General features: G+C 36.1%; 5 protein-coding genes and 1 pseudogene across 5 annotated transcripts; 4 read left to right on the top strand and 2 right to left on the bottom strand.

Annotated features, from left to right (window-relative positions):
• The first annotated feature begins 12,935 nt into the window (after positions 1–12,935).
• LOC110097634 (probable LRR receptor-like serine/threonine-protein kinase At3g47570) lies at positions 12,936–17,823 on the top strand. Its single transcript, XM_020824136.2, has 3 exons — positions 12,936–13,474; positions 14,529–16,683; positions 17,309–17,823. Exons 1-3 carry the CDS (start codon positions 12,953–12,955, stop codon positions 17,680–17,682), a joined length of 3,051 nt encoding a protein of 1,016 aa, XP_020679795.1. The 5' UTR covers positions 12,936–12,952; the 3' UTR covers positions 17,683–17,823.
• A 1,556-nt stretch (positions 17,824–19,379) lies between these two features.
• Positions 19,380–20,417, bottom strand: LOC110097612 (uncharacterized mitochondrial protein AtMg00810-like). Its single transcript, XM_020824106.1, has 3 exons — positions 20,290–20,417; positions 19,977–20,074; positions 19,380–19,897 (listed from the first exon to the last, which is right to left on the bottom strand). Exons 1-3 carry the CDS (start codon positions 20,415–20,417, stop codon positions 19,380–19,382), a joined length of 744 nt encoding a protein of 247 aa, XP_020679765.1.
• A 4,609-nt stretch (positions 20,418–25,026) lies between these two features.
• Positions 25,027–34,145, top strand: LOC110097613 (probable LRR receptor-like serine/threonine-protein kinase At3g47570). Its single transcript, XM_020824107.2, has 7 exons — positions 25,027–25,539; positions 26,550–28,704; positions 29,260–29,594; positions 31,854–31,940; positions 32,518–32,585; positions 33,343–33,463; positions 33,633–34,145. Exons 1-7 carry the CDS (start codon positions 25,027–25,029, stop codon positions 34,143–34,145), a joined length of 3,792 nt encoding a protein of 1,263 aa, XP_020679766.2.
• Positions 34,146–37,128: 2,983 nt separating this feature from the next.
• LOC110097615 (probable LRR receptor-like serine/threonine-protein kinase At3g47570) lies at positions 37,129–44,204 on the top strand. Its single transcript, XM_020824108.1, has 6 exons — positions 37,129–37,635; positions 38,854–41,008; positions 41,759–42,093; positions 43,205–43,497; positions 43,697–43,884; positions 44,128–44,204. The coding sequence occupies exons 1-6, from the start codon at positions 37,129–37,131 to the stop codon at positions 44,202–44,204; spliced, it is 3,555 nt and encodes a 1,184-aa protein (XP_020679767.1).
• A 1,742-nt stretch (positions 44,205–45,946) lies between these two features.
• LOC110097616 lies at positions 45,947–46,736 on the bottom strand (annotated as a pseudogene).
• Positions 46,737–47,154: 418 nt separating this feature from the next.
• On the top strand, positions 47,155–70,055 carry LOC110097630. Its single transcript, XM_020824130.2, has 13 exons — positions 47,155–47,506; positions 47,580–47,641; positions 47,833–47,892; positions 54,772–54,850; positions 60,636–60,706; positions 63,142–63,243; positions 64,331–64,420; positions 64,642–64,716; positions 64,827–64,859; positions 65,563–65,640; positions 68,074–68,139; positions 68,229–68,341; positions 69,733–70,055. Exons 1-13 carry the CDS (start codon positions 47,452–47,454, stop codon positions 69,752–69,754), a joined length of 906 nt encoding a protein of 301 aa, XP_020679789.2. The 5' UTR covers positions 47,155–47,451; the 3' UTR covers positions 69,755–70,055.
• The last annotated feature ends 1,071 nt before the right edge of the window (positions 70,056–71,126 follow it).

The raw sequence follows: 71,126 nt of genomic DNA, 5'->3' as shown, positions 1-71,126 counted from the left end.
CGGAGGTGAGGGCCTCCAGTGGTGGTCTAGCAGAAGTCCGACGGTGGTCGAGGAAGGCGAGGGCCTCAAGTGGTGGTCCGGAGGAGCAACAGCGTCAGGCGGTAGTCCAGCGGAGGTGAGGGCCTCAAGTGGTGGTCTGGTGGAGTAACGACGTCAGGCGGTGGTCCAGCAAAGGTGAGGGCCTCAAGTGGTGGTCCGGCGGAGCAACAGCGGTGGTCCGGCGAAACTCCGGCGGTGGTCAAGGAATGAGAGGGCCTCAGATGATGGTACGATGAAGGCGAGGGCCTCAGGTGGTGGTCCGGCAAGACTCCGATGGTGGTCCGACGAGACTCGGCGGTGGTAGAGGAGGCAAGGAAGCAAGAGCGATCTTTGATTTCTCTCTCTTTTCCTTAGGCTTAGGGGCCCTTTTTTAAGAGGAGAGGGGGCTATATTTATAGATTTTGGGAATGGCATGGCTCGTAAATAGGTGGAGGATCAAGGGGAAGTTGGGAGTGGTTGAATGGACGACCGATCTTAAATCCCTTGATTATGAACTGTTCGATGAACATTTGAATGTCGTAGTGATGCGAAATTTGGTGATCTTAGGCTCGTTGGATTCGTCTCGTCGAGCCGCTCGATTCGACCTTAAGTTTGTTACATTTGGAAACCGTTTGATAATCCAAATAGTGGTTTGAACCTTCCAATAGTGCTTTGGGTCCTTGATTTGAATCGATTTGGGCTCGGATTGGGTTAAATTTGGTGTTGTTGGATTTGTATTTCCGAGATGCTCAGTTCGACTTGAAGTTTGCTGAAATTGGAGTCCAGATGCTCCTGATTTTGATTTTGGAAGTTTCCAACTTGATTTTGCTTTGAGATTCGTGCCCGGTTGAGATAATTTTTTAACGACGTATTAGATGCCCCCTATTTTCGGACGTCGAAGCCTCAGAAGTCCAAAAATATGTGTCATAATATTTTTCATTGGTCGAAACGCAAAAATTAATGTTCTAAAAATCAAAACCTTGCTCAAACTTTATTATAGAGGCCCTGTTAGAGAAATATGGACCTACCTACTATTTTAGACATACTACGTGAGAAAAGAAATCAAGCACTCGATCACATGCGTGAGAGAAAAGATGAAGGTGGAATCATCCTGTGACGCAGATAAGTAGGATTTATAGTCCCTGGGAAATAGGGACCTACCTACTATTTTAGGCATACTACGAGACCAAATGTAGTAACCTTGAATCCTAAATCTAGATTGAGCTTAATGTTCTACGAACAACACTAAGACCCGTGTCCTAACTAATGCAATGCAGAATTTGAACTTACCCCGGCCTGGATTAGGGAGCTAGCTAACCACCTAATCACTTCAAAACCATGTAGTCTAGTTATTTATGAAAGATGGGTGGATGGTATTGTTCTTTAAAAATATGACCGACATCTATAGCATTTCCTAATTGGTCATGGACTTATGTAAGGTGAATGCCCCTAACTAATGCAATTAAAATTTAATTAGTTAGTTACTAATGCAATGGATGCTGGTTTAAACGTCAGCTCATGAATGCTATAGAGTTTTAAAAATAGGCTTATAGAAAATAAATTTTTAGAAAAGACTGGGTCTCCCTAGGTCTGGCACTTCATCCTCATAGGCTAGATTATTCGGACTCTACCCGCAGGCAGTGAGATGTCTTATAACAAGGAAAGAATGATGTAGTAATATGCATGCGACCCCGGGCGATTCTGGTAGTTCCCTAGATGTGTTATATTTCTATGTTATTTAAATCTTGGTTATGAGTATAAGAATTTTGTAGTCTTTAGAGAGCCTAACGAAGTCCAGGCAAAAACAAAAGCGACATACAAGAAAGAAACTTAGAAAAGCAGGTAATTTCTATGCGCACATCAGGAAAACACATCAATATAAATCTAACAAATCAACTAAATGTCAATATGCAAACTGCCCTTATTACAACCCAGGGTTTGCAGAAAAGTAAAGTGGCCGGGCATAACTGCCAACAACCTGGATTTCTAAGCCTATGACAGACGCTAACAACTTTGAGTGGGATATTGGGTCTTCAATCTTCAGTGTTCTGGATGTCTTCTCCTTGGACTCTTTGGATCTCTCCTCCTTAGACTCCCTGGATCTCTCCTCCTTGGACTCCCTGGATCTCTCCTCCTTTGACTCCTTGGATCCATCATAGCTTGAATATCCAAATGAAGAGACAATTCTCCCCTTTAGGGAGTATTGCCTTTTCTCTTTGGATATCTAAAGCCATCCAATTCGATCTTCTAAATTGAAGAAGACTCTCCCCTTTAGGGATGTCTTCTCCTTTTGGAATCCGAGTTGGATAATAATATCACAACTCATAGTTGTTTTAACAACTCTTAACAATATTACAAATGAATTAAAATTAAATGAAAATAAAAAATCTAAAATCACGTGCAAGGTTATCCTAATAAAAATTCCCATGCAGTTATAATATCTCAAGCAGTTATGTAAAAAGAACAACCCATTGAAGTTATGCTTGACCATGCTCTTAATTATTGAGGGCTAAGTAGTCCACCTGTAACAGTTATAATTGAATAATATTAGCCCTTATTTATTTAGGGGAGCTAAGTAAGCACTTGCATAAAATAATGTCAGAAATCGTGAGAGGGCCCCCCTTTTAGCATAGCATGAGCATGATCACCTGCAAGAAGAATAGTATATATGTCGTTTCTAATCTAGGGGTAGATCTAATGCACATCACATCACATCCACAGAGTGCAGGAAAAGTAAGCAAACACACCAGCAATTTCATCACAGCATGCAATGAAAATCACAGAAAGCTCTAGCACACAGCAAAAAGAAATAAAAACTGGCCTAGCCTAAGTTTAGAAGTGGTGCATTAGCAAATAATTCTAGGTATGTGTAAAGCCTGTGTGGTTTGGATAGATCTTAGATAATATAGTTAGTTAGAGTTATCTAGGGTTATAATTTGTTAAAGGCCAAAAAGAGAAACTTTAGTTAAAATTCAAATATTAGTAAACTAGGGTCCATTTTAGTAAATTTAATTTTTTGATCCATTTTAAAAGCTTAGGGTAATAGTATTTGAAGTTCAGGTTGTATTAGCCAATTTTCGAAAGTCCCGGGTCCTCCTAGGTACTATGCTGAGGGGGTCAAAAAGGTCACTATGGGAAATAGGATAGCTATGGGATTCCTAAAACTCTAGGAAAATACTAGACCTTAAGATGAGTAGTTATACAGGTAGTAAGCTGAATTTGGAGTCTTCTAGGCAAAGATATGAATTTCTAAAGTTTTGGGCCCTAAATTATAGGTTGGGGTTGACCAAAAAGTTGACTATGAGATCTAGGCTATATTCTAGAATCCTAATATTTTAAATAAATACTAGGCCCTAATTAGAGTCGAATGCAAGTGAGTTTCTAATTTGGAATTTTCTACAATTAGTTATGAGTTTCTAAAGATTGGGTAATTTTGGGAATTATCAAAATTTTCAAATAAATGGCTGATTTTATGGTTTTGATCCAAATCAGCTCCAAACTGATTGGAATCACCCCCAAAAGTCAGAAATGACCTAAGAAGGTGTTCCCAGGTGTTTGGGGAAATTTTGAAATTTTTAATAATTATTAGTGATTTATTAGGGGCAAAATGGTAATTTTCATCTAAGGTTAAATTAAGGGTCAACCTAGAGTCAAACTAAGGATCCTTATTTATCTAAGGTTAAGAATCAAATTCTGAACAATTTGAGGTATGATGGGTAATTTTTTGAGTTGAAATAGATTTACTGTAATTTTTAGAAAGTCTCAAGGCCCTATTTACCGGGTAAATTAGGGTTGGTTAATTAAGGGGTCTAAAGAGCTCTAAAAATTCCTAAAAAAATTCTGAGATATTTATGATGTCACTAAATTTAAGTGTTGAAGTTTTTATGCCAATCAGTGATCTATTCTAGCTTCTAGAAATTTCTAAGTTTGCTAGACAGGTTCTTAATTATTGTCCTTAGGGCGTCACTACGTTATATGGGTTTAAAGTGAAATTTTAGCTAACCCTCAAGGTAACAAATGCATGGAGGTACACAAAAAAAAATAAAACACATCATGTCCTTAGATCTAGGAGAGCCTAAACAAAGTGGTGGTGCATCCTACGCATGCAAACTACGAATAACAAGAAAGTGGATACACCTAAAGAAGGGATTAATGAATGATTAAGACTCAACCATCCACTAATCTACTCACCCATGATTGCTCTTCATGCATATGATCATATGTTTAAAATTTCATAGAAGCGAATCTCCCAAAAATTAGGATTTAGAATATAGGTAATTTCAAAGTAATTTTAAAATACTTATAAATGTGGATATAGGTTTTGGAAAATAAAATAATTTAAAATAAATCAATTTGTATCTACATAGAAATAAGTGGGATTCGCTGACCATCCGATCGAGGCTTCAAAACGATTTGAAAATAATTTGTAGTTTCAAAATAAATATTATAATAATGATTTAAAGAATATCAAAATACTCAAATAATACAATAAGACAGAAATCTATCTAAACATCAAGAATCATTCAATGCAAATAATTTTAAAATAAATTTCATAATTTTCTAAAGATAACGAGGGGTTGCACGTCGAAATCTGATTTAAAACGAATTGGTTATGATTTTTTGAAGTTTAAAATATTTAAAGGCTTTAAAATAATTCAAAATATTAAATATTTGAAAATAATTATTGGAATAAAATAAAATATGAGTTTAAAATTTCTGAAATCTCAAAAATAATTTAAAATATAACAATAATAGTAATAACAATATAATAATAATATAATAACAAAAATAGAAAAATAATATAAAAAAAATGATTATTTGTTGTTTTTCTAATATCTCCAAAAATACATCATATTTTTAACCAAAAAATAATTTTAAATTAAAGAGGCTGAGAATACGATCAATTCGAGGTATTATACATAAAAAACAGAGCGAAATTGGATTTTCTGTGATTTTCTAAAGTCTAAACAGGTTTAAAAATATTTAAAATAAATAAAATTTCCCAGAAAACCTCTCGGCTTGCCACCTGCCGAACATCCATTGGACCCGGGATGCCACGTGGCGCAGCGATACGTGCTTCCAATCATTGTGCAATCATCCGCGCATGATTGCTGGCGGCGGTCCCACACGCTATCCACTAATCCGCGTCAGCGCATAGGGACAGACATCCGATTTCCCGTAACTTCGATCCGAAGGCTCGGATCACACCGGACCAAGGAAAGAAATGCGGGCATCGGTTCGCGGTTGGCATGAGCCGCGGAATGCCATGATCAGAGCCGTTGATATCAAAATCAACGGCTCAAAAGGCGTGCAGTTCATGCCCAGCCAAAACCGAAACCCTAAAACGAAAATCGTCTCATTCTCTTAAATGGCTGAACCAAATTCCATGAAATTTTAAACACAGGTCCTATGAACGAATAGCATTCATGGGGAAGTAATTTCGAGGTCTAAGACGCGGTATTATGAATGCTAATTAGATCTAGGTATTTCTAACTAGGGTTAGCGATATACCTCGATTCACATGTTGGATACAGTCGATCTTGGGCTTGTTGCACTTATAGATTGACCACACTCCTTCTCCTAATTTGACTCGAGCTCGAATTTTCCTTAGATCGACCGGGAGATGCCTTGGAAGATCCTTGCTTTCGGTTGGCCGGGGATCTCGCCGTCGGTGAGTGGTCAACGGCGAATCTGGGTCGGGAAGGATGAGAGGAACCTCTAGGAGTCATCCCACGAAATCCCAGAGCTTTTTGTCGTGTAGGGAGAGAGGAAGAGCAAAAAGATCCTTTCCAAAGACCTAATTTTTCTATTTAAAGATCCTACCCTCATCATCAATGGCCAAGATCGTATCTTGAGATGATTTGGAGGGAAAACAATTAGATTTGGCCATAGTTTGGGTTTTAAATCCAAGGGAGTTAAGAGAGCATTAAAGGCCTTTAATAGGCCTTAATGGGTCAAAATTGACCCATTAAGACTTGGGTTGACCAAGTCAAAGGTTGACTTGGTCAACCTAGCCCATTGGGTCTAATGGGGTAGGGAATTGAGCCATAGAAGGGGTTTGAATGAATTAGAATTTGATTTGAGCTCCAATGGGTCCTAAGGGGTCATAATGACCCATTAAGGCCTGGATTGACCAAGTCAAAGCTTGACTTGGTCAATTCAGTCCATTTAGACCCATGGAATGATGGGGATGAGTCCAAGGGAGATTTGGGCTCGATCTGGAATTAAATCAGGCTCAAATAGGCTAAGGGGGGCAATTTGGGTCAACCAAGTTGACCAGGTCAACCAAGTTGACCCAGGACTTAGGTCTAGGCTCAGTAGACTTAGCTTGACTCCCTAAACTCATTGGGGTGGGTCTTGGGGTCTAGCCTGGTCAAACTTGATCAGGTCAACTCATTGACCCAGTCTGGGGCAAAAAGTAGGCCAACATTAGGTATAAGACCGATGAAAGTCCATTAACGGGCAGTATTCCAATGAAAGTGCTGCAAGGCAAAAATTCAGCAATAGGAGGAAATTTAACATCAGGAAGAAATTTAACTTTGTGGAGAAGTCTGATGGAAGTCCATTGATGGCATTCTGGCGACGTTAACCAATGATGTATGATCTATCCGAGGTTGTATGTCAGAGCCTTTGCTCGATGATATTAACCTATATTGGATCCACCAATGATGTAAGACCTATCCAAGGGTATATGTCAGAGATTTTGTCTGATAACGTTAACATGTATGGAAGAGATTGAGAGAATCCACTAAGGATATACGACCTATCCGAGGTTGTCTGTCAGAGCCTTTGCTCAATGATGTTAACATGTATGGAAGAGAACGATAGAATCCAGCAAGGATGTAGAACCTATCCAAGGTTGTATGTCAAAGCATTTGCTCAATGACATTAACCTGTATGGAAGAGGTTGAGAGAATCCACCAAGGATAGATGTGAGACCTATTCGTGGTAGAAGACCAATGAAAGTTATTCGACGGACAATAGTCTGTCGACATGTAGTAGTCCGACGGCAGGCAGAAGTCTGATGTCGGGTAAAAGTACTACATCGGACAGAAGACCGACGAAAGTCCATCGATGAGCAGAATTACGATAACAGGTAGTAGTACGACGACGGGCAGAAGTTCGATGTCGGGTAGAAGACCTAGGAAGGTTCATCAACGGATATAAGTCCGACGACGGTTATTAGTCTAACGACAGGAATAAGTCCGGCGTCAGGTAGAAGCACTGAGTCGGGTAGAAGACTGATGAAAATCCATTGACGGGCAGTATTCTAACGAAAGTCTTACAAGGCAAAAATTCAGCGACAGGAGGAAATTCAATATTGGGAAGAAATTTATTTTTGTGGAGAAGTCTGGTGGAAGTCCATTGATGGCATTATGACAACGTTAACCAAGGATGTATGATCTATCCGAGGTTGTATGAGAGTCTTTGCTCGATGATATTAACCTATATTGGATCCACCAATGATGTAATACCTATCCGAGGTTATATGTCCAAGCCTTTGTCCGATGACGTTAACTTGTATGGAAAAGATTGAAAGAAAACACTAAGGATATAAGACCTATCTGAGGTTGTTTGTCAGAGCCTTTGCTCAATGACGTTAACCTGTATGGAAGAGAACGATAGAATCCACCAAGGATATAGAACCTATCCGAGGTTATATGTCAGAGCATTTGCTCAATGACGTTAACTTGTGTGGAAGAGGTCGAGAGAATCCACTAAAGACGTGAGACCTATCCAAGGTTATATGTCAGAGCCTTTGCTCGATGACGTTAATCTGTATGGAAGAGGTTGAGAGAATCCACCAAGGATGTAAGAGCTATCCGAGGTTGTATGTCAGAGCCTTTGCTCAATGACGTTAACCTCTGTGGAAAAGGTCAAGAGAATCCACCAAGGATGTAAGACTTATCCGAGGTTGTATGTCAGAGCATTTGCTCGATGACGTTAACCTGTGTGGAAGAGGTCAAGAGAATCCACCAAGGATGTAAGACCTATCCCAAGGTTGTATGTCAGAGCCTTTGCTCGATGATGTTAACCTATGTAGAAGAAATCAAGAGAATCCACCAATGATGTAAGACCTATCCGAGGTTGTATGTCAAATCCTTTGCTTGATGACATTAACCTGTGTGGAAGAGGTCGAGAGAATCCACCAAGGATGTAAGACCTATTCGAGGTTGTATGTCAGATCCTTTGCTCGATGACGTTAAGCTATGTGAAAGAGGTCGAGAGAATCCACCAAGAATGTAAGACCTATCTGAGATTGTATGTTAGAGCATTTGCTCGATGACATTAACCTGTGTGGAAGAGGTCGAGAGAATCCACCAAGGATGTAAGACCTATCCGATGTTGTATGTTAGAGCCTTTGTTCGATGACGTTAACATGTGTCAAAGAGGACGAGTCGGATCCCCCTGGGATTGATTTTGCCTTGATTGGGAGGGAGCGAACACTGCTTGTATCCCGAATCAAAGGTGAAGAATGGTCTATTTTTAGAGCGTTACTGCCTTTTTTAGGTCGAGATCAAGACCTAGCCCAATGAATAGAAGTCTAGCAGAGGATTGTATGCTACTTGAAATTGATTGGAAGTATTCTTGAATTTGCTGGGATTTTCCTAAAATATCATCTTGATGTTAGAAGTATTGGAGGGACTGAAGTCAAGAAGTTGAAATCAATGACCTTTTGAGGTTGGAGAAAAAATTGCCCCCCAGTCGGGAACCACGTTCCCACAGACGGCGCCAAACTGTTGTGTCATGGAGTATTCACGGCGGTAGAGAAATATATAGTTTAATATCTTAGCATTGTACGAAGATCCAACACATAATCATATGAGAGAGAGGATGTAATATTTATAAGAGACACCAGAGTTTTTACGTGGAAACCCCTAAAAAGGGGGAAAAAAACCTGGCCCATTTTGAATGAATTCACTAGTATTTGCAGTCGATTACAAATGAGGTTCTTCTTAGGGAGAAGACCTTGGACTGATGTTACAAATGTACGTCATATAGATCGCATTACATGGTGGGAGTTACAATAATCAACATATACATGTTTATTTGGTCGGAAAGATCGTTTGAGGTGATGGAAGTCGGAAGGATTGTAGTCCGCGCGAGACAAAGGTCAGAAAGACCTTTATTTAGCGATGTAGGTCGGAACGACCGTAGTAGGAGATGGAGGTCGAAAGGACCATAGTCGGCAGGAGACCGAGGTCCGAAAGACCTTAGTTGGTAGGAGACGGGGTCAGAAAGATCGTTGTCTGTTGATAGAGGTCGGAAGGACCATAGTAGGCGATGGAGGTCGGAAGGACCGTAGTCGGTAGGAGATGGGGTCTAAAAGATCGTTGTCTAGTGATGGAGGTCGAAGGACCGTAGTTGGTAGGAGACCGGGGTCTGAAAGATCGTTATCTGGTGATGGAGGTCGGAGTGACCAGAGTAGGCGACGGAGGTCGGGAGGACCGTATTCGGCGGGAGATAGGAGTCTGAAAGACCGTTTTTTGGTGATGGAGGTTGGAAAGACCGTAGTTGGTAGGAGACCGGGGTCTAAAAGACCGTTGTCTGATGATGGAGGTCGGAGTGACCATAGTAGGTGACGGAGGTCGGGAGGATCGTAGTCGGTGGGAGACCGGGGTCTGAATGATCATAGTTTGGTGATGGAGGTCGGAAGGACCATAGTTGGTAGGAGGTCGGGTTTGAAAGATCGTAGTTGGCAGGAGACCAGGTCTGAAAAATAGTAGTTGTAAGGAGTCTAGGTCTGAAAGACCGTTATAGTAGGGCGGTACTCTAGTAGAACTATGGGCATCAAGTGGTGGTTTGGAAGAGCACAGGGCCTCAAGTGGTGGTCCAGCGGAAGTTCGGACATCAGGTGGTGGTCCGGGCCTCAGGTGGTAGTCTGCCAGAAGTTCGGGCCTCGAGTGGTGGTCCGGTGGAGATCCGGACCTCATGCGATAGCCTGGTGGAGCACATGGACTTAAGTGGTGGTCCGGAGGAAGTTCGGGCCTTAGGTGGCGGCCTTATGGAGCACAGGGCCTTAAGTAGTGGTCCGGAGGAAGTCCGGGCCTTAGGTGACAGCCTGATGGAGCACAGGGCCTTAAGTGGTGGTTTGGAGGAAGTCTGGGCCTTAGGTGGAGGCCTGATGGAGCACACGGCCTTATGTGGTGGTCCGGAGTAAGTCCGGGCATTAAGTGGTGATCTAGCGGAGCAACGTCGTCAGGCGGTGGTCCGGCGGAGGTGAGGGACTCCAGTGGTGGTCTTGCAGAAGTCTGGCGGTGCTCGAGGTAGGCGAGGGCCTCAAGTGGTGGTCCGAAGGAGCAACGACGTCAGGCGGTGGTACGGCGGAGTTGAGGGACTCAAGTGGTGGTCCGGCGAAGCAACGACGGTGGTCCGGCAAAACTCCGATGGTGGTCAAGGAAGGCGAGGGCGTCAAGTGATGGTTCGACGATGGTCCGGCGGAGGGGAGGGCCTCAAGTGGTGGTCCGGCGGAGAAACCGCGGTGGTCCGGCGAAACTCCGGCGGTGGTCAAGGAAGGCGAGGGCCTCAGGTGGTGGTCCGGCGAGACTCCGGCGATGGTCAAGGAGGCAAGGAAGCAAGAGAGATCTCCGATCTCTCTCTCTTTTCCTTAGGCTTAGGGGCCCTTTTTCAAGAGGAGAGGGGGCTCTATTTATAGATTTTGGGAATAGCATGACCCGTAAATAGGTGGAGGATCAAGGGGAAGTTGGGAGTGGTTGAATGGACGACCGATCTTGAATCCGTTGATCATGAACCGTTCGATGAACATTTGAATGTCGTAGTGATGTCGGAATTCGGTGATCTTAGGCTCGTTGGATTCGTCTCGTCGAGCAGCTCGATTCGACTATAAGTTTGTTACGTTTGGAAACCGTTTGGTAATCCAAATAGTGGTTTGAACCTTCCAACAGTGCTTCAGGTCCTTGATTTGGATCCATTTGGGATGAATTTGGTGTCGTTAGATTCGTATTTCCGAGACGCTCAGTTCAACTATAAGTTTGTTGAAATCGGAGTCCAGATGCTCATGATTTTGATTTCGGAAGTTTCCAACTTGTTTTTGCTTTGAGATTCGTGCTCGATCGGGATACTTTTTTGATTACATATCAAATAAAAAATTAAAAATAAAAATTCTTCATCATGGTGAATAAGTCAAGGTCAATAACATGCCATATTGCTTTCCCAATATTGACTCGGGTGGGGAGCACTGTATTTCATCCACATGCTAATTAGATTTAAATTAATGGTTTTTATACTATTTATTAAATATGATTGGAAATTTCACTGCATATCTCTCATAGTGTCAAAATTCAAATAAAATATATAATATTGAAATGTTATATATGTAATTTCCCAGAACTGATTAGTCATACAAGTGGAAGGCGACTGAAGATAATGCCGTTGCTGAGGATACCGAACGGATCAGCTTAGAAACCAAGAAGCGATTCAATGAACAGCTCCGTGCCGAGCGTGAGTCTTTCAGAGCTGTTTTTGACAGAAGGCGACTGCGAGTGGGTGGTCTATTTCATGCGGACGACGAGTAGTACAGAGATCTGGAGCCACTGCAGATTCCTCCTCTCCAAGCTGTGAGCTTTCAATGCTTTGCTCTGTAATAGGCTTACTTGGAATGCATACTTGCTCTCATGACTACATTCATATCAGCCTATCCTACCAATTTTAGTCTATTTGCACCATCCATTTTGTAATGGTTCATAATGTATTTTTAGTGATGTGACAAGAAAATACATCCCATTTATGTATGTTAATGATGTATGTAATCTTTCACTCCAAGAAATGTAGAAATAGGTGCTTATTTTGTGAAGAAAATGGAAAATATTATGTACTCTTACCATATTCAAGGTTTGTGAAGTGGGTATTGATTGAAATCATTCGCTAGTGCAGCTTGTGAAGGTTTATTATTATAAGCTTGTAATCTTTCACTTCAAAGCTTTTAGGGTGGTTGGAAACCCTCTATCTCTCGTTCGAATCCCCTCTACTAGTAGTGGGGCAGATCAAGTGTGGGTGTGATGCTGGTGGGTGGCCTCGTTAGGTTCCGCCTAGGAATTAGTTATGCCGCCTGGGGTGTAAACGAGTCGAGTCGAGTCGAGTATTTGCCTTATCAAGCTTGGCTCGTTTGATTCTTATTGAGCTCGAGCTCGAGATCGAGCTCGATTAGTGGGCTCGAGATCGACTCGTTTAGAAAATATCAAGCTCGAGCTCGAGCTCGAGATCGAGCTCGATTAGTGGGCTCGAGATTATATTAAGATATTTTAATTAAATCTAAACAATAAAATAATATAATTATTTTAAACTAACAATAATTTATATATCATATTTATTTCGAAATAAATTTAACAATTTTAGAATTTCTACCAATTAAATATAGTTTTTTTATTTTGAAATTTGGCAATCATATCATGATAAAAATAAATAAATTAATTAGATATATATTCTAAATTGCATTCGACCAAATAATAATAATAATTGGTTTAAATTAAACGGCCACAAACAAAAAATAATAATCAAAATTTAATATGCTAAAAATTAAATTAATTTTTATTTGATTAAATCTTGATTTAAATTGTTCGTCAAGGTCAATAACATCCCATAATGGATTAATGGTTTCCCAATATTGACTCGAGTGGGGACCACTTTATTTCATCCACATGCTAATTAGATTTAAATAAATGATTTTTATGCTATTTATTAAATAAGATTGGAAATTTCACTGTATATCTCTCATAGTGTCAGAATTCAAATAAAATACATAATATTGAAATGTTATATATGTAATTTCCCAGAACTGATCAGTCATGTTCTAATAATTAGCTAATAATTGAAGCCAACACGTTTCTTCTTCTCCTTCAATATTATATATAAATGGACCTCAAACTGAAGCAAAAAGCCTCCATTGTTGTTGTTGAGCTCATCCTTCTCCCCAATGAATCTCATCACTCCCTCCATCTTCTTCTTCTTCTTCTTCTTCTTCTTCTTCTTTCACTGCAACTCGTCACCCTCGCATTTTCCTCAAACCACCGCTTCCACCGACCAGCTCGCCCTCCTTCACTTCAAATCCCTTCTCACCGACCCCACCAACTCTCTCTCCTCATGGAACTCCTCCCTCCATTTCTGTCAATGGGAAGGAGTCAATTGCAGCATTACCGGCCGAGTCACAAGACTCAGCCTCATCTCGCTTCAGCTCACTGGCCCCATTTCGCCAAGCATTTGCAATCTTACCTTCCTCGAATCGCTTGAGCTTATCGATAATAATCTCATTGGCACTATTCCGGCCGAGATTGACCGACTTTCCAATCTCGTGAATCTAACCCTGAAGTTGAATTATCTCACCGGCGAGATTCCGACGAGTATTGTTCGTTGTTCGAATCTGCAGTTTGTTCATTTGAGGAATAATTTGTTTACAGGCGAAATCCCTAGGGAGATCGGCTTGATGTCTAATTTGCAGGTATGGCTTTATGTGTTCCAATGGTTTTGTTTTTTGTTTGAATGGGATAAAAGCAAAGATTATAAGCTATTAACATTCTAGTTTAGAGCGTTTATTATTATATGACAAGAAATTTCGTATGCGAGAAAAATAATAATTATTAAATCATAACAACAATAACATCAAGCTTTTATCACACTACATTAACTTTTCTCTTGATTTTGTAGGAGCCTCCTGCCATTTCTTGAGTTCGACAAGCTCATGGCCTTCTTGATTGATTTTTGGTTAATTTTGTTGCCTACAAATTCTCTAATTTTGGATTATTTTTTCTTTTTGAGGTTGCTTTGCAATCTGTCGTTTATTTGGGTGATTATAGTTTTGCATTTTTTGGTTTTTGCCTCTTTTGATCATTTGTGTATAATTCCTTTTTTGAGCTAATGAAATTTGTCGAAGTTCCAAAAAATAGGCCTCGCAAAGTCAATGCTAAAATTTAATTTTTTTTTATAAAATTTAGTTTAAGAATTTAATTTAATTTATATGATTCATTAGTCAAGACTATTTAATACATCTTAAAATTTAATTTCAATATATTTATAAAAATTTTATGTCTTGCAAATTAATTATTTATTTTAAATTTTTTTATGCCTACAAATAGTGATCAAATAGTTAAAAAAAATTGAAATCATTTATGCCACTATCCTATGCATTAGGATATGTTTTTATATAAAAATTTAAAATTTCTAGTCATTTTATTTTTTAATATTTAAAAATTATTTTTTATTAATGTATTTAAAATTATAAAATTTATTTAATATACTCTTTTGCATATGAGAATATTTGCAATATACTTTTTTGTGCATCGCTAAGACGTGAAATATAATCTCTATCTACTCAAATTTTATAGCACGCTACAATCTTTGAATACTATTAACTTGACTTGGGCTTTTTTCTTCGTATTTGGCTTTATGTTCAACTCCCTAAGTCACGAGTCAAACAAGGACATTTCAGCTTATATTCAATGAACTAAGCTTGAAAAAGCATTGATTTGTTCATTTGCTGCTCATTTTGGCTGTAGGGAATCAACTTGTGGGAAAACAACATCACTGGAACAATCCCCGTTTCCATGGGTAACATATCGTCTCTGAAGTTTATTCTCTTCGCAAAAAATATGCTAATAGGCTCCATTCCTGAGAGCATAGGAAGATTGGCTAATCTCAAGATTCTGCAAATGGAAGGAAACAACTTCACTGGGGAGCTTCCTCCCTCTTTCTTCAACCTCTCATCGCTCACTGGTGTTTACTTAGGATTCAATAACTTGGAAGGAACTCTTCCTTCATCAATGTTTGTCACATTGCCAAATATAAAGCATTTCCTGCTGAGCAGCAATCACTTTCATGGTTCAATTCCAGCCTCCATATCCAATGCATCTTATCTTATTGAACTTAACCTCTTAGGAAATGGATTCAGTGGAATCATACCCTCAAAGCTTGGAAATTCACAATATTTATGGTGGGTGGAGATTTCTTCAAATCAGCTAGAAGCTAATGAGGTCAGTGACTGGGATTTCATGGAGTCATTGACCAACTGTAGCAATTTAGAGGCACTTGGTCTGGTTGATAACAAACTAGGAGGTGTTCTTCCAACTTCTTTAGCAAATCTTTCTTCTGGGATTACTGTGCTCTCGATTGCTCAAAATCAGATCACAGGGAATCTTCCTGCTGGAATCAGCAACCTTGTCAATCTTACAATTTTTGAAGCTGAAAATAATATCTTGACAGGTTCTTTGCCACCCTCCATTGGTAGGCTTAAAAGCTTGCATAGGCTGACTTTGCAAGGAAACAAATTTAATGGCCAAATTCCTGACTCCCTGAGTAACCTTTTTGAGTTGAATCAGCTTTACTTGCAGAACAACATGTTTGGTGGAAGCATACCTTCCAGTTTTGGAAAGCTTGAGAACTTGCAAGAGCTGGATTTGTCTTGGAACAGATTCAGTGGTGAAATCCCCAAAGAAGTGCTCAGCCTTCAGTCTCTTTCAGTGCACCTTGACTTGTCAAATAATCTGCTTATAGGAAGTTTGCCAGCAGAAATTGGCAAACTAAAAAATCTGAATTGGTTTGCAGCTGCCAATAACAAGCTATCAGGTGAAATACCAATTAGTCTTGGAAATTGCCTGAGCATAGAATATCTGTTTCTGCAAGGCAATTCATTCCGAGGCGCCATTCCTCAGTCTTTGAGCTTCTTGAAAGGCCTGCGCGAATTAGATCTTTCACGCAACAATCTTGATCAGAATATTCCAATGTTTTTGGAGAATTTCAAGGTGCTCCAGCTTCTGAATCTATCATTCAATGAATTGAAAGGTGAAGTACCCGCAAATGGTGTCTTCAAGAACTCTACTGCAGTGTCACTGTATGGGAACAAGCAGCTGTGCGGAGGTGATAATAAGCTCCATTTGCCATTATGTGATCATGAGCATTATAGCAGTTCAAATGGAAAAAAACATCTAAAGCTTGCACTCAAGATAGTCATTCCAGTCATCGGTATTCTCTTATGTTTATCATTTGGTATATTTATTTTCATCATTTTATGTCATTCCAAACGCAAGCAGAAGAACCTCTCTTTCAATCCAGTGGAAGGTCAATTCAAAAGAACTTCATATGCTGAACTTCTAAAAGCAACAGATCAGTTCTCATCTTCTAATCTGATTGGAGTTGGGAGCTTTGGCTCTGTTTACAAAGGAATTATAGAACCTGGTGAAACTATTGTTGCTGTGAAGGTATTGAATCTAGAGCGAGAAGGTGCATTAAAGAGTTTCATGGCAGAATGCAAAGCATTGAGAGATATTCGGCATCGAAATCTTGTGAAGATATTGACAGTTTGCTCATCTATAGATTTCAGTGGGAATAGTTTCATAGCATTAGTACTTCAATACATGCCTAATGGAAGCTTGGACCAGTGGCTTCATCAAGGGGGATCAATTGCTGAAACAAATATGTTAAGCTTCCTCCAAAGATTGAGCATAGCAATTGATGTGGCTTCTGCACTTGATTATCTGCATAATCTTGGCCATGCACCCATTGTGCATTGCGATTTGAAGCCGAGCAATGTCCTTCTAGATGAGGAAATGAGGGCTCATTTGGGTGATTTTGGGTTAGCTAAGATTCTTCTTGACATAGATGAGAATCAAGCTGCATCCATTGGGATAAAAGGGACCATTGGATATGTTCCTCCAGGTGTGTTTTCCAATACTCTCGGCAGCTCAAGTTTGATAATTTAGTAGCTAGCTTAATTTGAGTTAATATGAATGGTCTATTTGAAATGAAAAAAAAAAAAAAAGATTAATCACCACTTACTAAAGATATGCTATTACTGATATTCTTAGATTTGTCATATTAAAAATTTATGTTGAATTCTATTAACAGTTCACTTTTATTACTTTATTTATGCTAACAACAACAACAACATCAAACTTTTATCCCACTACAAGAGCATGGGCGGAACCATGCTTAGTTCTCAGGGGCCAAGTGACAAATTTATAAAAAAAATAAGAATATATATGAGGGTGCAAAAATAAATTATTTTGCACATAACCGTTTTTCACAGACTCGTTTATCGGTGTTAGAAAATTTTAACGTAATTGAATGAAAATAACAGATGGCCAAGAGGATTTCTGATTTTTGGAGGGGCAAATTGCCCCCCTCCCCCCTCACCACTACACAGTTCCGCCCTTGTAAAGGAGGATGACCATATCAATCCTTTTATGCTAACTTGTTAATGAATTCCATAAATATAAATATATTTATTCAAAGAATTCAGAATTATGCAACATCTAACTTATTATAGGATAAAATCTTGCAGAGTATGGAATGGGAAGTAAAACTTCTCCTCAAGGAGATGTATACAGCTATGGAATAATGTTGCTTGAGCTGTTCACAAGAAGAAGGCCAACAGATGAAATATTTAAGCATGATCTAAGTCTAAGGGATTATGCAGAGAGCTCAGATATTGATAATCTCATGGAGATCATTGATCCATGCCTTATATCAGAAGCTCAAAACAGAGTTCAGGACAACAGGTTTGATATGCTTGAGGAACTCAAATGCTTAGATTCAGTTATAAAAATAGGTCTTTTATGTTCTTTGGATGATCCAAAGCAGCGTATGGAAGTAGTAGATGTGATAAATCAACTGAATGTAATTAGAAAGACACTTGAAAACATATTGAATCTCTAAATGTATGAAAAAGATGAAGTTTTGATTATGAAATGGAAATGTATCAGTGAATAAGGCATGAAAGTTATTAAAAGTATTTAACTTTCATAGCAATTTTTCTGAATTCCTCTTGTTAGATGAATCACTTGTGGCTTCACTTGAAAAAAGGTCGTTTGTAATTGTATAATTAAGCAAAGAAGCTTGAACTTTTTTTTTTTAATACTCGATGTCTGAATAAACAAGTGTTGATCTCCGGATTATAGCCAAAAGAAACAAAAATGAGAAGAATACACAACATACCTATACAGAATCTTTGCCCGAAATCGTGAGAAATCACGCTAAAATACTGTGTACGCGGTGCCGTCTGAGTCCCATCCAGCGATTCCTGCTCAAATCTCGCAAATCCACTCCATTTCTTCGCACCAATACGACTATTAAAGAAGCAATGAATGGAGGAGTTCAATTCCTCCTACGCGCGCGAGAGCGAATTCCTGACGCCAAACTCCATTCGTTTCTTTTGATCTTCAAAGCCGACGCCAACCTCATAGCAGCCAACGCCCCTTTCTCCTTGCTCTTCCTTGTACCGATCTCCTTTGCCCTTGCACTTAACCTGAGCCCGATTCCCCACACCCGAACGACACCAGTGTTCATCCCGACTCCTCTGTCCCTACTGCAAGCCACGAACTTGCCTTCCAAATCTTGCAATCGGAACCCCTAGACCCGCCGAAGTCCACTGCCGTCAACCTTCCTCCTACCCTAGCCGACCTCCCTAGCTGCGTCGACCTTCTTCGACGACATTCCCCTTCTATCGGTTCGGAAGTTGCGACTTTTTGATCGCAAGCAACGACGAAGTTCGCTTGCTCTGAAGGTAACTTTCTCCCCTTACACGCGCTTCTTCGTCTGAGTCCCCTAAATTAAACAGGGGAACAGAGGATTTAGTTCTCCATGAGATTTTACTCTTCCATGAGTCATGTGATTAGGATTCAATGTAAATCCTTATTAAATTCTGCATAAATCCTGCCTGTATGAATCCTGTAACAGAAATTCTGCTAAGATTTTATTTTGAGTATAATTAATTATGATTAATTATGATTTTAATTATTTATAGTTAATTTTAAATTAAATATATTTAATTATAATTAGTTTGTAATTAATTATAAATCAAAACAGTTGATTTATAATTAATTTTAAATTAAAAATAATTAATTATAGATTAAAATATAATTAATTATGATTAGTTTTATAATTAATTGTAAATTAAATATATTTAATTAATAATTAATTTTATTTAATTATGAATTAAATATAATTAATTATAAATTAAGTCCATTTGATTTGTAACTAGTTATGAATTAAATATAATTAATTATATATTACATATAATTAATTATAAATATCACGTAAATTTAAACATCTAAGATCTCAATGTATACACTATACATGCATAACATGCAATTATGCTCACCATTGCATAGTTATCATCTCTTAGCATCCTCATCATGCAAGCAAAAGCCTGCACATGCTATGCATGTGCAATCATACTCTAAGATCAGTAATCATATGGCATATGCTATATGCGATCAGATCATAAATACACATTCCATTCTATCTAATCAATTCTACCGTACAATGATCAACATGCAAATTTAATTTCAATGTGCTTCGTTCTAGCTTGAAATACATGGTTTTTTGGCAAGTACAATAACCGAGACGTTGTCTCAATGAATAACTGTTGGAGAATGCTGAGGAATCTGGAGCTCGGAGGCAAGACAGTGGAGCCAGATGACGTCTGAAGTGGCTGAGGACAATGATCTGTATTCAGCTTCTGCTGAAGATTTTTCTACCGTAACTTGCTTCTTAATAGTCCAGGATACGAGATTGGGTCCTAGGAAGGTGCAATAGCCTGAGATGAACTTATGATCATTGGAGTCCGAAGCCCAGTCCGCATCAGCATAAGTTTTGAGTTGAAGATCACCGGAGAATAGAGGGAGGCTGAAGTGTATTATGCCTTTGATATAGCGTATAAGTCTTTTGAGGGCTTGAAAGCCTCGAGTTGTAGGATTATGCATATGTTGGCATATGGAGTTGGTAGCAAAATCGATGTCTGGACGAGTGATGGAGAGATATTGAAGTGAGCCGGTAAGTTTACGGTAGAGTTTTGGATCGGAGAATGGTTGAGTTGATCTGTTACAATGGCTGGATTTAGGAGTGATAGGAGTTGAGGCCAGCTTGCAGTCTGTGAACCCCGCAGTTCGTAGAAGCTTGGAGGCGTAGTAGGTCTGGTTTAGGGAGAAGCCGGAGGACTTTCAATGAACCTGTATTCCAAGGAATAAGGAGATATTTCCGAGTTGTTTGATCAAGAAATGAGATTTCAACTGATTGAGAAGAGATTGAATGGTTGGTTAATCGTTCCCTGTAACAAGAATTTCATCAACATAGATTAATAAGTAGATTTGAATGAGTGAGCAATGAAATATAAGTAAGGAGGGATCAGAACGACTAAAACCGAAGCCGAATGTCTAAAGAAAGTTGGTGAGCTTTTGGAACCATTGCCTGGGAGTTTGTTTGGGCCCTTAAAGTGAGTTTTGGAGTTTGCAGGCATGATTAAGAAAGTGAGCATCAACAAACCTGATAGGTTGTCGCATGAAGACAGTGTCCGGGAGATCTTCATGGAGAAAAGTATTAGAGACATCTAGCTGAAGCATCGACCAATTGCGTTGTAAAGCTAATGTAAGAAGTATGCGGATGGTTGGCATTTTGGTCTCGGGACTGAATGTTTCAGTATAGTTGGTGTGGTGTTGTTGATTGTAACCTTAAGCAACCAAATGAGGTTTGTAGCGGTCCAATTGACCATTTGGTATACATTTTGTCTTGAATGCCCATTTGCAGCCTAGAATAGGGGTATTGGGTGGAGGAGGCACAAGCGACCGGGTGGCTTGTTTTTGAAGAGCTAGAAACTCCTCAAACATAGCGAGACACCAATGTTGGAATTTGATAGCTTGAGAATAGGTGGTATGAGTGGTTTGAGTCTGGGTGTTGGCCGAGAGAGTGAAGATCTGCTTTGGTTTGCAAATTTCTGATTTTAATCAAGTTTGCATGGGATGAGTTGGTATGTTAGTTGAAGGAGCCATAGGAAAAATGGAGGTGGAGACAGGAATGGAGTGAGAGCTGGGAGGGGAAGATGAATAAGGCTGAGTGGGAGAAGTGAGATAATTAAGTTTGGGATAGGATATAGTTGATTCGGGTAAGGGGACAGGAATGGAATGGGGTTTAAGAAGAGATGGTGAGATAGATTGGTTGTGAGATAGGGATGATGTTGTAGATTGAGTTGCAGACAATTTGTAGGGACAAATGTGCTCATGGAAAACTAAATGTCGGGAGAATTGAATTTTACCTGAGAGAAGATTGAAACACTTGTAGCCTTTATATGATGACGAATATCCTAAAAAGATGCATTCTTGAGATATAGGGGATAATTTGTCAGGAGCATAGGGATGTAGCCAAGGAAAGCATAGGCAGCCGAAAATACGAAATGTGAGTAAGTTGGAAGTTTGCCGTGAAGTTTTTGATATGGTGTTTAAAGAGATATAGTTGTTGAGGGAAGCCTGTTTATGAGATAGTTGGCTGTGGATAGCGACTCCGCCAGAATTTATGAGAGAGATTGGAGGCATGCAACAAGGTGTGAGTAAGGTCGAGAAGATGGCGATGCTTGAACACAGCAGTGCCGTTTTGTTCAGTGGTGTGAGGGCAACATAATTGGTGAATTATTCCATATTCATGGAGGTAGTTTTTGAACTCATTACTAGTGAATTCACTGCCCCCATCAGATTGAAATATTCGAGTCTTGGTATGGAATCGATTTCTAATAAAATTGAAAAATTGTTTGAATTTCAAAAAGTTTTCCTGTTTGGAATGCATAAAGTATAACCAAGAATGTAAAGAGAAATCATCTATGAAAATTACATAATATTTGAAACCATCTAAAATTTGTTGTGGGGCGGGACCCCAGTAATCATAATGAATGAGACTGAACGGTTAAGAAGAAACAATACAGCTTTATTAAAAGGTAGTTTGTGACTTTTAGCCACATTACAACATGTACATGTGTATGAAGAAAGTAAAGAAGGAATGTCAGAAACTTGTTTAGCTAAAGAAGAAAGAGATCTATGGTGAGGGTGGCCAAGTCTCATGTACCAGAGATGTGTGGATGAAGGATAGGCATGAAGTGCAGTTGGCGTAGTCGTGGATGGTAGCTGAAAGTGGTACAAGCCATTATGAAGATGCCATGAAGAAGCGGTCGATTGTCCTGACTGTCCTCGATGAAAAACCCGTTAGCATCAAAATAAATGGAAACAAAGTTGTAGGAGGTGAGTTATGAAACATAAATTAAATTGTGTATGAGAGAGGGAACATGAAGAAGTTGTGTAGGCGAAGCTTATGAGCCATATCCAGGAGCGGAAGCAAGCCTTGTCCTGAATGTTGAATAGGTAATGATGTACCGTTGGCTATGGACACGGTATCTGCACCTTGAGATTGAGTCGATTGATAAAGATTGTTGTTATCCGGGGTAAGATGATAGGAAGCGCCAGAATCAAGAACCCAGCCTTGCGTGGTTGTAGGCGATGACCGAGCCATCATTGCACAGGATGGTTAAAGAGAAGTGGGAGCGTACTTAAAATTACATCGATGCCAGCAGTTTAGAGCAATGTGACCGATTTTCCTGCAAATTTGGCATGTGGGATGGTCTGAAGAAGTATTTGGAGAGTTCGATGGTGGCGGAAGTGAAGGAGAAGACTGAGACGAATTGTTCTTTGTTTTAAAGAACCAGTGCTAACAATGACCTCGAGTGGAATTGGGGTTGTTCATGTAGAGAGCAATAGAGCCGGATGAATAATTAGATTCTTGAAGCTGTTCTGGTTGTATGTTGATCTCTTCACTACATAAGAGTTAATAGAGAGTGTGAAGATCAATGGGTTGAAGGAATGTGCGTATGGAGGATTTATTGTATATGAGCGGGATGCCGTTAAGAATGTATAGGATAATGTCCTCCATGTCTAGCTTGGAGCCGGAAGCAGCAATGCTGTCCACAATGGTTTTGATTTGAGAAAGATATTGTTGCATAGAAGAGTTTTTCATTTTTATGGAGTGAAGTTTGTTTTTGAGTTGGATAACTCGAGAAAGATTTGTAGGTTGTAGGCGACGTTTAAGAATTGCCCACATCTCATGAGCGGTGTTGGAAGACAAGACATAGGGAAGGATCGAGGGGGAAATAGTGGAAAAGAAAGCGGAGATGAGATTACTGTCGATCAGTCGCTAAAGGTTGTAGTCGGGGCTGTTCTTGTCGAATGGAATGGAATCATCGCCTGTGAGGTGGCCGGCGAACCCATTCGCCGTGAAATGCTGAAGCAATTGGAGACGCCAAATCTGATAGGATTCGGAGGTGAGCTGAGTGGTGACAAGATTTTTGATGTTAGAAATAAAAAAATTTAGAGACGTAGGTATAACAAACGTGGAGAGGGAGGAAGAAAGAGTAGACGAAGGTCATTAGCGAGATTCTTGAACGGATTCTTGATCCCCCATGTCTCTCTGATACCATGTGAGAAAGTGACGAGCGCAGAGAACGAAAGGAAAAGAGAAGGAAAACAAAACAGTAAAAGATTGTACTATTCATATGTAAAGCAGTGTACATGCGAGTATATAATTATATGTAGAGCTAAAGTAACAATGGGTCTTTAATAATATATGCACATATATTGTGAGATACATATAGATAGATAAACACACAAATATAAATATACATGAATGCATATATATATATATATATATATATATAATAGGAAAGTTTGTTTAGTACAAGTTTTTAGAGTAAAGGATATTTTTAGGATTAATATTAAGCTGATATATTTTTCAATTGTTCATGAAAATATTAACAAAATATATTGAAACTATGTTTCTTAGTGAATAAGAGTTTTGAAAGATGTACTTTTGATGGATGAGATCCCTTTGGACATAAGTGAGATGTTTTAAGATCATTGATGCTTGTTATTACAAAAGTCCAACCCATTGCCTGAAGATAATGCCGTTGCTGAGGATACCGGGCGGATCAGCTTAGTAACCAAGAAGCGATTCAACAAACAGCTCTATGCCGAGCGTGAATCTTTCATAGCTGTTTTTGACAGAAGGCGTCTGAGAGTTGGTGGTCCATTTCATGCCGACGACGAGTAGCACAAAGATCTGGAACCACTGCAGATGATTAACAGGTTACATTAATCTCAAAATTCCTCCTCTCCAAGCTCTGAGCTTTCAATGATGCGCTAGTACTGTATAGCCGCCTTTGACCACAAATGTAAAATTATCATTTTTTAATTATATTAAAATATTTTATTTAAATCTTAACAATAATTTAATATAATTATTTTAAAATAACACTAATGCATATGTTATAATTAATTTAACAATTTTAGAATTTCTACTAATTAAATATATTTTTTAACTTTATTCCTTATGAAACTTAATAGTCATATCATGATAAAAATAAATAAATTAATTAGTTATTCATTCTAAATTGCATTCATCCAAATAATAATAATAATAATTGTTTAAATTAAATGGCCACAGAAAAAAAAATTAAATCAAATTTAATATGCTAAAAAATAAATTATTTTTTATTTGATTAAATCTTGATTTAAATTGTTCGTCAAGGTCAATAAAAAAATAAAAAAAATGTTCGCCAAAGTCAATAACATGCCATCTAGGTTTCTCATCCGGAAAGTGAGCACGAACTCGTCCCACTATAAAAGAGCACGAGCCGGAGCCGCTCGATTTCTCATCCGTCTGATTCTTTATTTTTCCCACCCAGTTCTCATATTCCCGCCTGTGAATGTCGTTTCCATCTGAATGGAAAGTTCTCATTTTCCGCCATTTGGATCCCATATTTCAAAATTAGGACAATTTTCATTAATGAAAAGATGCCTTCATTTGAAATGAGGTAATGAAAATAAACTATATGAATTAACTTAAAAAGCAAACATTTGGATATCATATTTTCTACATTAATGAAAACGTGTTGATGGAAATTTAATATACATGCGTTAAATTATTATTAATTTTGTTAAAAATACCTTAAAGTATAATAATTTCTCTTATGCTGTACCGTGAAACTATGCCATTTGTTGCCTCCAGAGTTGTCAACGAGTTCAATATTGTTTTTGCCTGGCAGACCCTATTTTTTAGGCTTAGAACAATGATAATTAGCTAATAATTGAAGCAAGCAGGTTTCTTCTTCCCCCCTACAATATATATAAATGGACCGCAAACTGAAGTAAAAAGCCTCCATTGTTGTTGTTGAGCTCATCCTTCTTCCCAATGAATCTCATCACTCCCTCCATCATCATCTTCTTCTTCTTCTTCTTTCTCTGCAACTCATCACCCTCCCATTCTCCTCAAACCACCGCTTCCATCGACCAACTCGCTCTCCTTCACTTCAAATCCCTTCTCACTGACCCCACCAACTCTCTCTCCTCATGGAACTCCTCCCTCCATTTCTGTCAATGGCAAGGAGTCAATTGCAGCATTACTGGCCGAGTCACAAGACTCAGACTCATCTCGCTTCAGCTCGCTGGTCCCATTTCACCAAGCATTTGCAATCTTACCTTCCTCGAATCGCTTGAGCTTGTCGATAACAATCTCATTGGCACTATTCCGGCCGAGATTGACCGACTTTCCAATCTCGTGAATCTAACCCTGAAGTTGAATTATCTCACCGGCGAGATTCCGACGAGTATTGTTCGTTGTTCGAATCTGCAGTTTGTTCATTTGAGGAGTAATTTGTTTACAGGCGAAATCCCTAGGGAGATCGGCTTGATGTCTAATTTGCAGGTATGGCTTTATGTGTTCCAATGATTTTGTTTTTTGTTTGAATGGGATAAAAGCTAGATTATATATTACAAGAAATTTCGTATGCGAGAAAAATAAGAAGTATTAAATCATAACAATAGTAACATCAAGCCTTCATCACACTACATGAACTTTTCTCTTGGTTTAGTAGGAGCCTCCTGCCATTTCTTGAGTTCGACAGGTTCATGGCCTTCTTGACTGATTTTTGATTAATTTTGCTGTCGACAAATTCTGTAATTTTGGATTATTTTTTCTTTGCAAACTTTCGTTAATTTGGGTGATTATAGCTTTGTAAATTTTTATTTTAGCCCATTTTGGGCCTTTGTTTATAATTTCTTTTTTGAGCTAATGAAATTTGGCCTAGTTCCAAAAAAAAAGGACCTCTCAACTGCAATGATAAAATTTAATTTAATGTTTATGCTTCATTAGTCAAGACTATTTAATACATCTTAAAATTTAATTTCAATATATTTACAAAACTTGTATGTCTTGATAATTAATTAATTATTTTAAAATTTTTTATGCCTACAAATAGTGATCAAATGGTTAAAAAAATTTGAAATCATTTATGCCACTATCCTATGCATTAGGATATGTTTTTATATAAAAAATTTAAATTTCTAGTCTTTTTTTTTTAATATTTAAAAATTATTTTTATTAATGTATCTTTTAAACAAAAAAAAGGTAAATGGCTCTTTTTAAAAAGCCTTTTAAGTGGTCCAAAAAAATAAACCCGCTTGTACCGACAGATGCCAATTTTTTTTATATTTTTGTGCATCACTAAGACTTAAGATATAATCTCTATCTTCTCAAATTTTATAGCAGACAACAATCTTTGAATACTATTAACTGACTTTGGCTTTTTTCTTCACATTTGGCTTTATGTTCAACTCCCTAAGTCACGAGTCAAACAAGAACATTTCAGCTTATATTCAAAGAACTAAGCTAAAAAAAGCGCTGATTTGTTCATTTGCTGCTCATTTTGACTGTAGGGAATCAACTTGTGGGAAAACAACATCACTGGAACAATCCCCGTTTCCATTGGTAACATATCGTCTCTAAAGTTTATTGACTTCACTGAAAATATGCTGGTAGGCTCCATTCCTGAGAGCATAGGAAGATTGCCTAATCTCCAGATTCTGGAAATGGAAGGAAACAAGTTCACTGGGGAGCTTCCTCCCTCTTTCTTCAACCTCTCATCACTCTCTAATGTTTACTTAAGATTCAACAACTTGGAAGGAACTTTGCCTTCATCAATGTTTATCACATTGCCATATTTAAAGCATTTCCAGCTGAGCGACAATAACTTTCATGGTTCAATTCCAGCCTCAGTTTCCAATGCAACTCATCTTATTGAACTTGACCTCTTAGGAAATGGATTCAGTGGAATCATACCCTCGAAGCTTGGAAATTCACAATATTTAAGGCGGGTGTCGCTTTCTTCAAATCAGCTAGAAGCTAATGAGGTCAGTGACTGGGATTTCATGGAGTCATTGACCAACTGTAGCTATTTAGTGACACTTGAACTGCTTGATAACAAACTAGGAGGTGTTCTTCCAGCTTCTTTAGCAAATCTTTCTTCTGGGATTACTACGCTTTCGATTGCTCAAAATCAGATCACAGGGAATCTTCCTGCTGAAATCGGCAACCTTGTCAATCTTACAAGGTTTGAAGCTTATGACAATCTCTTGACAGGTTCCTTGCCACCCTCCATTGGTAGGCTTAAGAGCCTACATAAGTTGAGTTTTCAAGGAAACAAATTTAATGGCCAAATTCCTGACTCCCTGAGTAACCTTTTTGAGTTGAATCAGCTTCACTTGCAGAACAACATGTTTGGTGGAAGCATACCTGCCAGTTTTGGAAAGCTTGAGAACTTGCAGGAGTTGGATCTGTCTTGGAACAGATTCAATGGTGAAATCCCCGAAGAAGTGCTCAGTATTCAGTCTCTTTCAGTGCACCTTGACTTGTCAAATAATCTGCTTACAGGGAGTTTGCCGGCAGAAATTGGCAAACTGAGAAATCTGAATTGGTTTGCAGCTGCCAATAACAAGCTATCAGGTGAAATACCAACTAGTCTTGGAAATTGCATGAGCATAGAATATCTATTTCTGCAAGGCAATTCATTCCAAGGCGCCATTCCTCAATCTTTGAGCTTCTTGAACGGCCTGCGTGAATTAGATCTTTCACACAATAATCTTGATCAGAATATTCCAATGTTTTTGGAGGATTTCAAGGTGCTTCAGCTTTTGAATCTATCATTCAATGAATTGAAAGGTGAAGTACCAGCAAATGGTGTCTTCAAGAACTCTACTGCAGTGTCACTATATGGGAACAAGCAGCTATGCGGAGATGATAAAAAGCTCCATTTGCCATTATGTGATCATGAGCATTCTAGCAGTTCAAATGGAAAAAAACATCTAAAGCTTGCACTCAAGATAGTCATTCCATTCATTGGTATTCTCTTATGTTTATCATTTGGTATAATTATTTTCATCATTTTATGTCATTCCAAACGCAAGCAGAAGAAGCTCTCTTTCAATCTATTGAAAGGTCAATTCAGAAGAACTTCATATGCTGAACTTCTAAAAGCAACAGATCAGTTCTCTTCTTCTAATCTGATTGGAGTTGGGAGCTTTGGCTCTGTTTACAAAGGAATTATAGAACCTGGTGACACCATTGTTGCTGTGAAGGTATTGAATCTAGAGCGAGAAGGTGCATTAAAGAGTTTCATGACAGAATGCAAAGCATTGAGAGATATTCGGCATCGAAATCTTGTTAAGATATTGACAGTTTGCTCATCTATAGATTTCAGTGGGAATAGTTTCATAGCATTAGTACTTCAGTACATGCCTAATGGAAGCTTGGACCATTGGCTTCATCAAAGGGGATCAGTTACTGAAACAAATATGTTAATCTTCCTCCAAAGATTGAGCATAGCAATTGATGTGGCTTCTGCACTTGATTATCTGCATAATCTTGGTCATGCACCAATTGTGCATTGCGATTTGAAGCCGAGCAATGTCCTTCTAGACGAGGAAATGAGTGCTCATTTGGGTGATTTTGGGTTAGCTAAGACCCTTCTTGACATAGATGAGAATCAAGCTGCATCGATTGGGATAAAAGGGACCATTGGATATGTTCCTCCAGGTGAGTTTTCCAATACTCTCAGCAGCTCAAGTTTGATAATTTAGTAGTTAGCTTATTTTGAGTTAATATGAAAGGTCTATTTCAAATGAAAAAAGAAATTATCACGACTTACTAAAGATATGTTATGACTGATATTCTTAGATTTGTCATATTAAAAATTTATGTTGAAATCTATTAACAGTTCAATTTAATTTATTATTTTATTTATACTAACAACAACAACATCATCATCAAACTTTTATCCCACTACAAGACCAGAGGCTGTACCAGCTTTAGTCTCAGGAGGGCAAGTGTCAAATTTATAAAAAAATAAGAATATATATTGGAGTGCAAAAATAATTTATTTTGCACATAATCACTTTTCACAGACCTGTTTGTTAGTGTTATAAAAGTTCAACATAACTGGATAAACATAGTGGGTGGCCAAGAGGATTTAAAATGTTAATGAATTCGAGAAATATAAATATATTTGTTATTTGATATAATACATGTATATTTATTCAAAGAATTCAGAATTATGCAACATCTAACTTATTCTAGGATAAACTCTTGCAGAATATGGAATGGGAAGTAAATCTTCTCCTCAAGGAGATGTATACAGCTATGGAGTAATGTTGCTTGAGCTGTTCACAGGAAGAAGGCCAACAGATGAAATATTTAAGCATGATCTAAGTCTAAGGGATTATGCAGAGAGTTCAGATATTGATAATCTCATGGAGATCATTGATCCATGCCTTATATCAGAAGCTCAAAATAGAGTTCAGGACAACAGGTTTGATATGCTTGAGGAACTCAAATGCTTAGATTCAGTTATAAGAATAGGTCTTTTATGTTCTTTGGATAATCCAAAGCAGCGTATGGAAGTAGTTGATGTGATAAATCAACTGAATGTAATTAGAAAGACACTTGAAAACTTACTGAATTTCTAAATGTATGTAAAAAGATGAAGTTTTGATTATGAAATGGAAATGTATCAGTGAATAAGTCATGAAAGTTATTAAAAGTATTTAACTTTCATAGCAATTTTTCTGAATTCCTCTTGTTAGACGAACCACTTGTGGCTTCACTTGAAAAATGGTCATTTGTAATTGTATAATTAAGCAAAGAAGCTTGAACTTTTTTTTTAATACTCGATGTCTGAATAAACAAGTGTTGACCTTCAGATTATAGCCAAAAGAAACAAAAATGAGAAGAATACACAACATACCTATACTGAATCTTTTCCCAAAATCGTGAAAAATCCCGCTGAAATATTGTGTACGCGGCGCTGTCTGAGTCGCATCCCGTGATTCCTGCTCAAATCTTGCAAATCCGCTCCATTTGTTCGCTCCAATACGGCTATTAAAGAAGCGATGAACGAAGAGCTTCCTGATGCCAAACTCCATTCGTTGCTTTCGATCTTTAAATCCGACGCCAACCTCATAGCAGCCAACACCCCTTTCTCCTTGCTCTTCCTTGTACTTATCTCCTTTTCCCTTGCACTTAACCTGAGCTCGATTCTCCACTCCCGATCGGCACCAGTGTTCATCCCGACTCCTCTGTCCCTACGGCAAGCCACGAACTTGCCTTCCAAATCTTGCAATCAGAAGCCCTAGACCCGCCGAAGTCCACTGCGTCGACCCTCTTCGACGGCATTCCCCTTCTATCGGTTCGAAAGTTGCGACTTTTTGATCGTGTTGTCCCAACCGTCACATAAATTTAAACATCTAAAATCTCAATGTATATACTATACATGCATAACATGCAATGTAATCATAAGAAATGTTTTTTCTTAGTAAATTAGAGTTTCGAAGGATGTACTTTTGAAGGATGAGATCCCTTTGGACATAAGTGAGAAGTTTTAAGATCATTGAATGAATTTTTTGAAGGTTAAGCAAGTTTTAAGATCTTTGAATACTAATAAGAAATACTTTTGTGTAAATTTATAACAATCAATTAATGTTACCAGATGATCAGTATGATAGCTATTCATGATATAGATATATGGTACAAAAGAATATATCATTCACCTGAAATCATGACATATATCAATATCTATGGTTTGTACCTATAAGTTTTAGTCTAGAAGTTATGTCCAAATGATTGAATATTATAATCCAAAAATAAATTGTACCATATGTTTAAGTCTAGCATTTATGTTCAAATTGATAGGTTTACATAACATAGATATACCTACTCATTTTTACCACCAAACATCAAGTCTAGAAGATAATATGATAAGGAAATGTCAACCATTATTAGATTTCATTAATTATTAAGCTACATTTATATTTGTTATGATATATAAATCCAAGTGTCGTGCAACAAAAATCACTCACGATAATGTCAAGTTTTGGAATGTCAAAATGGCTACATATGGAAAAAAAAAATATTGAGTGAAATAATTAGGCAATGATATAGCATATGTAAGATAATGAAATAGTCTTAGATATGCTTAAGTATTTACACTAAGTGAAATACTTTTCAAAAACAAATATATTACATTAGTGCAACATGATGGAAAGAAAGGGAAGACGAAAGTTAACATTGCTAGATGAGTAGAATGCCAAAATTCATGGACTGTATGGACAACATTTTAGTCATTATTGATGTCATTTTATGACATAAATATTCTGAATAATATGTTGCTGAATGATCTTTGAAGATGAAATTGTTAGGAAACACTTGAAGATTTCAAGTTAAAACTAACGATCTTAACAAAAATAGCAAGAACAATCAACCAAACCAAAGAAAAAACAGGAAAAAGAGTAGTTTTTATTAGAATAATCAACTAATGGAAGGAAAATAACAAGATACAATTGATCCTCTATTTGAGAGGAGGATCTATCTCTCTCAAATCTCTAGATGCTGCTAGAGTCCAAAAACCTAAGAGATCTCAAATTTCAGCCAAATTCAAGATGCCCTAACCCTAGGAAAACAAACTATTTAATGCATACAATCCAAAAGAAATTTTCTAAACAGCTCATACTTTGAAATTTCCTTCCTAACTGCCTTTAAAAACCTTCCTAAGCATCTATGTTAGACTATATTGATCTAACATAAATCCTTGCATTTCTAACATGTTCTAGAATTTCTCCTTTTCTGATTAAGATTTATGTTTTTGAACCTCTAATGCATTAATTTGTTTGAATTTATTTTGTTTCTTTCAGGTTGATACAAGTGGATTTTCAATAAGTACCAACATGAAACAATGTGCATCATCTTTGATAGTTGGTCCAGGAGCTGGCTATAATTTGGTTAGTTCTCTATTTCTTCCTCAGCCATAGTAGGAATTTACTTTATACATTATTCGCTACCTTTCAATTTGAAACTTCTTCTTAGACCTTCTTTGGTTTTATGCTTTTGTGGATTTGCATCATGTTGAATTAGAAGTTTATAAATTGTGAAGTGCGTGTGAATTTAGGCTTGATAAGATTTGTCTGACTGGGCAGAATGTTTTTTTCAACTGATATGTTAATTTAAGCTTTGTTTGGGACGGCTTTCTTTATGCTTCTAAAAGCAGCTTTCTAGTGCAAAACAGTAAGAAAGCCGTCCCGCCTTAGTATTCATGAAGCAATATCCATATAAATGTCTTTCTTGTGTTTCAATGCCTAGAAAAATAAAAAGCATAGTTCACAACAAAATCTCAACTTTTTTTTGGCAAATTCCTAATAATTTGATTGTGGTATGGTGCAAATACATGATTTACGCACTTTCAAAAGATGCTTTAGATGTTCGCTTTGTAAAAAAATACAAAATCAAGGTATTATTCATATAATTCCCCTTTTATTTTATGGAAGAATTTACTCAATGTGCTGCTTGTTATTACATAAGTCCAACCCATTGCCTGAAGATAATGCCATTGCTGAGGATACCGAATGGATCAGCTTAGAAACCAAGAAGTGATTCAATGAACAGCTCCATGCCGAGCGTGAATCTTTCAGAGCTATTTTTGACAAAAGGCAACTGCGAGTTAGTGGTCTATTTCATGCCGATGATGACTAGTACAGAGATCTGGAACCACTGCAGATGACTACATGTTACATAAATATCAAAATTCCTCCTCTTCAAGCTGCGAGCTTTCAATGCTGTGCTAGTACTAGAATAGGCTTACTTGGAATGTATACTTGCTCTCATGACTTCATTGATATCAACCTATACTAGAAATTTTAGTTTATTTGCACCATCCATTTTGTTGGTCATAAAATTGATGTTCTAAGAGAATTGTAATGGGTCAGAATGTATTTTGAGTGATGTGACAAGAAAATACATCCCACTTATGTATGTTAATGATGTATATAATCTTTCACTCCAAGAAATGTAGAAGTAGGTGCTTTTTTTGTGAAGAAAAAGGAAAATATTATGTACTCTCACCATATTCAAGGTTTGTGAAGTGTGACAAAGCTGCTGCTAACGGCTCCAACTAGTGCTCCACTTCTCTTCATTATTCCCTTATGTTAAACAGTCTTCCATATTGCGCCTCTTTTAGCATACATTTGAGGGATTTAGCATAATTAATATGCATTCGTCTTCTTGTATTAAAAGGAAGCACTGTAGCAACTTATCACATACAGTTTTTACTGAAATGTGAATATTGCTATGTTTCCACATTCTCTTCCTTTGCTAGAACATATTTTTTGTCTTCAGCTTTGTTTGCAGGTTCAGGAACTGTTCCACCGCTGGCTTGAACCTTTCAACATGGTATCAGAGCCACAAGCTTAATAGCCATTCTCCTTCTTCATTCATGGCTGAATCCACCGACTCAGCCATTAACTCTCAGGTTGCTGCTCAAAATCCAATAGCAGCTCATTCTATTCCTCCCTCCCTTAAATTCCTTGTTTCAAACATAAAAAATGTTGTTCATACCCAACTTCTTGCGGATAACTATCCCACATGGTGAGCTCAAATCTACAAACTGTTTGCTGCTAATGGTTTTTCCAACTATTTAGATGGCTCCAATGCCTGTCTGTCGAAACACATCCTCTCAAAAAAATGGCCAAGCTATCTTAAATCTTGAATACACTCTATGGTTACTTGTTGATCAAAACCTTGATGTTTTTATGCTTTCTACAATCTCCTCCATTTTGTTGCATATACTAAATCTTGATACTTGCTGTGCCATTTGGTTTACACTTGAAAAACGGCTCCACTCCACGAACCGATCCAGAGTTATACAACTTACAAATGAATTGCATTCCAGTTCCATGAAAAACCAGACAATGGCTGAGTATCTCTCTGTCGTCAATCATCTCGTCGACAATATTACTGCTGCTAGCAGCTCCCTTAACACAGAGGATATCATATTGTACATGCTGAATGAGCTCCCATCAAACTACCAAGCCTTCAAGATTGTCATTCAAACAAAGCTTACTCCGATCAATTTGGATGCCTTATATTCACTCCTAAGCAGTGAAGAAATTAACTTGGCTACTGAAGCATCAAAAGAAATCAAGCTATTCTAGTATTTCTCTGGCAACGAGCATCAGTTTGCTCTTACCTCTACTAAAACCTTGGTTGTTGGTGCTTCTTTCATGGTCACAGACATGGATGCTCCTCCGATGCTTCCCCTCGCCAGCTTCCTCCAAGACAACCTATTAATTGTCAAATTTGTGGAAAGCGCGGTCACTCCGCTCTTACATGTTGGCACAAAATAAACCTTCAGTATACTTAAAATATGCAGGCCATGCTCTCCGACGTCGTTCCCCCACCCCCGCCCCCCCAACAAAGGCTTACTTCATACTCCTTATTGTATGCTCTCTCTTCATCCTCTTGTTCATGTTCCGAATCTATCCCATAATCTCGTTTCTATCACTAAACTCATTTCTGAGCATGATCTTATCATCTCTTTTGATCATGATGGTTATATTATTCAGAATTGTCAAACTCTGCTCAAAGGGACATGCCCTAATAGCTTATATCTCATTCCTTGTCACTGCACTCCCGTCTCTTCCTCGTCTTTGGTTGCTCTACATACTATTCGGAGTCATCTGAACTTTGGCATCGTCGTATGGGTTAGTCCCACTCTATTAATATTTCAGCTATTTTAAAACTATTTCCTGAATTATGTATTCGACCTTACTCTTCAAAACAATTTTGTAACTCTTGTGCTCTTGCAAAGAGCCATAGACTTTCATTTAATGAATAAAAAAGCTTTTCTTCTGCACCTCTTGAATTACTTCATGCTGATATTTGGGGAAAAAAAGCTTTTCATCCGATCAGATTGCCGATATCCTAACGAAGGCTCTACCTCTTACCATATTCAATTATCTTCGAGACAAATTGACGGTTCGTTCACCCATCAACTTGAGGGTGCTTGACAAAGTTGCTACTAACGGCTCCAACTAGTGCTCCACTTCTCTTCATTATCCGCTTCCGTTAAACCGTCTGCCATCTTGCGCCTCTTTTAGTAGACATTTGAGAGCATTAGCGTAATTAATATGCAGCTGTCTTCTTGTATTAAAAGGAAGCACTGTAGCAACTTCTTACAAACAATTTATGCTGAAATGTGAATATTGTTATGTTTCTGCATTCTCTTCTTCTACTATAACTTCTTATGCTAGAACTTCTTCTTTGTCTTCAGCTTTGTTTCCACATTCTATTCCAACGCTGGCTTGAGCCTTTCAACAAAGTGGATATTGATTGAAATAATTTGCTAATGCAGCTTGTAAAGGTTTATTATATGCTTAGTTTATTATAAGCTTGTAATTTTTCACTCCACGGCTTAGGGTGATTGGGAACCCTTCATCTCGGGTTCGAATCCCCTCTACTACGGTCTCTTCTCTTTAATAGTACAGAGCAAGTATGGGCCTGATGCCGGTGAATAGCCTCGTTAGGTTCCGCTGAGGGATTATTTATGCCGCCAAGTGTTACCTATAGAGTGGCAGCAGGTAGATACCCCCGTTCCTAAAAAAAATATCATCATTTATTGTGCACTTACATAAATATTGTTTATATAAGAATGAATAAAAAAAAAAAACTTGCAAGTTGCAATGCAAGTTGGTACCTCAAGTCTCTGCTACAAATATAAAATTGTCATTTTTTAATTATATTTATAAATTTTAATTAAATCTAAACAATAAATTAATATAATTATTTTTAAAATAACACTATATATATGTTATAAATTTAACAATTTTAGAATTTCTACCAATTTAATATATTTTTTAACTTTATTCCTTTTGAAACTTAATAGTCATATCATGATAAAAATAAAGAAATTAATTAGATATTCATTCTAAATTGCATTCATCCAAATAATAATAATAATTGTTTAAATTAAATGGCCACAGAAAAAAAAATTAAATCAAAATTTAATATGCTAAAAATTAAATTATTTTTATTTGATTAAATCTTGATTTAAATTGTTCATCAAGGTCATTAAAAAATTTAAAAAAAAAATTTGTTCGTTAAAGTCAATAACATGCCATCTTGGTTTCTCATCTGGAAAGCGAGCTCGAACTCGGACTCATCCCACTATAAACAAGCGCGAGCCGGAGCCGCTCGATTTCTCATTTGACCGATATTATATTTTTCCCGACCAATTCTCATATTCCCGCCTGTTAATGTTGCATCCATCTGAATGGAAAGTTCTCATTTTCCGCCATTTGGATCCCATATTTCAAAATTAGGACAGTTTGCATTAATGAAAAAAATGCCTTCACCTGAAACAAGGCAATGGAAATAAACTATATGAATTAACATGAAAAGCAACCAGTTGGATCTCATATTACAAGCAAGCTGTCATCTTTTATACATTAATAAAAAATGCGTGGATGGAAATTTAATATACATGTGTGAAAGTATTTCTAATTTTTTAAAAATACCTTAAGTATAATAATTTCTAGCCGGCTCTTGAGCTTCATCAAGCTCGAACTCGAGCTCACGGCTCAATAAGCTCGGCTGATGAGCTCGTTAACGAGTTGAGCTCGAGCAGGCTCGGCTCACTTACAGCCCGAATTCCAAGTAGCTATAATTTATTAGATATGATTGGAAATTTCACTTTATATCTCTCATGATATCAAAATTCAAATAAAACTCTCAAAATGCAACCGAGGGAGCAATGGTCTCATATTTTGAAGTGCTTTGCTTATTCTGAGTCCTAACCTTGACTGATATTCTTTCAGTCGATTTTGTTTTTTTCTTGTATTTTTTGTGTTTTTCACCTTTTTCTTTTGTTTTGAGGTCGCTATTTTGGTTTTGTGGTTGCTTTTAACTTTTTCTTTGTACACCTTTTCATCTTTATAATATAATTTGGGCCAAAAAAAATCAAATAAAATATATAATATTGAAATGTTGTATATGTAATTTCCCAAAATTTATTATTCATGTTCTGATAATTAGCTAATAATTGAAGCAAGCAGGTTTCTTCTTCCCCTTCAATATATATAAACCGCAAACTCAAGTAAAAATCCTCCATTGTTGTTGTTGAGCTCATCCTTCTTCCCAATGAATCTCATCACTCCCTCCATCTTCTTCTTCTTCTTCTTTCTCTGCAACTCATCACCCTCCCATTCTCCTCAAACCACCGCTTCCACCGACCAACTCGCTCTCCTTCACTTCAAATCCCTTCTTACCGACCCCACCTACTCTCTCTTCTCATGGAACTCCTCCCTCCATTTCTGTCAATGGGAAGGAGTCAATTGTAGCATCACCGGCCGAGTCACAAGACTCAGACTCATCTCGCTTCAGCTCGCTGGCCCCATTTCGCCAAGCATTTGCAATCTTACCTTCCTCGAATCGCTTGTGCTTGTCGATAACAATCTTATTGGCGCTATTCCGACCGAGATTGACCGACTTTCTAATCTCGTGAGTCTAATCCTAAATTCGAATTATCTCACCGGCGAGATTCCGACGAGTATTGTTCGTTGTTCGAAACTACAGTTTGTTCATTTGAGGAGTAATTTGTTTACAGGGGAAATCACTAGGGAGATCGGCTTGATGTCTAATTTGCAGGTATGAGTTTATGTGTTCCAATGGTTTTTTTTTCTTTTTTTTTCTTTTTTTTTTTTTGAATGGGTTAAAGGCAAGATTATATACTATTAGCATTCTAGTTTAGAGCGTTTATTATTATATGACAAGAAATTTTGTATGCGAGAAAAATAAGAATTATTAAACCATAACAACAAATTCTCTAATTTTGGATTATTTAATTCTCAACTGGGTTTTTAGTTAATTTTGTTGCCTACAAATTCTCTAATTTTGGATAATTTTTTCTTTTTGAAGCTACTTTGCAATCTATAGTTTATTTGGGTGATTATAGCTTTGTAATTTTTGGTTTTGGCCTCTTTTGGATCTTTGTTTATAATTCCTTTTTTGAGTTAATGAAATTTGGGCAAGTTCAAAAAAAAAAAAAAAAGCCATAAAATTTTCATAAAATATTTAAAATTTGCATAATTGTAATCTCCATAACATATAAAAAGTATGCGGTTAAAAGTTTACCAGTGCAAAGTTATCCGTATGTTTCGCTAAAGGTAACAATAATTTGATCATAAAATTAGATAAAAAATTTCACATTTTTAAAAAATGAGATAGGTGTTATGAGAGATACCTCGAGACAAACAAGTTTTTCAATTAGGCCAACGGACGAAAATGGCTTGAAGTCGCCCAAAACCAAATTTTCCCCTTCTCTCTCCTATCTTTTTCTCTCTTATTCCCTAAGATACTCTCTGTTGCCCCTCTTGTAAATGGCTCTTTTTAAAAAGCTTTTTAAGTGGATATAATATTTTATAATAAAATTTTAAAAGAGATTTTGGTAATTATTTTAATTTTTTAATTTTAAGCTAAAAATTCATATAAATTCTTTTAAGGATTCGAAAAATTGTAGAAAAATGTCCTTAAAATAGCTCATTTTATTTAGAAAATTCGAGTGAAAATGATTTGCAAAACGAACACCCGTTGGTCCAAAAAAATCTCATTTGTTCCGATAGATGTCAATTTCTTTATATTTGTGTGCGTCGCTAAGACGTGAAATATAATTTCTATCTACTCAAATTTTTTAGCACGCAACAATCTTTGAATGGTATTAACTTGACTTTGGCATTTTTCTTTAATATTTGGCTTTACGTTCAACTCCCTAAGTCAAGAGTCATACAAGAACATTTCAGCTTATATTCAATGAACTAAGCTAAAAAAAGCATTGATTTGTTCATTTGCTGCTCATTTTGGCTGCAGGAAATCAACTTGTCAGAAAACAACATCACTGGAACAATTCCCGTTTCCATGAGTAACATATCGTCTCTGAAGTTTATTGACTTCGCAGAAAATATGTTGGTAGGCTCCATTCCTGAGAGCATAGGAAGATTGGCTAATCTCCAATTTCTACAAATGGAAAGAAACAAGTTCACTGGGGAGCTTCCTCCCTCTTTCTTCAACCTCTCATCACTCTATGGTGTTTATTTAGGATTCAACAACTTGGAAGGAACTCTGCCTTCATCAATGTTTGTCACATTGCCATATATACAGAATTTCCTGCTGAGCAGCAATCACTTTCATGGTTCAATTCCAGCCTCAGTAGCCAATGCATCTCATCTTATTGAACTTGACCTCTCAGTAAATGGATTCAGTGGAATCATACCCTCGAAGCTTGGAAATTCACAACTTTTATGGAGGGTGTTGCTTTATTCAAATCATCTAGAAGCTAATGAGGACAGTGATTGGGATTTCATGGAGTCATTGGCCAACTGTAGCTTTTTAGTGATGCTTAAACTGTTTGATAACAAACTAGGAGGTGTTCTTCCAACTTCTTTAGCAAATCTTTCTTTTAGGATTACTGTGCTTTCGATTGCTCAAAATCAGATCGCAGGGAATCTTCCTGTTGAAATTGGCAACCTTGTCAATCTTTTAATTTTTGAAGCTGATAACAATCTCTTGACAGGTTCCTTACCACCCTCCATTGGTAGGCTTAAGAGCCTGCATAGGCTGACTTTGCAAGGAAATAAATTTAATGGCCAAATTCCTGACTCCCTGAGTAATCTTTTTGAGTTGAATCAACTTTACTTGCACAACAACATGTTTGGTGGAAGCTTACCTTCCAGTTTTGGAAAGCTTGAGAACTTGCAGGAGCTGGATCTATCTTGGAACAGATTCAATGGTGAAATCCCCAAAGAAGTGCTCAGTCTGCAGTCTCTTTCAGTGCACCTTGACTTGTCAAATAATCTGCTTACAGGGAGTTTGCCGGTAGAAATTGGCAAACTGACAAATCTGAATTGGTTTGCAGCTGCCAACAACGAGCTGTCAGGTGAAATACCAAGTAGTCTTGGAAATTGCATGAGCATAGAATATCTATTTCTACAAGGCAATTCATTCCAAGGCGCCATTCCTCAATCTTTGAGATTCTTGAAAGGCCTGCGCGAATTAGATCTTTCACGCAACAATCTTGATTGGAGTATTCCAATGTTTTTTGAGAATTTCAAGATGCTTCAGCTTCTGAATCTATCATTCAATGAATTGAAAGGTGAAGTACCAGCAAATGGTGTCTTCAAGAACTCTACTGCAGTGTCACTATATGGGAACAAGCAACTGTGCGGAGGTGATAATAAGCTCCATTTGCCATTATGTGATCATGAGCATTCTAGGAGTTCAAATGGAAAAAAACATCTAAAGCTTGCACTCAAGATAGTCATTCCAGTCATCGGTATTATCTTATGTTTATCATTTGGTATATTTATTTTCATCATTTTATGTTGTGCCAAACACATGCAGAAGAAGCTCTCTTTCAATCCAGTGGAAGTTCAATTCAGAAGAACTTCATATGCTGAACTTCTAAAAGCAACAAATCAGTTCTCATCTTCTAATTTGATTGGAGTTGGGGGCTTTGCCTCTGTTTACAAAGGAATTATAGAACCTGGTGAAACCATTGTTGCTGTGAAGGTATTGAATCTAGAGCGAGAAGGTGCATTAAAGAGTTTCATGGCAGAATGCGAAGCATTAAGAGATATTCGGCATCGAAATCTTGTGAAGATATTGACAGTTTGCTCATCTATAGATTTTCGTGGGAATAGTTTCATAGCATTAGTACTTCAGTACATGCCTAATGGAAGCTTGGACCAGTGGCTTCATCAAGGGGGATATTTTACTAAAACAGATAAGTTAAGCTTCCTCCAAAGATTGAGCATAGCAGTTGATGTGGCTTCTACACTTGATTATCTGCATAATCTTGGCCATGCACCTATTGTGCATTGCGATTTGAAGCCGAGCAATGTCCTTCTAGATGAGGAAATGAGGGCTCATTTGGGTGATTTTGGGTTAGCTAAGATCCTTCTTGACATAGATGACAATCAAGCTGCATCGATTGGGATAAAAGGGACCATTGGATATGTTCCTCCAGGTGAGTTTTCCAATACTCACAGCAGCTCAAGTTTGATAATTTATTAGCTAGCTTAATTTGAATTAATTTGAAAGGTCTATTTCAAATGAAAAAAAAAAAAAGAAGTTATCACAACTTACTAAAGATATGTTATGACTGATATTCTTAGATATGTCTTATTGAAAATTTATGTTGAAATCTATTAATAGTTCACTTTTATTACTTTATTTATGCTAACAACAACAACAAGTCAAACTTTTATCCCACTACGGGAGCAAGGGCGGAACCAACCTTAGTTCTTAAGAGGGGCAAGTGGCAAATTTATAAAAAAAATAAGAATATATATATAAGAGTGCAAAAATAATTGATTTTTCACATAATCGCTTTTCACAAACTTTTTTGTTAGTTTTAGGAAAGTTCAACATAATTGGATGAAAATAGCGAGTGGCCAAGTGGCTTTTCGATTTTTAGAGGGGCAAATTGCGAGAAAAAAAGGTTAACTGGGGCCAAAAAATAAAATTTAGGAGGTAGATTACAAATAGCTCATATTATACTAAGAGTTCTAATTTTTTTAGGGGGGCAATTGCCCTCCCTCACCACTACACAGTTCCTCCCCTGTACAGGAGGACGACCATATCAATCATTTTATGCTAACATGATAATGAAGTCTAGAATATAAATATATTTGTTATTTGATATAATACATGTATATTTATTCAAAGAATTCATAGTTATGCAACATCTAACTTATTATTGGATAAAATCTTGCAGAATATGGAATGGGAAGTAAATCTTCTCCTCAAGGAGATGTATACAGCTATGGAATAATGTTGCTTGAGCTGTTCACAGGAAGAAGGCCAACAGATGAAATATTTAAGCATGATCTAAGTCTAAGGGATTATGCAGAGAGCTCAGATATTGATAATCTCATGGAGATCATTGATCCATGCCTTATATCAGAAGCTCAAAACAGAGTTCAGGACAGCAGGTTTGATATGCTTGAGGAACTCAAATGCTTAGATTCAGTTATAAAAATAGGTCTTTTATGTTCTTTGGATGATCCAAAGCAACGTATGAAAGTAGTTGATGTGATAAATCAACTGAATGTAATTAGAAAGACACTTGAAAACATACTGAATCACTAAATGTATGAAAAAAGAAATGAAATTTTGATTATGAAATGGAAATGTATCAGTGAATAAGTTAGGAAAGTTATTAATAATATTTAACTTTCATAGCATTTTTTATGAATTCCTCTTTTTAATGGATAAATTTATTTTCTTAATTAGCTGCTTAGAGTTCTTAATTAGCTGCAATTGTACGGGTTTCATAAATTATTTTTTTAAGATTAAGGCTTTATTTGAAATGGCTTTTTTATTGCTTCTTAAAGCGGCTTTCTAATGCAAAAATTAAAATTTTTATACAAAAAAGCCGCTTTAAAAAGAAATAAATAAGCCGTCCCAAACGAAGCCTAAAACTTTGACAAATCCAACATTCAGTTGTTATACCATCCTCCCAAATCTCAGGTCTGTCCCTGTCCCAACCCATCTCAACATAACTCGTATACCGAACATGTCACATAGTATTGGATTGCATCAGTTCAGATTTTCAAAAACTATTTGGAAGAAATTTCTTTTTCTTTTCATTTAATAGCAAAGCATAGAGCCACAACCAATATACATCAATCTAATATTACAAAAAGTAGGGCTGCAAATGAACCGAGCGTTAGACGAGCTACTTGCAGCTTGGCTTGATTAAAGCTCGTTTGGATTGTTAGTTAAGCAAAGAAGCTTGAACTTTTTTTAAAAAAATACTTGATGCTTGAATAAATAAGTTTGAATAACTAGGTGTTCAACCCATTTATTATTATTATTATTATTATTTATTATTATTTTTCCCCATTTATGTTTGTGAACAACATCGTTTATGTTCAACTCATTTATGTTTGTGTTTAAAGTTCGAGAACAAGCTTGACATGAAGTTCGATTAGAAGCTTGATAAAAACTCGATTCTTGTTTGATACAAAGCTTGTGAATAAGATCGTTAAAATTTAATGTGATTACTAAAGTTAGAGATAAAATTTTCCAACTTTATGTTGCTAAGCTGTTAAGTGCTAATTCTTTCAAAGGTTGTCTTCATGTGGCTGGTGATTTTGGGTTAGTTTTTAGTGATTTAACTGTTAATGCTATGGACTATCTTGTGTTTTGGAAAAAATAGAGGGAGGGTTGCTTTAAACTTAATACTGATGGGTCCATGAATAATCTGAATGCGGGCTGTGGTGGCGTTATTAGGGATTTTAATGGTTTTGTCATTATGGCTTTTGCGGGCCCTTCGAATGCTACTAGCGCCATTCAAGCTGAAATCGAGGCTCTTTTATTTGGGATCCAATCTTGTATTTCTCTTGGGATTATTAATATTTGGATTGAAGTTTACGCTTTGCTTTTAATTCATTATCTTGAGAGAATTTCTTCTTCCAACCCTGCTTACTTTTATATGTTGAGGGATATCAAGTATTGGCTATCTCGCATCAATTACACTATTTCACACATTTGGAGGGAGGGAAATGCTGTGGATGATTCTCTTGCTAAAAATGGTTGTAACCTTAGTTGATTCAATGATTTTTATGAAAATACTCTCCCTAAAGACACTAGAGGTTTGGTGAAACTTGACCGTCTGGGTCTTCCTTACATGCGTTCTAAATAATGATAGAATTTTTGTTTCTGCTTTGGCTGATGGCTCCTTTGTTTCGAGATCTCATTCTATTGGCTGGAATCATTTTCTGCTGTGGTTTTCGTTGTCTGTTCTTGTGGGGTTGTGCGATCTCGGTGAAATGCTGGTCTGTTTGGTCCTCCTTGCTGCTCCTTCCTGGTTTCTGTTTCACTTTTGGATTATGGCTGGTAATTTTTTGTGCAGGGCAGTTCCAGCCGTGTGATTTTGTGGTAGTTACCGTTTGGAGATTTCTTTTTAAATCTATTCTATTCACCAGTATTTCCCACTACATGTTGTATTTATTGCTATTTGGGTATATCTCTGTGATGAGGAAGACCTCTTGGAGTATCCTTTTCATTCTCTATAATACTTATTTGCAGAATCCTTTTTTTCGCTTGTTTGTGCTTTATTTTGCTTTAGTGTCCTTGCAGGCCTGTTTTGCAGGTTTTTGGAGGCTAGTTCTCATTGTGCAGGACCAATTTTTGCTTGGGAAGATTGTGCTGATTGAGTCTATTCTTCTTTCCCTTTGTTTTAGAATGTTATTAGGTTTCTTTGTATTGTGCTTAGCAGGGAACTCCGGTTCTAGGACCCTTTTAGTTTTGCTTTTCCTGTAACTCTTTAGAGCAGTAGTGAGCTAGAGGTCCCTTTAAGCACCTTGTATTTTTTTCCTTATATTAACGCGTAGGCCCCTTCTGTGGGTTTCAACTAAAAAAAATCATTAAAATTTTGATTATAAAATGATGAAAAAACCATTTACATTTATTATAATTTCATGATATAATAATTATTGATTAATAAAATTAGAATTAATTAATATATTAGCTAAATAAATTATAAGTATCTAATTGATATTATGTATTGTTTAGTTACAATTATTTTCATTTTATAATATTATTTAGTAACATTTTGCAGGCTTGTTTGATAACTCGAAAATACTCGTTAAATTTGTTGTTGAAAGGACTTATTTGATAGTTGAAAACTCTCGCTAGATATGTTCACAAACATGCCCATGTGTTAGCTTGGAAACACTCATTGAAAATGTTTGTAAATTGTCTCATTTAGTAGTTCGAAATATTTTGCTCGATATGTTTGCGAACATGCTCGATGTATTTATTTGTTTGTAGGCTCGACAATGCTTGTTTGTTTAAAACTAGGTAAGCACAAAATGAAACGAACATAAACCAAACACAAATCAAATATGAGAATGTATTAATTTAAACAAACTAATCATGAGCACGATTAGAAAAGCTCAAATCGAGTTCGAATGATGCCCCCTTAACACAAACTAATCATGCCCTCCCTAGCAGAATTATGCACATTGTGTAGATGTGCTATTACAAGGGTTTTTAGGCAATTACCTCCCTAATTTTTTTAAAATATTATGGTCTTTAGGCGATTGCTCCCAACATAATTAAACACATTATGTAGAGGTATTATTGTTAGGAAACGACGAACCAAATACAAAGAGAATCCAAAAATATCCTTACAACTAAAATTTATTTCGGGGGTGCTGCCCTCGGAAACCCCCGCAGGGGCGTTGCCCCTTGACTCCGTGACCTGATAGGGCAAGTCGAACTACATCAGGGGGTGCTGCCCCCTTGGAGCCTCGACATATCTGAGAAGCATACAATGATCGAGGATATGAACAAATAGGGGTCGAGCCAAATTTAAGGCAACTCCAACATATATTTTGTAGAATTTAAATTATTAATCAATTACATTATTTTAATTTTTAATTTTTTTTTGCAAACAAATCATCCATACATCAATCTAATTTTTGTTTAAGAATAATTGTCATTATATAAGATGTTGATGATATTTTTAACATGTATTATGTATCAAGTACAAAGAATCATAAGTCCATATATATATATATATATATATATATATAATCTCTATGCTTTTACTTATAAATTTGCCCCCTGAAAATTAAAGCTGATTCCGCTCCTGACTCAAACATGAACAAGCACCATATATTTGTTTCAAGTCCTATAGAAAATAACTCAAAACATTCTCATTAATCTTCCAAAAAGTTTTATAGACAAAATATTCATATAATTACACTGATATTGGTACAAAATTTCAATACATGATCATCAAATTCAAATTATTTTTAAATTACATATTGACTTATATTTTGATTAAGATAGTAAGACCAAATTTCTTCATAAATTATCAAAATGTTCAACTTAATTTCGGTAAAGCTGCCCGCTTTTGGCCCCGCGCTGAACCTAAGGCTTCGTTTGGGACGGCTGTTTCCCTGCTGCACTGTATAAAACGTAACCCAGAGGTGGTTTGGGAGTACGCGTTCGTGCTCCGTTCTCGAAATTTTTGCGTCATGCAGTTGCTTCTCACGTCGGGCGGAAGACACCCGCGTTTCGGCTGCTTCCCGCTGTTTGTATCCATGAGAAATACTTTAATGCCCTTACTATGGAACCCAAAACGCTCACGCAACTCTCGCCGTCTCTTCACTCTTTCAAGTCGCCGAGAAGGAGAACGACCTCCTCGCCGCTGACGAGAGCGACGTAGTAGCTTCCGGTGGGTTCCGGGCAACCTCCACCGGAGAATTTGGCGTGGCGAAGGTTCCAGAAAAGGTCCGATCGCCCACGTCGATGGATTTGAAACCCTTCCTGCTCCAGAAGGGCCATGGCTTGAGATCGACTCTGCAGGTGGATGGTGGATCGCAACTGCCGTCGGAACCGTCGACGGAGTTGGACAGGGAGTGGTTGATGAGAGTCTTGTTCCACACTACCGTTACCCTGCGGAGCTTGTTACCGATCTTGGCTTTGTATACGATGATCACAGAGCATTGCGGGGTTGTTTTGCTGCCGGAATTGCCGGCTGCCGTAGATTCCTCCGGCTTATTGTTTCCGGGTACTGGAGAGTTTGTTTCCTCCATCTTTCATTCCAGTCGCGCCTTCCAGTAACCTCCACCGTAGAAAGTGCTGCGCTTTCCACGGCAACCTCCACCGGAAACAAGATTCCACGGCTTATTGCTTCCGGTGGGTTCCGGGCAACCTCCACCAGAGAAAGTGCTGCGCCTTCCAAGCCACTGTTGCAACCTTGCAATTAATTAAACAAGGATCTAAATACAGTCCATTTGCTTGGCACTGTATTTTTAATAAAAAATTATTTTTTATCATAATATAAAAAAAAAAATTTGGCAGCTTTAATATATTTAAAAAAAGTTGTACCAAATTAAGAAGTGATACCATTTTGATTTAAGAATTGTTAGTTGATTATTATATACATTTAAAAAATTTTAAATTTTAAAAATTTATATATTTCATCTAAATGTATATAAAGGTATGAAAGTAAATTGTTCTCATGCAGCTGCAGCACAGCAGCTCTACAGTTACACTGACCAAACAAAATATAATGATTTATATAAAATAATTTCAAGAAGCAATTTTCTGTACAACAATTTCACAACCTATTAACACACCCTAAGTTGGGATGTTCGCAGTTCAATTTCTCCGCAAATCGTGTCCTTTCTCCCACCAGAGAATACTTTTGGCGAAGGTTGATTCCGGCTTCGAGGGTAGGCCACCGCGTCACGTTGGAAAGCCCCGCCGAAGCTCTTCTTTCTCCGTTCTCATGCCTGGGTCTCGCGGAGAGACAATTTTGTTCTCCAAATAGTACGTTCCCATCCGTGTTTCGGCCGAAGAACTCTCCCCTGCGATCAGATTTCTTTGGTGTTGAAGCCTAGAAGAACCGCGAGAAGAAAAGCTACGGTTTTGATTCCGCACGGTTCGATGGCGATGCATGCAGGGGTTGGACTTTCCAAAGCAGCGATCTTGATAGGGGCTGGTAATTCTTCTTCTTTCTTGTTTTCTATCTGCCAGTGTTGGACTCTGATGGTGTTGCTTTGTTTGTTGTTTAGGGTTCACGGGATCAATATTGGTGCGTAATGGGAAGCTGTCTGATCTACTAGCCGATCTACAGGTGAGATTTTATTTCTGCTTTTTCATCCTGTTGGTTTGGCTTATTTGATTGGATAGTATTATTGGATATGTTGAAGTAGTTGTCGCGGAGAAAGCTGCTAGTTTGTATGATTAGCTTGAATGGTTGGATCTATCCATGATATCTGGAAGAATCTTGGATTAAATTGTTGGTGCGGTACCTTTTGTTTGCAGAATTTATTGAAGTCGACAGAGGAGTCTGGTGCTGATTCTGCTGAGTCTGTTGTTGCACAGGTTATTTATTTATGTTTTCTTTTTTGTTTCTTAGCATGGCATTTGCAATGGCTGCTTGTACCTTTTTGTTGATGGAGCATTTTCCTCCTCTTATTTGTGATGATTTTTTTTGTGCATGTGCTTTATTCAAATATCAAACTTACACTTTCTTTTAAGACAATGAAATAAAGATGGTTGATTTACAATGTTTCATTTGTGTGAACAGTTGATTGGAATACTTTATAGTTAATCACAGCATCATTTTATCAACATGCTGATTTTTTTATCATGTTAGGGGTATTCACCTTCGAGTGACATGCCACAGAATAACCCAACTATGGTGAAAAGTGGGCAATAATTGGCTAAGTTTAAAAAGAAGACTTATTTTACCACATGAAGTTTAGGTAACTTGAATGTAAATGCTAAATATGTAGCGAGCACAATTATTAGAATAATAAGGGATATCACATGTTTGCAAGAAATTAAAAGAAAAAGGAAAGTAAAGGGTTCTTAATATTTTGGCACAAGTCATTAACAGAGGGCAATTGAAATTTTAAATACGAACTATTTATTTTGTTTATTAAAATCAATATTTTTATTAAGAAATTGTGATGAAAGTTTGATGGATCGGTCCAACCTGAATCTGCATTTGTTTATAGTAGGCGGAAGGGTTCCGCCTCCAATCATGCCGTCCCCTTTGGGGGGTGGGGTCCAGCATTAAATCATAAGCTTTAATGGGGAATTAAAAAGGTATTAGGAGGGAAATTCAAATTAGGTCTGTTTGGGTAGTTTATTCAATTAATTGTATGTTTAAGAATGTTGGGAGGCTAGGACTAATTTTTTATCTCTATTTTTTTGCTGAAATTAGAGTTCTTGTATTCTTGAGCGGGCTTTAGCGGCGTCTAGAGATTTGGAAGAGATGGATCCTCCTTTCCAATAGAAGATCCATTGTATATTGTTGTTTTTCTTCATATCAATAAAAAAGTTTAATTCTGGTTTTTCCTCCAAAGTTTTTGCAATTTCTACTTTTACCAATTGCTGAAATTAAATTTAAGCAAGGGAATTTCTGATTTTCTACAATTGTTTCCTATCAAAGTCCTAACAAAGTATAGAAATAAATATAAATTTGAAATGAAAATTTGTGGAGTGAGATGGCTCAAAATATATTAAGAAAAAGAAATATGAATTTAAAGAGTGGCGCCAAATAAATATTATCAAGTCATGCGATGATTAAGAAACAAAAGATTTTCAAAGAGTTTAGTGAGCAAAGCAAACAACTTTAGATAATTCATTTAGTAGGCTAGGTACAAGAGAGGAGAAAGGAAACCTACCAACTTTGATGAAGTTGGATTGAAAAGAATGTGATCTTAGTTTAAAATGAAGACATCAAGGTAAGAATGTGGATCCTATTTTGAGATATTTGAAAATGATAGGTTTAAGAAGGTAAAGAGCTAAATGAGTAGAATCATGTGTCATGTTATAGATTGATAAAGGAAAAATGTGGTTACATCAGGGCTTTGAAGAAGTTTTATGAATGCAAAATATTTGTTGTCATTTGCCGATGCCTATGCAATATCATATTAAACATAAATAAATTATAGTAAAAATCATAGAAAATTAAAACTAATCTTTAAAATTTTCTTTCTAGCTTTTATTGTGCAACTTTAGTATTATTTTTTTGAAAGAAATTGAACTGAACAACTATATGATCATCATCTGGAAAGAAGAAATAGATAAGCTAAACTATGACTTAGTAGGAATCATGCTTCATCCAACTAGTAACGTTTAAATAACATAGATATTAATGAGTTACCATAATTACTTCATGCACTTATAAATGACTCATCAAACTATGAAGATTAAGTATTTCATACAAATTAGTGCCATAATTATATGGTTACTTCAACTATTATAATCAATCACCAAGTTAGGGGCTCAATCAATCAATTCTCTAACAAACCCAACTACTTTCCCCAATATGGGTAAATGGACTCATGCGTTCTCTCTGTTCTTAATTCTAACATCGTTGTAATTCAATAACTATTATACGCATCAACTCTAGGCACAAATAGGGAAGTATGACAAAAAACTTGGAATCGTCCTGAATTATGAGTTCCCAATATATAAATGGAGCTATCTGTTAGATTGGTCTAGGAGGGACCGACCTCAAGGCATACATGTTTCACATATTATAGAAGGCTGAAGGCCGATAGTTTCTGCCTCCAAACTGTGGGTCCAGAAGCCATCTTTTAGGGAGGAATTAGGGTGGTTTAGGAGGGAAAATTCAAATGAGGGACTGTTTAGATATTTCCTTTATTATTGTATGCTTTAAGTAGGATGTTTTCCTAGGGTTAAAGTATGAAGAGTTTTGCTGAATTTAGTTTGTTTTGGGTGTTTTGGGCTCTAGCTAGCAACTAGAGATTGGGAGAGTCGGATCCTCCTCTCCAATTGAGGATCCATTGTATCTTGCTATTTTTCTTCTACTATTAATAATTAAATAGTTTATTTATGGTTATTCTTCCGAATTCTTCTCAATCATATTTTTGTAGAGTGCTGAAATTCAAATTCAGCCAAGAAAACTCTTAGTTACTACAAGCGTTTCCTATTAAATTGGTATCAAAACATTGTCTTGGGCAGAAATATAGGACTCCTTACTAATTTCTATTGTGTTTTCCCCTTCGTGTTGCTGATTTGTCTATTTGATCACCAAATCCGTTGTTTTTTTTTTGTTGTTTTTGTTATTTCGAGCCTAGATCGGGGTACCTATGGCAGGAAGAAATGTTAGAGAAGGAGATTGGACAAATGAAATATGAAATTTCATATCTCTAAACCCAAATTTCATATTGCAAAAGTCAAATTGCAGTCGTCCACGAGAAGATCGATGGAAAATTTTTTATCATGGAGGAGATGTTGAAGAAATTGCTCGAGGGCCAAACCAAAACATTGTCGTCAAAGGTGAGGGAAACCGCCGAAAGCTAAGTGGGAAAAATCCTAAGCCAATAAGGCAAAGGGAAGATCAAGAGGTGGAGATTTTGGAGTGAGTAGAAGAAATGACTCCCCTAGATTCTATTCTTAGGGAGGAGTCGGGTAGAGGGTATGTGGAGAGGCGTGAGGGAGTTGGACATGAATGGAGGGGTGTTGAATTTGAAAGGAGAGGGGCTGAATTTGAAAGGTGAGGGCTTGATTATTATCGAAGGGGTGTCAAATTTGAAAGGAGAGGGGTTGAATATGATCGAAGGGGTGCTAAATTTGAAGGGAGAAGGTGGAATTGTGATGAAAAGTTTGGGTACGAGCGAAGAAAGGATGATTGGCACAATTGGGGGGAACCACCCCTATTGGGGAATGAGAAACTTCGGAGGAAGCTAGGTGACAGAGGAGATCTGAGGATGAGGAAGCTGAAGATGCCTATTTTTAAAGGAGAGGATGCAAATGGGTGAATCTACAGGGTGGAAAGATACTTTATCATCAATAGGTTGGTGGAGGAGGAGAGATTGACGGCAGCCGAGATGTGCTTGGCGGGAAAGCTTTAGCATGGTACTAGTGGAGGGATACGAGGCGACCCATACAGACCTGGAGGGAGTTTAAGGACTGCTTGTTGAAATGTTTCTGAACCAGCAGGGAAGGAGACTTTTATGAGCAGTTCTTCAGTCTAATGTAGGAGGGGACTGTGTTGGAATACCATGAGCAATTTGAGCATCTGTCGGCCGACTGGACCGGCTTCTGGAGATTGTACTGGATGGGAGCTTTATGAAAGGGATCAAACCAGAGATTCAAACGACAATTAAAGTAATGAGGCCCCGTGATTTGGGAGAGGCTATGGAGCTAGCTCAATTAGTAGAGGATCAGAGGCGCTTAGAGAGAGGGACTGTGCAGCTTAGGAGGTTCGTACAGGATGACCACCACCTTTTTGGTATCCACACTGGATACTCTTCGGGAGATCCCAAAGGAGAAGACTAAGGAGGAAGACCTGGCTACAAATTCAAGAAGCTCACAAAAATGGAACTGCAGGAGAAGAGGGCGAATGAGCTCTGTTTTAGATGTGAGAAGTATACATTATGGCACAAATGTAAGGACCGAACTCTTCAGGTTCTCACCATTTGTGATGATGAGGGATTTGTGGAGGGTGGCATCTACAAGGTGGGTCTTTGGGAGGAGGGTATTGTTAGACCGGTCCAGGAGGGACCGGCCTCAAGGCGAACATGTTTCACCTGTTACAGAAGGCGGACAGCTTCCGCCTTCAAACTGTGGGTCCAACAACCATCTTTTAGGGAGGAATTGGCATGGTTTAGGAGAAAATTCAAAGGAGGGGCTGTTTAGATATTTCCTTTATCATTGTATGCTTTAAGTAGGATGTTTTCCTAAGGTTATGGTAGGAAGAGTTTTGTTGAATTTAGTTTGTTCTTAGGGAGTTTTGGGCTCTAGCTGGCAGCTAGAGATCGGGAGAACCGAATCCTCCTCTTCAATTGAGGATCCATTATTCTTGTTATTTTTCTTCCACTATTATTAGTTAAAAAAGTTTATTTTTGGTTATTCTTCCAAATTATTCTCAATCTTATTTTTGCAAAGTGCTGAAATTTAAATTCAGCCAAGGAAACTCTTGGTTCAAACAAGCGTTTTCTACCACTATCCCCCTTATGCATTTCCCACTTCCATCCATTAAATAAAAGCATATACCCTCATGGTCCATTACCCCATTTGGAGATCAAGCTTTTGTTTGGGATAGCCTTCTTACTGTTTTTTATTTTTAATACAAAAATTTTAAGTTAAAAAAAATTGTACTAAAAATTTACTTTAGAAAACAATAAGAAAGTTTCCCAAACGTCTCGTAAATTTAAACATCTAAATTCTCAATGCTACATGCATAACATGCAATTATGCTCACCATTGCATAGTTATCATCTCTCTAGTATTCTCATCACGCAAGCAACAAGCCTGCACATGCTATGCATGTGTAATCGTACTCAAAGATCAGTAATCATATGACAAATGCTATATGTGATAAGATCATAAATACACATTCCATTCTATTTAATCAATGCCACCATACAATGATCAACATGCAAATTAATTGCTACCATGGTATTATACTCTTCATAAGGAATTCCAAAATTTCAATCATCGTTATTTGAGATTTATTCACAAAATATAGCCTTGTAATATTATTGTTCTCAGGTAAAACCTTGACGTATCATATAAATGAAAAAAAAAAGTTGCGTTGATAGGCCTGCTTGAAACTTAAAACTCACTTGACAATCACTCAAAATTTAATTGCCTTTTTTTTTTTTCAACTCGAATATGGCTTACTAGAAATTTAATTGATTCAACTTGAAATTGACTTGCTATATATGTATTAATATACATATATGCACATATATTGTGAGATACATATAGATAGATAAACACAAATAAATGTATATATATATAAAATAGGAAAGTTTGTTTTAGTCCAAGTTTTTAGTGTAAAGGAGATTTTTAGGATCAATATTAAGTTGATATATTTTTCAATTGTTCATGAAAATATTAAGAAAAGATATTGAAACTGTGTTTTCTTAGTGAATAAAAGTTTCGAAGGATGTAATTTTGATGAATGAGATCCCTTTGGACATAAGTGAGAAATTTTAAGATCATTGAATGAAAATTTTGAAGGTTAAGCACTTAATACTAATATGATATATTTTTGTATAAATTTAGGAGATGATAAAAGTGAATAATGATAACAGTCAATTAATGTTACCAGATGATCAGTGTGATACCTACTCATGATAGGTTTACATAATATAGAGATATATGGTACGAAAGAATATATCTTTCACTTGAATTCATAATGTATATCAATATCTATGTGTTGTACCTATAAGTTTAAGTCTAGAAGTTATGCTCAAATGATTGAATATTATAATCCAAAATTGAATTGTACCATATGTTTAAGTCTAGCATTTATGTTCACATTGATAGGTTTACATAACATAGATATACCTACTTGTTTTTACCACCAAGCATCAAGTCTAGAAGATATTATGATAAGAAAATGTCTACCATTATTAGATTTCATTGATTATTAAGCTATATTTATATTTGTTATGATATATAAATCCAAGTTTCGTGCAGCAAAAATCACTCCCGATAATGTCAAGTTTTGGAATGTCAAAATGGCTACATATGGAAAAATAAAAAAATATTGAGAGAAATAATTATATTGTAGAGACAATAATGTAGCACATGTAAGATAATGAAATAGTCTTAGATATGCTCTAGTATTTACACTAAGTGAAATACTTTTCCAAAACAAAATGGAAAGAAAGGGAAGATTAAAGATAACATTGCTAGAAGTTGTGGAGAGTGTGCTCTAGAAGATGCATCACCTTGAGTTCTTGCGAGCACACATGAGATAGATTAAGAATTGATATCAGTTTGATAACCAACTGTAAAACCTATGCCATGATCCATCAAATGAATCCAAATTTAGTGGATTGTTAATTTTGATCTCAATCTAACATGAGTGAATGCATGAAGATTATAAAATTGACCAGATAAGACTAATGCTGAATGACGATGAGTTGTGGTGGAGATTTCCTGCTTGAAAGCATGCCAATTCTTGAGTCAACTAAATTGAAATTAGTCAATCATTCATGCTGATGAGCTTTTTAATCTTTTAGCCTATGGAAAAATTTTTGATTTGCTATTTATTATTTATTATTTTAGGATTATCATGGTGCTAAGTAAAAAATAGTTTCTAATTGTTAATTGTACTCTTGGAGTTAACGCCATATTATGGAGGATGACATTTTGTTAAATTTGATTTCTTATTCTTTCATTACTTAAAATTTCATTGATGGGATTTTTATTTTACTGCCATGCTATATCACACGCTAAATTTGTGTTTAAATCATGATCTATTAGGTCAACAGATTGGCTATGGAGATTCGTCAACTTGCTTCAGCACGTTCAATTACTGTCGTGAATGGTGGCTCAGGGGAAGGTATGTTTAGCACTTGTTGATGAAAATTAATTAATGTTCATATATTCATCATATGCCGTGTAAGTTAAGTTTCGTAGGTGACTGTTTGGTCAAGACACGTGCATTAACACATGAATGTTTGTTTTTTATTTATTCAGTTGATCTATTTGTTTAGATTTTTATGATTATTTTGGTATACAACAACAACAACAACATCAAGCCTTTATCCCACTACATGGGGTCGGCTACATGAATCCTTTTTCTCCATTGTGTCATATTAAAAGTCAAATTCTCGTTTAAATCTAATAAAGAAAGGTCATTCCTAATATTTTCTAACCAAGTCTTTTTAGGTCTACCCCTACCTTTCTTAACATAAGTCAAATCTAATACCTCTACTCTCCTAACCGGGTCATCGCAAGGCCGCCGTTTTATGTGACCAAACCATCTAAGGCGACTTTCTCTAATCTTATCTTCTACTGGAGCTACTCCAACCTTTTCACGTATATGCTCATTTTGGTATATCACATTTAAATTGTTATGACTAATTTTAATTAGGATAATTTTTGTTATTGCTCCAAGTATTTTTATTCAATAAATGAAAACCATAGGGCTTATTTTTATGGGACGAAGAATTTTTTTTTTTAGATATCTTGGCTCTATTGTTCAGAGTGATGGTGAAATAGATGAGATATTATTAGTAGAATTTAAGTTGAATGGTTGAATTGGAGGAATGCATCGGGCCTGTTGTATGATAGAAAAGTAGCCCTCAAACTTAAGAGAAAAATGATGTGAAATATATATTAGATGCAGGAATTGTTTAGGATTAATAAGTGATTGACAAGCTTACCAATTATAAAATTAACATTTCACAAGAGCTGATATTAGGATTTTCTTTATTGGTGATCAAGCAATAGCATTTGGTTACAAATAGAGTAGGAGAATAATAAATAACAACAAATATACTAAATGCCTATTTGCAACTAACAGAATTCCCACAATTAACAACTAGAACAATCACAATGAAATTTCCTCACTCACATTCTTTGAGAATTTTAGCGGGAGAAAACTTGACACAATATTAATGATGCCACTAAGAAGAAGCAAGCACTTAAAATTTTGTTTAAGGAAGAGTTACCCGGGAAAGAGGTGACAGGTGGACGGTGGGAGATTCGCCACTGAACGGGAGGTCGACGTGGTCGATGGTGGTTACAAGGGAGAAGAGAATCCAATCTACATATTCCTCGATGTTATGGTCACTCCAAAAGTCGATGTCAAAGAAAGGAGAATGAAGCACATCCATGAGGCTTTGATCATCAAAGACGAATCCATGATCCAAATCGGGATCAGCCATACATGGAGGAAGGGAAAAAGTGGCGGCTACTTAGAGGTAAATAAGTGTGTGGGAGTGAGCAATGGCTTTGGGAATTAATGGAGAGGAGAGTGGACATCAATAGGGGAGATTAATGGGGGTTGGGAAGGGGAAAAGGCAGCAACTATGAGAATGGGAATGACTTTAATTAAGTGGAGTTAACGAGGATTGGGAAGGGGAAAATGTAACAACTAGGGAATAGGAAATACTTTAATTAAATAGAGTTAATGAGGGTTGGGAAGGGAAAAAGGCAGCAACTATGTGAATGGGAAAAGCTTTAATTAAGTGGAGTTAATGAGGATTGAGAAGGGAAAAATGTGGCAACTAGGGAATACCAAGAGGCAAGGGGGAAGGCTGGCCGGCCAAGGGAAAGTAGCAAGGAGTTTGGCCTATTGTTCGGAAGAGGGGGGGATGCTCTGTTAGTTGTGTGGAGGGGAAGGAAAGGGATCGGCCGGCCGTTTGAAGGGTGGGAAGGCTCGGTGGCTGCTTAGGAAGGGATAGAATATTCGGTTGGCTGTTTGGAAGGGTTAGCGTGCTTGGTGGCTGCTTGGGAAGGGATGGAATATTCGGTTGGCTGTTTGGAAGGGTTAGAGTGCTTTGTGGGCTGTTTGGAAGGATGATGAGGGTGAGAGAGGAGATGGGTTAAAGACAAGAACCTTGCCATGGCAACGGTTGTTGGATGTTGCTTTACCCTACTCCTTGGGAATTCACTCTTTTCTCAAGAAGACTCAAACTCACACATCACTCAAAAAATTGAAGTTTCATTCATAATAATAATCATCTCCATACAATAGCCTAGGGCCTCAATATATATGCCTCAAAACATAAAGAATGAAAAGACTAAAACGCCAATTGGGCCACAACACACAAATTACCCAACAATGCCAACATAAGGGTAAAATGGGAAAGACTCTCAACATAACATGAAATAAGAAAATGAAATACATGAAATAAATCATAAATAAAGGCTCTTAATCATAGTCGTCGATCTACGATTCCTTATGCGATAGACGCGCCAAGATTTTCTGCCAATGTTCTCATCAAAAATTCTATAAGATGGTGGTGAGACCTACAGTGCTTTATGGTGCATGATGTTGGCTATTAAAAGAGAAGCGTAAAATTAAGTTAAGTGTTGCAGAGATAGGGATGGTTAGGTGGATGAGTGGCCTTACTCTTAGATACAAAATGCAAAATAAACATATATGGGAAAAGGTTGGAGTAGCTCTAGTGGCAGATGAAATTAGACAGTCGTCTTAGATGGTTTGGTCACATAAAATGTCTACCTTCCGATGATCCTGTTAAGAGAGTAGATGTATTAGATTTGGCCTATATTAAGAAATGCAGTGGTAGACTTAAAAAGACTTGGTGAGAAAATATTAGAAATAACTTTTTTTAATTAGATTTAAATGAGAATTTGATTGCGTGGGGTCGGTTACATGAATCATTTTTCTCTATTATGTCATGTTAATAATTAAGTTCTCATTTAAATCTAATAAAGTTACTTATAATATTTTCTAACTAAGTCTTTTTAGTTCTACCTTTATCTTTCTTAACATAAGCAATCTAATACATTTACTCTCCTAATTGGGTCATCGGAAGGTCGATGTTTTATGTGACTAAATCATCTTAGATGACTTTCTCATCTTATTTGCCACTGGAGCCACTCCAACCTTTCCACGTATATGCTCGTTTCATATTTTGTCTCTAAGAGTAAAATCACTCATCCACTTGAGCATTTTTCATCTCTGGAACACTTAATATTATGTTTCTCTTTTAATGGCCAACATTATGCACCATAAAACATTGCATAACTCACCATCATCTTATAGAATTTTCCCTCAAGTTTGAGGGGTACTTTTCTATTAGACAACAAGCCCGATTCATTCCTCCACTTCAACCATCCAACTAGAATTCTACTAATAATATCCCCATCTATTTCACCATCACTCTAAACAATAGACCCGAGATAATAATTATATCTTTGCATATCTGGCATATTTTTTTTCATTATATAGAGATATTTTCATTTTGATCTTGGCACTTCACAAAAGGCAAGTGTACTTAGACCCAAGATTATAATTGAAAATTGTCACATTTAATAAAATTATGGCTATGTATAAAACTTAATCTTTAAATTAATTTTTTTTTTATAGGACTATCAAACTTTAGCAAGGAAAACTCGAGGCAGATCTTGTTGATCAATACTTCAATATCATACTCATTATTATATGAGTATGCTTATGTCCCTTTATGATAATGAATATAGTTAAGCCTTTATTGATAAACCTCTTCTTCGTTATCAATGAAGTTGAAGCCTCGATCCTACTACAACCCATTTCATGTTAAAATTGTTGAGGGCATTGTTGATTGTTCTAGTCTAGTCGAACTAATATTTACCCTAGTGTAATGCTGTGATCTAAGGTCTTTCCTCAAAGATTTGCGTCCCAAGAAATGCCACGTCTAGTAGACATTTTAAATCCCCTTGTCCAAGAGCTATATTATGAATACAGGAAACATAAGCCCCTTTTTGATGTTGATCTTGAGGAAGATTCTACATTAAAAGGTTATTTTATAGTTGAGCCTATTCTTTAATTAAAACTTAAAGCTGGCATTGAACATAAATGTGCACTTTTTCTAGCATTGGAGCTCATAGTTGAATTTTCTTGTGAATTTAAATTAGAATTTTAATTTGAGCTTGATCAACACGTACTTGCTAAAACTATTAGTTTACTCATCCCTTCTTATTCTTGAATTCTTGGTAATTATCTGTTAAGATTTATCATATGCATGATAATCGACACCTTGATTTTATATTTTGTTCTATGTCATAATATTTATCAAACTATACGAAGAACCATTTGGAGAATATTGAATTAAAATTACATATTCATGAACGTTTTGCTAATGTATTTCCTCAAGAAGTGCGGTCTAATGATGTCTTTGACATCAAATATATATTGATCACATTGACTGATAATTACTCAGTTTAGTCCATTTTTATGAAGTAATTTTCTCTCCTAAAATGTTTTTTATTTTTTTAATCTAGAGAGTTGAAATGCTAACGTATTCCCTTATGAAGCAGTTTGCCTTATGCTTCATTTGCTCGGGCTATTTGCTTATTCTTGAAAGTTAAATGCCATGCATGATATAAATTTTATTATTCTAGCATATGGTCATTCTAATGTTTGGGATAATCATGATGAAAATTGTATTTTATGTCCCTATTGTATGCTTTCTGTATTCTACCCACCTTTCTGTATTCTACCCACCATAGATTATTTGCTAGAGCAAAAGCGCTTTCTATATTTTTAGAAAGCTATTACCTATTGCGTTTGTAGTTGCTTTGCCTGTTAATATAAGTGTTAATCCTATTTTCTATGTTGAGAACTTGTTATCTTATAGAGGCTTATAGTTATAGAAGCCTTTGAAGCCTCCAAAATTTCTCATGAATCTTTCTGAAGCACCTTTCTCCTAGTTTCTTTGAAAATTATCTTTATCATGGCTCATCCCAGGACAGTTATTCGAATTTGGGAAAATTGATGGCGACCATTTGATCATGATGCATGTGCATTGTTGGTGGAATAATGATTATTGTTTTAATTTAATTAGTTGATATAAACTTTTAGTTTTTTGTTTTTTATATGCGGATTGTTTTGTGTGAATTATTCCACAGGCTTTTTGTTCTATAGGATGAAGAATATTTCTTATTTGCTCTGCCTTGAATGGCCAGTCACTCTCTGTATTTCCTCCTTTCTCGATTGCTCTCATCTCCATCTTGATTCTCTCACTCTCCTTACTCCTTCACTACCCGCTGTCTTGTTCATTTTCTTCCCTCTGCGCTTCTCTTTCAGTCTCTAGCTTTCATTCATTATTGTCTTTATTTATAATGTTAAATCTCTCTTATTCTGTCTTTCTTCTCTCTCTGGATCTCTTCTTTTTTCTCTCATGCAATCAGTGTCTTTTTTTTTTTTTCTCTTTTTCTCTTCAATTGCTTCACAGCCCTTTTCCCTGCTTCTTTTCTTCCTCTGTTTCCAAGATTAATTTCTCTCTATTCGTTCTGTTTCTCCTTCCCTTTATCTTCTATTTATTTTACTTCCCTCACAAGCCCATAAGCACTGTAATCTACTTCGCTGATAATTAAATTTTTTTTTGCACGAGCTATTTCTGCTATTGAGTATCTCTATTATTTTGGAAGACTTTTGGTTTAGTTATCTTCAATTTCATATCAGATCTCCATTAAATTTATAGCTTAGCTCTTTGATAAAAAAAGAATGATAAAAAGAAAAGAAGTGTAATGATCTTTGTATCTGCAATTCCCAATGGCTCATTCTGGTATTGGTTTTGTCTAAAGTATGATGGGGACTGTTTGATGCTTAATGTCAGGTGCATCTTTTATTGACTTTCTTCTAGTGCTTACTTAAGTGGTTATCTTTCCAGGAAATGTGACAACGTTATTGGTGCCAGCTGCAACATTGGGGGCCTTAGGCTATGGCTATATGTGGTGGAAGGTAAATGTCTATTCATTCAACTCAGTAATGCATGAAGCCTATGCTATCTTCTATTCTGTGGGAGTTTTATCTTCTTTTATCTTCTTCCGAATCTATAACTTAGCAATTGTAAAATTTATCACCTAGTAGAAATGACGGTGCTGTTAAAATTAAGAGAGTTTAGGTGATAAATTATTATATTAGATAGAGATTAAGAATGACATATATTGAAATTGAGATAATAATGCAAATATATTTAGGTTGTTTGGGTATTTACCAAGAAGTTCAGTAAATGCGGCAAATATGCAGCTAAATAAAATTAATAAGAAAATATTGGGAAGTTAAAAAGGATAGTCAAAAGCAATCATGGCTAAACTTTATGTAAAAGATTAGCACAAAATAGAATAGCACTTAATTGTAGCATTAAATAGTTCATATTGTGAGGAGAAATCATAAACCGAACCTATGCTTTTGCATTTGTGATAAGTCTAACATTTATGAGGGCTATCCTATAAAGTATATGTAACATGATTTGGATTGTGGCAGAAAAAATAATTATCATGGTACCGTAGCTGCAATAGTTTTCTTTTAATTTTGAGACGGAAGTGTAAGCCTTATTTTTCATCATTGCAAATGTATGATAACGATTCACTGAATAAATTTGAGATGTTACAATCACTGTAACCTGTGAATTTTCAATACTTTATTGAATCATGCTTAGCATCAGGAGCGGATCTATCTTTAATTTTTAGGGGGGCAAACTTATAAGTAAAAGCGTAGAGTTTTTTTTTTCATAAATATCCTTACAACCAACATTTGTTCCGAGGGCGCTGCCTCTCGACCCCAATTTGTTCATCGTTGTACGCTTCACAGATATGTCAGGGGTCAAAGGAGGCAGCGCCCCCTGGCGGGGTTCGACCTGGGGCAATTGCTATTTTGGTTGTAAGTATATTTTTGAATTCTCTTTACTGTTTCTCTTTGTATTTCATTCATCGTTCTCTAATAATAACATCTCTATACAATATGTTTAATTATGTTGGGGCAATTACCTAAAGGCCATAGTATTTTAAAACTTTTAGGGGGGAAATTGCCTACAAACCCTTGTAATAAAGACTAAAAAATACATGGAGGGGAACAAATTACCTAAAGAATCATATAACAATTTTTTTTTAATTTTTTCAGGGGGGCAATTACCCCCCGGCCTTAAGGTGGGTCCGCCCATGCTTAGCAATAGTTAGTAGGCATAGAACTTCGAAAGCTAACTGCATTGAAGTTAACTTAAAAGTTTTTGCGACTCTGATATAAAGTTATCCAATCAAAATCCTACTAAATGAAACATACAATCATTATCTGTAATATATTAGTTAAAAGGGATGTGCAAACCTTAAGGTTTGTTTATTTACATATATGAACAATTTGGAAGTAGAAAGTGAGGGAAGGGGCGATTTTAGTTGTTTGCTTAGCGTTGGAAGTGGGAAGTTACTTCTTCAAGGAAAATGTCTCTTTAATTCTCAGACTTTTGACTTTTGTCTCATATGCCTCGGAGTCACAGTTCTAGAAGTCTTAAATTGCTACTTACATATGCATACAAACATATTATAATACTGCTACTTACACATGCACAAACATATTTGTTGATACTTGCATACAAATAATATAATTCATAAAAATATATTATAATATAAATTAAAATTATGTATACTATAACAATAAGTAATGCATAATTTATTAATTATGCTGAAATAATATATATTGAAATCTGATATATTGCTTTTAGATAATCCATTATTAATTTCTTATTATTTAATCTGTAATGTTGAATAAAAGTTGCATTAATTATTTATATATATATATATATATAATTAGTTTTATTATATCCTTCCATTTCCTATACAGTAAGACAACGAAAAAAGGTAACTTTTCTATTGGAAGAACAAATATATATATTTTTTATGAGAAAATATATTTGTATTCTATCTTTCATGCTTGTCAATTATTGATGCTGTATTAAATAGTATCAACTAGCTGAGAATCAATAAAAAATAAAAATGGAATTAATCAAAGCCAAATATCCATACACATTTGTTGCTAAGTATAACTTTCACCGGCAAGGCAGGAGAGAGAACATGAGAATCTAAGACAATAACTGGTTAAAATTGAACTATATGTAATAAGATCATAATGCAATTAATTTTAGGGAAAATGCTAAAAAAATTTAACCTTCATGATTTCAACACCAAAGATGATAACCTACATTTAATATTGTTATAGTTTTTTAAAGGGTAATAACACGTTATAAATTGCGGATAATCACAGTTTCGATGACATCAAAATATAGGTATACAATTGATGATTTACAACTTTTGTAATGAGCTGTGTGACACATACTCTATGTTGGGCTATCAACGTTAGATGCTGAACTTCATTTATCTCTTTTTGTTATTTGATATGTCCAGGGCCTCTCGTTCTCTGATCTTATGTACGTGACTAAGCGGAACATGGCGAATGCTGTTTCAGGCATGACAAAACATCTGGAGCAAGTTTCAAGTGCTCTTGCTGTAAGCCTGTCTTTTGGGAAATTTACTTTTAACAAACTTTTACTGAAAATCACTTTATGGTTAGCATTTAGAAGGTTTGTATTACTGAAATTCATTTTATTGTTAGTGTTTATAAGGTTTGTATTATATATTTGAAATATTTTTAAGGAAAGATGGCTTGATATCATATTTTCAATTTTTCATTCACCAATGACTTGTGTTGTAACTTATTTATCTTATCCTTTTTTTGGCTTAAAGTGTTTGATGTTAAAATTCCATTTACTATTGGCCTTGTAGGAAGACAAACTCCTTGCATCATTTTTACTTGCCAATGCTTATGGTCTCATTATTTTTTTGGTCATCAATAACATGTTCCGATTTCCTCTTCTATGATGTTTTGTTTGCTTGCTTTCTACATAAATGATCCTGTTTATATTTGTTTTCTAGCTTGCACTGGTTTTGAACGGTAAGGGATGTCTTTATCATCTTTACTACTTTTGCTGATATCGAGCCATCTTTACTACTATTGCTGATATCAAGCCAGTGCAAGCCATCTTTACTCTTATTATTACTACTATTATTATTATTATTGTTATATATGATTGATATTATTGCTATTCTTCTTCTTCTTCTTACAAGTGCTACCACCTTTACTATTACTATTGCTATAATTACTATTATTATTATTCTTCCTTTTATTACTACTATAACAATTACTATTGCTATTATTATTATTATTATTATTATTATTATTATTATTATTATTATTATTACTGCTATAATTATTATTATTGCTGTCAAATATATTTTTGAAATTTTATTATTATTGCTATCAGTACTACTATTATTTCTATTACCGAAAATTTTAAATTTACTATTATTAATGTTATTACTATTAGTATTATTACCACTATGACTAATATAACTATTAATTCTACTACTATTATTATTATTACCACAAAGAACAGGAGGGTTTCCAGGTGCTGCTTGCCTTTATTTATTTGTCTATTAGTTATGTTTCTTCGAAGCTAAACTGATTTATTGGTTTTATTGATCGTATGGAATACTTAATTATTGGCTTGCTAACATATATTTCTCATACTCTTAGGCAACCAAGAGGCATTTAACGCAGCGGATTGAGGGCCTAGATGGAAAATTGAATGAACAGAATTTAATATCAACCGAAATTAGAGATGAGGTGATAACATTTACAAATTATGAATTAAAATTCGAACCGGTCGAACCGTGAACCTCTCATTCTTCCGGTTCGTTATCCGGTCCAATTTTCAAAACCTTGGGTTTATCCTTATTGCATGTGTGAACTAGAATATAGCAGCCAGGGTAGAACTTTATCCTATTTTACTTATTTATGTCATGATTTCCTTGAATATAATGTATGATAGATGTTCTTTTAATCAGGTAACACAGGTTCGTGGAAAGATTGAGAATATTGGCTTTGACTTGAGCTCTCTTCAACAAATTGTTTATGGCATGGTTAATATTTTTTTTCCTTGAGCTTTTGAATAATCTAATTTTAATATTTGAATTTATACTTGTTTGTCATTATTTCATATTCCCTTATTATTATTGCCTTAATTACACAGGATGGCAAGATGAGTATAATTGAAAAGAAGCAGGTATGTTTTAAAATAATGCATTTCTATCACAAAAAGTATTTAACATTTCTCCTCCACTCCCAAACTGCTGGAAATAAAAACAAGAACTTTATCGTTGGTGATAGAATTGATGTCGATACATCTTTTTATAAACCTTATTTGCATAATTAGGATGAGATCAAAATGCTTATTACAGAGTTGGGTTATTGGATGTGGAATGGCACAAATTATCATCATTGTCGTTAACTTTATTCAAATTTTTTGGAATTGGTAGTGTTAATCCTCATTTTTCATTTGTTCATATTGACTGTTGGCTTATGTGTTCAGTATATTCTTCACAAATCATTTTGAACAACTAGTTTTGTAATCTTAGCTCTTACTCATTGACTTTGTGATAATTTGATATTAATTTTATCAATTAATCTGACATGTATGTCAACTATCATTCATTATACATGTTCAAGCCATCTAAGTCTTTTTCAATTAAAAGCTTTTTCTTGGGGCCATCCTTTTTGTTTTTTACATTTACTTGGAGTTTCTGACCATGCTAATTAATCTCCTTTCACATTGTTCTTTTTAATTCAATCCCGCTACCTTAAACCTGAGGTTACTTGAGCGGTTTCTTTAGACCTTCCATTAGATAGTGCATATGTAATCCGAAGTTTCTCTGATCTATGACTATAAATTTGAACTTGCCCCTGGACTAATGTAATTATGTTGGCAGGCCTTTCTATGTGCTGGTATTCTACACCTCTGTAATATTTTTCCAGATAAAGATGGAAAAATGCGGGAGCTTTTGCAGGTTTGTTTTCATGTTCTGTATTCTGGCATCTGAAGTTTCTGTCTTCAAACCTTTTTTTTTTATTTGGATTTGATTTTCTTTATAATGAAGTAATATGATTGGAAACGCTAGTTGATCTCAAGTATTTCCTATCAATCTTTGGAAAACAACGAGAATTCTTCACAAAAATCTGCACAAAACCACGAAAACAGTAGATAATTTGTATTTTTTTATGAAAGGGAAACGGAAAATTGCAAGATACAATTGATCCTCCATTCGAGAGGAGGATCGATCTCTCCCAAATCTCTAGATGCTGCTATAGCCCAAAGGAAAACCTAAATCTAAGAGATCTCAAATTTCAGCCAAATTCGAACCCTAGGAAAACAAACTATTTAATTCATACAATCCAAAAGGAAATCTCTAAACAGTCCCTACATTCAAATTTCCCTCCTAACTCCCTAAAAAATCCTTCCTAAAAGGCTTGGGTGGCGTGGTCGGTGCGAACCCGCTGGACCGGTCCATTATTGGACTGGTCTAACATAATATATCTCTTGTATTTATTAACCTTGATGAAAATTTTAGATTACTGTAGGGGTGTCAATTATTGACCCGACCCGATAACCCGACCCGAAAAATCCGGGTTAGGGTCGACCCGTTTAACAAACGGGTCGGGTTCGGGTCTCAAAATTTGACCTGTTTAAAAAATGGGTCGGGTCCGGGTCAACCCGGTAACCCGAAATTGACCCGGGATTGACCTGGTAACCCGCTCATTTTTTACTTTTCCCGCGTGGGACTGGGAGCCTGGGAGGGAAATAAACAGGGTTCGAGTCTCAACGAGGGATTGGATCGGACATCAGTCACGTACTCACGTCGCCTGGCCAGCTGACAGCTGTCTGCGTCAACAGCTCGTCGCAATCGACGTCGCACCGCCTACTGGCCTACGAGGCTACGACGCCTAAGTCCACTATCCGCACCGGCGTCGCACCACCTCAGCCAGTCAGCCCCTGCCTCGCGCTGACGTCTGTCTGTTCGGCGTGCAAGTGTGCAACATCCCGTGCAACTGGCGTCCGACATTGCGGCGTGCAACATCCTGTCACGAACTCACTGCTCACGCGGGTCAGTTGAGACGGTGTAGTCGAGTACTCGAGTCCGCACCGACCGGCGACCAGCGACCCCGTGCAGCCAGCGTCTCCGGCACCGCCTCACACTCGTCATCTCGCCCCGTTTTTTGAATCAAACGAGTCTGCGGGTCGGGTTGGGTCGGGTCAACCCGGGAACCTGTGCGGGTCGGGTCCGGGTTTAATTTCCTGGCCCACTTAGCTAAACGGGGCGGGTTCGGGTTGACCCGTTTACACTCGGGTCAAGTCGGGTTTGACCCGAACCCGACCCGTCGACCCGAATTGACACCCCTAGATACAACAAGATTGCTTTTAATTTTGGCATTCCATACCAACCTAAAAACTAGGATGCATGATCAGTTTATCTAGGATTGAAGTGTCAATAAAAAAAAAAGTGTCAATTATTGTACTGTGCTACTTCTTTCCTTTTTGCTCTGAACTAATGCTTGTTTTTTTGTGTTCCGTATTTATGTTCCTCTCATATGAGTGTTCAATTTCTAGAACTGAGCGTCTGCTATGACTGATTAGATGAAAAACCTTGTGTAACTGAGATTACTGCTGATCGTGAAAAATTTCTTGTATCATTGGTGGCCTTAAATATGACAAATTCTGCAGATGTTATATTGAGGATTTTGGGTCTAATAAGATGTATTTAATGCATTTTCATGTTATTTGAAGTGACTTTAGTACAATACTCCCTTTTAACATTTCTCTGAGCAAATCAATCATTTCAACGAGAAAATTTGTGTTCTAGTATATTTCACTTGAGACATATTATCATTTATAATGTAAAATTCATTTTTGTTCATCTTCAATATAAATAAACTTAAAATGCTATGAAGGAATGGGTCAGAACTTAACATGTTCAAAGCATAGAGGCTTTGCTTCACTTCGGGGTATCCAAAGCTCACAATTTAGGTTTTGTTTGGGACAGATTTTTTGCTTCTTCTTCTTAAAGCAGCTCTATAGTACAAAAATTAAAATTTCTATACTAAAAAGTTATTTTAAAAAACAGTAAGAAATCTGTCCCAAACGAAGCCTTAGCCTTAGAACTCCACTCATTATTGTCTATGCGTAATAAGAGAACTCACATCCTACCCCTTGATAGAAGCATGTTTCAGCCTTTAATTTATAAATGTCCTTATTTTTTAGTATTTCTGTTTATGTTGCAGTGTATATCTTTAAAGCACATGTTTACTTTTATAGTTTTTCAAATTAGTTGACATCACAAAGCTGTTAAATTACTTATATATTCTCTTTTTTAAAATTTTTCTCTTCTGCTCTTATTATTATCTTCTCTTGCATAAAATTCTTTTTGCTAACGGTAATAATTCAGGATGGGCCAAAGCGTTCTAATTTGCGTGGTTACCTAGGACCTGCAGAAGAATCTCGAGATTTAAAGGTTTGTTCTTGAGTTATCCAGGCATTCATTGATACTTGATTAATTTCTTATGCTTTATTACACTTCTATCTTTTTCTTCCTCCTTTTAGGGCCTAAAACATATTTTAGAAGCTCTTAACTCAGAAAGCCTGGATAGCGCCAATTTGGAGGGGTTATTACCAAATAATTCTGATTCATTGGAGACTGTAAAGGATTTGTCGAGGTTTTGAACTTAGACACTTAATTTGTTAGATATTTTGCTTACTCGCTCATTCTTACAACACAAGCTTAATTACTGTTCCAATGGCCTAGATATGGTAATTACTTGCTTCATCATCACCTGCCTTGTTCCAGTTATTAGTATATCTTAAAGCACATTTTATTTTTCTAATTATTTCATCTCCAATGGGCGCTATTCCCACCATGCCTTTCTATAATCAAGTTTTATGCATTTTCATGTTCATATAATAAGGATAATCTTCTTATTGCATACATTTATGTTAATATTCTCATTTCTAGATGAATCTAGAGCCCAAGGCACCAAGAAAAAACTCTAAGAGAACACAATAATCAAGCATAACCCTAACCATAATTTCTCCATCATACTTAGACATACAATTAATCATTATCATTTAAAAAAAAAATACAATTACTCATTAAAGTAAAAAAAAATCAATTAATCATTAGAACAAAAAGACCCAAAAGCCCTTGCCGCCCCCTTTGGCTCTAAATTTTGAATTTGAATCTCTAGTGAATACCACCTAATACTTCTCTTTTTCTTGCCCCCCCCCCCCCTTCTCCTGTATATATGAACCGGCCCCTTAAAAGGGACCGGTTTGACCGGCCCATAGTGGACAGGTCTAACACATTTTTACATATATTTTCTCCTTGAGCTCTGTTTGGTTTGAAGGAATTGGGAATAGTGAAAATACATATTGCTTTGCAATTTTGTATTGGGTGTTTGATTCCAATTCAATTAAGAAGAAATGTGAACAGTTGCATATTCTTACTTACAAATTCATATCAATTTATGTTGCCTTGACTTATGATAAACAAAAACCCAATTTCTTCTAACCAAACTTGAAATAAGTTTGAAAAATAAAAATTTTGTTCACTCTTTTTTTTTTTTCCTCTCAAACAAACATGAAGGCAAACCAACTTTAAATTCAATTCTTTCATCATTTTCATTACAATCTCTCTTGCAACTTCTTCAAACCAAACAGAGCTTTAATATTCACCAAATCAATGCTCTTGATTCTGTATTGTTCATCTTTTCATGATTATCAACTGAAGATATTGTCATGCTTCTTAGAAGACTAACTTAAGCTTCATTTGAGACGGCTTTCTTAATTATTCCTTAAGCAGCTTTTTAGTCTAAGAATTTTAATTTTTAAACTAGAAAGTTGTTTTAAGAATCAATAAAAGATGATTTTCTTACTATTTTTTAAAACAACTTTCTAGTACAAAAATTTCATTTGGGGCAGCTTTCTTATTGCTTCTTAAAGCAATTTTTTAGTACAAAAATCAAAAAATTGCTTTAAGAAGCAGTAAGAAAGCCGTCTCAAATGAAGCCTAAATCTTAACAACTAATCATTAGAAGTTATTTCTTTGCAGGACACCTCCGATTAAGGGTTGAACGAGGCTCTGTATGAAAAGATTGTCATAAACCCCAGAAATATGTCTTTCTTTCTTCTTATTGCATATATTAGAGGATAATACTGAACCAGATCTGTGAACTTTGCAAATCTGTGCTGTGAAAAGAAGAAGAAAAAGACCTTCTACAGTTCAGAAGAGTTTGTTTTAATTTGTTTCAGAATATTTATGTGGCTCTGAATTCACTCTATTTTGTACTTATTCCCTCTTGTTGATGCCATGTTATTGATTAAATAAGGCTTGGAACCTTTTATATATATAAATTTTTTTAATATTATTTATCAGTTCATAGAATCTATGCCATCCATTTTTATAAATTATTTGGGAGGTCTAAATTTTTTTAATTTTGGAAGATTTAAATTATATTTTATTATTTTTTATTGTAATAAAATAGGATATTAATTTTTGTAATTATACTTTATTGGCTCATGAGGCTTTTTTAAAATTGTCTAGATTTGAAAATGATATATAAACAAAATAATGTTTTGTAATTTTAAATTTATTGGATAAAATTCTCTTCAAGAACTCATTTTTTTATTTCTCATAATTTTTATGCCCCCAATAACTCAAAATATGCTAAATTAAAGTCAAATGTAGATAAATATTTTTTTGCTATGAGCAATAAAATAAAAAATATCACAATTTTATAATCACATTCAAATTTCAAAAAAAAAATATCCAATTAGTTTTTACATCAATGTTTTTTCTTATTTTTTTAAATAGATTTTTTAGTACAATATTTTTACCTCAAATTAGAACTAAAAAATTGTTTTAAAAAATAATAAGAAAAGCGTTCCCAATGAAACTTTGGATGCATTAAAGGCAAAATATGTATCACATAAATTATTTATTTATTTGTGAAATGTTATGATGATAAAAATTATTTATTTATTGTAAATTTATGAGAGAAAATTATTATTTAAAGAATGACATCACTGTGATAATTGTTAGTTTAATTAGCCTGAATTATTTTTAGTTATCCTAAACTTAAAACTTCTTATCCTTCAGTTGGTTATTTTTATTTTATAACGCTCTAAAATATATTTCTAATGTACATTTTTCACTAAGTATATATTCAAAGAGACTTTGGGATTTTCTAAATTTGTTTTAGCTGATCCACTTCTTAACAATGGTCGTCAACTAGTTGACTAGCCAAAACTCGGTTAATTTTTTCTCAGCATCATCACTACTTTTCCCAAACTTTGGAAGGAGACTTCAATTTATGGGTTTTTTTTTTTTCATTCAAGCTCATCTTGCTTTTATGTTGAATTTTGTTTTATTTTTATTTTATATATAAATATATATATATATTATATATAATATTATATATAAAATATATATATATATTATATATA

The sequence above is a fragment of the Dendrobium catenatum genome, unplaced genomic scaffold (assembly GCF_001605985.2).
Source record: "Dendrobium catenatum unplaced genomic scaffold, ASM160598v2 fragScaff_scaffold_1659, whole genome shotgun sequence".
NCBI classification, from domain to species: domain Eukaryota; kingdom Viridiplantae; phylum Streptophyta; class Magnoliopsida; order Asparagales; family Orchidaceae; genus Dendrobium; species Dendrobium catenatum.
The sequence above is the reverse complement of the archived record's forward strand: the minus strand, read 5'-3'. Positions and strand labels throughout refer to the sequence as shown.

What these genes read in the sequence shown, in the direction of transcription:
- LOC110097634 (XM_020824136.2), top strand. Translation starts at nt 12,953, where the DNA reads ATGAATCTCATCACTCCCTCCATCTTCTTCTTCTTCTTCTTCTTCTTC. An exon ending in GCTTGATGTCTAATTTGCAG is followed by an intron (nt 13,475 to 14,528) that starts GTATGGCTTTAT and finishes TTTTGGCTGTAG; the next exon opens with GGAATCAACTTGTGGGAAAA. An exon ending in CATTGGATATGTTCCTCCAG is followed by an intron (nt 16,684 to 17,308) that starts GTGTGTTTTCCA and finishes AAAATCTTGCAG; the next exon opens with AGTATGGAATGGGAAGTAAA.
- LOC110097612 (XM_020824106.1), bottom strand. Translation starts at nt 20,417, where the DNA reads ATGCCAACCATCCGCATACTTCTTACATTAGCTTTACAACGCAATTGG. An exon ending in TTCATGCGACAACCTATCAG is followed by an intron (nt 20,075 to 20,289) that starts GTTTGTTGATGC and finishes TTCTTGTTACAG; the next exon opens with GGAACGATTAACCAACCATT. An exon ending in CCTTATTCCTTGGAATACAG is followed by an intron (nt 19,898 to 19,976) that starts GTTCATTGAAAG and finishes CGGGGTTCACAG; the next exon opens with ACTGCAAGCTGGCCTCAACT.
- LOC110097613 (XM_020824107.2), top strand. Translation starts at nt 25,027, where the DNA reads ATGAATCTCATCACTCCCTCCATCATCATCTTCTTCTTCTTCTTCTTT. An exon ending in GCTTGATGTCTAATTTGCAG is followed by an intron (nt 25,540 to 26,549) that starts GTATGGCTTTAT and finishes TTTTGACTGTAG; the next exon opens with GGAATCAACTTGTGGGAAAA. An exon ending in CATTGGATATGTTCCTCCAG is followed by an intron (nt 28,705 to 29,259) that starts GTGAGTTTTCCA and finishes AAACTCTTGCAG; the next exon opens with AATATGGAATGGGAAGTAAA.
- LOC110097615 (XM_020824108.1), top strand. Translation starts at nt 37,129, where the DNA reads ATGAATCTCATCACTCCCTCCATCTTCTTCTTCTTCTTCTTTCTCTGC. An exon ending in TATATGTTGAGGGATATCAA is followed by an intron (nt 43,498 to 43,696) that starts GTATTGGCTATC and finishes AAATAATGATAG; the next exon opens with AATTTTTGTTTCTGCTTTGG. An exon ending in TCACTTTTGGATTATGGCTG is followed by an intron (nt 43,885 to 44,127) that starts GTAATTTTTTGT and finishes GTGTCCTTGCAG; the next exon opens with GCCTGTTTTGCAGGTTTTTG.
- LOC110097630 (XM_020824130.2), top strand. Translation starts at nt 47,452, where the DNA reads ATGGCGATGCATGCAGGGGTTGGACTTTCCAAAGCAGCGATCTTGATA. An exon ending in ATCTACTAGCCGATCTACAG is followed by an intron (nt 47,642 to 47,832) that starts GTGAGATTTTAT and finishes TTTTGTTTGCAG; the next exon opens with AATTTATTGAAGTCGACAGA. An exon ending in GAATGGTGGCTCAGGGGAAG is followed by an intron (nt 54,851 to 60,635) that starts GTATGTTTAGCA and finishes TTATCTTTCCAG; the next exon opens with GAAATGTGACAACGTTATTG.